This window comes from Heteronotia binoei, chromosome 3 (genome assembly GCF_032191835.1).
Source record: "Heteronotia binoei isolate CCM8104 ecotype False Entrance Well chromosome 3, APGP_CSIRO_Hbin_v1, whole genome shotgun sequence".
Classification (NCBI taxonomy): Eukaryota; Metazoa; Chordata; class Lepidosauria; order Squamata; family Gekkonidae; genus Heteronotia; species Heteronotia binoei.
Window position 1 is genome coordinate 115917940 of NC_083225.1, and position 72089 is coordinate 115990028.

Sequence of the window (72089 nt, forward strand, 5' to 3'; positions counted from 1 at the left end):
AATCAACATTGGCAATTGGCTGACACACAATCAATGGCCTAGAACCACTGGCAAGAAGCCTCTTCTTGACATATTTAAAGAAATAGTTTATAATGTTATGAAGTCACCTTATCATTATATAGTCATCTATTAAGGTCAACATCAGCTTCTTGGACAAGCAGGAGTTCTTCATGGTTTTATGCAGAGATTATATCAGCTGATCTTTTAAACTACATATGCCAGGGACTGAGCTTGGAACCTTTTTCTGCAGAACAGATGCTCTACAATTCCACATTCTGAGACATGTTTGAATTTTACCTTAATAGTTTGTATTCTGTATGCCTGTGTAGCTTGAATAAAACAAACATTGTTTTGCTCCAAACCTTTTCTTGTGACAGACAAAGCAACACATTTTTAACACTGGATATCATGTGCTTGACCTGATTCCTTGAGCAAGGCATGGGGATGTTTGATACAGAGGCTTAGCCACCCTGAGTGGTCAGAGAGATCAGGATAGAAGTTTAAAGTAACTAAATTAAAAATGTACTAGCTCCTCCTCGCTTTTATTTCTCTGACAGAGGTAATCATTATGTGCCAGCAGCACTGAAGGCCTTTAATGCTAAAACTCAAGTACAATTATTGTTTGGGGTACCTCTCTGGATTGATGCAGTTGACATTTCAATTGAATGTGTCCAATCTACCTTTTTGTGAAAGATCATGGGAGTACCTATGTGTGTTCCTTATGCCATTTTATGTTTGGAGTGAGGCCAGAATTTGTTGGCTACAAAGGCATGGGTTCACACTATTAAATTCTGGTTATGACTCCACTTCAACTCTGATCCACTTAGTTTTCTGTACTAGCTACATTTTGAATCTGATAATTCTAGCTGGCTATCTTACATTGAAGCTAAAATAAGTTCCCTGAATCTATCTTTAGAATCCTTATCCTTGCTTTCTGAGTCTGAGGCTTTTTTAGAAATAAAATCTAGTCTACTAAGCTCAGAGCTACAAACTCTTTATGGTCTTCCCAACAGAACCTGTTCTCCTCTAAACTTAGGGATTGTCCCAAATGCAAATATTCCAGCTGTGTACCTCTACCAACATCTAGCTCCAAATTTGCACAGAGCCTTTTTCTTGGCCAGATTCAATGCCCTTCCATCATCCATTTTATTTGGCGGATTCCAAGGGACTCCCTATTCTAGTAGGTGCTGTCCCTGTAAAATGGATTGTGTAGAGACTGTTGCCCATGTTCTTCTCCAATGTCCTCTCTATTTGGCGTCCTGCCGGGATCTTTTATACCCCATATTGGCCCAAATTTTAGAGACCCCTGATGATTTTAAGGTGCTTTTCTTGCTTGATCATTCTGATCCAGAAACAACAGAATTAGTAGCAAAGTTTTTTTTTACAGAGATTTGGTTACTCACCCTGATAAGTAGTACTATGTATCAGGTTTCACTATGTTGCTACTTTGTTTTTATTTTGTAATCCTAATTTGATTCTGTATGGATTATGTATTCTTTTAATATGTAACGTGGTTGACCCTCTATTTTATATTCTTATATATGCTAATAAAGGCTGTCTTGTGTCAGAAGCAGAAGAGATTAAGAAGAGGTGGCAAGTATACAAAGAAGAATTAAACAAGAAGGATCTCAATGTCCTTGAAAACCATGACAGTGAAATCGCTGACCTTGAGCCAGACATCCTGGACTGCAAAGTCAAATGGGCCTTAGAAAGCATTACTAATAAAGTGAGTGGAGATGATGGTATACCAGTTGAGCTATTCAAAGTCCTAAAAGATGATGCTGTTAAAGTTATGCACTCATTATGTCAGTGGCCACAGGATTGGAAAAGGTCAATTTATATTCCAGTCCCAAAGAAGGGTAATGCCAAGGAATATTCAAACTATTGCACTCATTTCACATGCCAGCAAGGTCATGTTAAAGATACTACAAGCTAGGCTTCAGCAGTATGTAGATCGGGAACTACCGGAAGTTCAAGCTGGGTTTCAGAGAAGTAGAGGAACTAGAGATCAAATTGCCAACATTCGCTGGATTATGGAGAAAGCACGGGAGTACCAGAAAAACGTCTATTTTTGCTTCATTGACTTTGCTAAAGCATTTGATAGTGTGGATCACTACAAACTGTGCAAGTCCTTAAAAAGATGGGAGAACCAGACCACCTTACCTGTCTCCTGAGAAACCTGTATAAGGATCAAGAAGCAGCAGTCAGAATGGGATATGGAACAACTGATTGGTTTAGAATAGGAAAAGGAGTTTGAAAAGGATATATATTGTCGCCCTACTTATTTAATTTATATGCAGAGTACATCATGCGGAATGCTGGCCTGGATGAAGCAGAAGCCAGGATTAAGATTGCCGGAAAAATTTCAACAACCTCAGATATGCAGATGACACCACTCTAATGGCAGAAAGTGAAGAGGACCTAAAGAACCTTTTGTTGAGGGTGAAAGAGGAGAGCACAAAAGTAGGCTTGAAACTCAACATCAAAAAAACTAAGATCATGGCATCCGGCCTCATCACACCTTAGCAAATAGAAGGGGAAGACATGGAAGTAATGACAGACTTCACATTCCTGGGATCCAAGATCACTGCAGATGGTGACTGTAGCCATGAAATTAAAAGACGTTTGCTCCATGGGAGGACAGCCACAGCGAACCTGGGCAGTATAATATAAAGTAGAGACATCACCCTGCCAACAAAAGTCCGTATAGTGAAAGCTATGGTATTCCCATTAGTAATGTATGGCTGTGAGATATGGACCATAAGGAAGGCCGAGCGCAGAAGAATAGATGCTTTCAAGTTGTGGTGCTGAAGAAGACTCTTGAGAGTCCCTTGGACTGCAAGAAGATCAAATCAGTCAGTCCTAAGGGAAATCAATCCTGACTGTTCCCTGGAAAGTCGGAAGCTTAAGCTCAAATACTTTGGCCACCAAAGGAGAAGGGAGCACTCACTTAGAGAACATCCTGATGCTAGGAAAGACTGTATGCAAAAAAAGAAGGGGACAGCAAAAGATGAGATGGCTGGACAGCGTTACTGATGTGACTAACATGAATTTGAGCAGACTTCGGAAGATGGTGGAAGACAGGAGGGCCTGGCATGACTTTGTCCATGTGGTCGCAAAGACTCAACTGTGTGACTGAACAACAACAAAGTGATGGTGATGACTGTAAGTATTAGAAAGTTCCCATTGAGCTAGGCAGCACAGCAAGCAGACCTTATTGATCCAGAACAATGAGATATGTTTCCAATGGTGGAACCAGCTACCAGAAGAGGTGAGGGCCCTGCGGGACCTTGGGCAGTTCTGCAGGGCCTGTAAGACAGTCCTCTTCCAGTTGGCATACAACTGATCGGTACTTGAAAATTTCAAATAGAAGGCTGTAGTATGGTACTTTGGTAAATGGCTTTGTTTTACTGCTTTACTGTTTTTACTGGCTTAATGTTTAAATGTTGTAAATTGAGGTATTTTAAAACTTAATTCTATGTTAGAACTTTTGTGTTGTGAGCCGCCCTGAGCCGCTTTGGTGGGAAGGGCGGGATATAAACTAAATAAAATGAAATGAAATGAAAATTTCAACCTCTCATTGCCTTTTTAATAACAGAAACACTGCCACAGCAGTCACTCTGAAGGTATAAAAGAGGTATCACAAATATTTTTACGTGCCAACATTTGGTCATAAGAAATGAGAAACAATTTTCTGTTCAAATTGGCAAAGAAGAAAACCTTTCCTATTATTGGCCTGACGTACACTGGTTATGGTTATTTAAAAGCAGGTCTGGTCCATGTAGGATTGCCACATTCCTCTCCCCCTGGTCACCAGCAGAGGATGAGGTGTTAGGATGGCCAGATCCAGGTGGGAAACTCTTGGAGATTTGGGGCTGGAGCCTGGGTCAACAGGAACCTCAAAGCCATACAATGTCATAGAGTCCCTCCTCCATAGCAGTCATTTTCACCAGAGATAGTAAATTTCAACAGGTTCCAATGTAAGTGAATAGTTAAGCCAAAAATCACCAGAATAACAGTAACAGCTTTACACAATAAGTGCATATGCAACCTACATTTATCAAGTAAGAGTAAGAGACCGTTAGCCCGGAATTCCACACAGTTTCAGTTCCAGTCCTTTGTCAGCCTTTTCTCTCAGTATCTTATCCTAGAGCCTCAGTACAACTTTTCTCAACTTGGTTCAATGCATATCAATTACTTTTTTGTTCCAGGTCTCTCTCTCGGAGACAAGCTTTGTTGAAAATTTGGAAGACTACACCCAAGTCACTGGACATGTCAGAACAACAGGAAGGCATTTGCCTCTGAGGAACTAAACTTCATAATCTACACAGCAGACAGTTTGGGGGAGTGAACGAAACTCTATTTCCAGTTGCGTTGTTGAATTATGTACAATATATTATGAGTGGTTAACAAATTATTAATGCTGATTGTTGCTATGTATGTAATTTGATACATTCAGGTTGCATATACACTTATTGTGTAAAACTATTCCTGTTATTCTGGAAATTTTCACCAGGGAAACTAATCACTGTGGTCTGGAGATAAACTGTAATATTAGGGGATCCCCAGATCCTACCTGGATGCTGACATTCCTAGGTCCATGAGATTTGTTAGGCCATAGCTAGGGTGGCAGGAATAGCATTGGTTGATAGACTGTTGAGGCTAGTTAGCAAGAACTGAGGCATCTGTAGATAAAGGTCCATTCCCAAACCAGACTATCATTAGCTTGTGTGGTTGTGTAAACTGGAAAATGGTATCCCCTGGTTATAAACAGTATCGTTATTATGAAGTCTGTTATTCCATGTTTATAGTTTTGGGAACTACCTTAAGCCTTCCACTACCATCTCAGCTACTACAGTATTCACACTATGCTTTTTAACAAAAGATACAATAACAAAAAAAGAGCTTCTGAAACTGCAGATTCGTTTATGCCCTTTGCCTTCCATTATAGAATTACAGCCACATTAGTCCTTATCAAAATAAATCATTATGTAATTACAGTTCTCTTCAAATTAGCTAATTATATCAATTAAGAATGCTTTTCTTTGTTCAGTTTTGTTTTTCCTACAGTATATTTAAGGCTGTTTCAGTCCTTAATTTTTTGAATAACCCTGGAAAAGCAGATGCAAAATAGTTCTATTCATTTTCATAACTTTCAAGTCATTAAATAGAAAGAAAAGGGGGAGGGGACAAGCGCTGTAGTATTTAATAAATGGAAAATCATACATTTGACCATTTGTTCTTAGAAAAATGTAACAAAAATTGTACTCCTAATAGATGCTTTCATAGATTTAAATATACCCCAAAATAAAAATTCTCAGTTACAGCATAGTAGTTAATTTCTACAGAATCTTTTAAACTTCTATTAATTATTCCTGATAAAAAGAAAAATAAAGAAATAGCATTTTTAAATGGAAATAACAGACATCCTCCTTTTTAAAATGGAGATAACAGACATCCTCTAGATAACAGACAACGTATTTGAAGAAATTATTCAAGTACAAAAAATTGGTAATTTGAAAATCAGAAATAATATGTACCACATGTTAAGTCATCTGAAATTTTGAAAAACATTCTTTGGAAATATGAGATGCACTTTAGAATAAAACATTTCCATTCTATGGAAGATATTCATTGACACTGTTTGCTGTTATGTTCCATTTAAATCTGTGACACAAAGCAGTTACCAGGAGCTAAACATGGTGTACACAATTTTCATTCTCTTCCATTTTATCTTCAAACAATCTTGCGAGATTGGTTAAACTGAAAAGGAGTAAGTTAGTCATGGTCTGCCAACAACCTTCATGACTGAATAGGGATCTGAATTTGGATTCAGCATACTAATTACACCCAGGGCCAGCTCACTCGCTAGGCAAACTAGGCGGCTCTGGGGTGACATCACATCATGACGTTTTCACGGCAGACTTTTAATGGGGTGGTTTGCCATTGCCTTCCCCAGTCATCTACACTTCCTCTCCAGCAAGCTGGGTACTCATTTTACCAACCTTGGAAGGATGGAAGGCTGAGTCACCCTTGAGCTGGCTATCTGAACTCAGCTTCTGCCGGGATCAAACTCGGGTCGAGAGCAGCGCTTAGGACTGCAGCTTTAACACACTGCACCACAGGCCTACATACATAGCTTACAATAAAAAACATTTACATGAAAAGCATTAAACAGTTTAAAAATAATTTGGTGCTAGTTTTGATGCAGATTTAAGGTGGTGTTCAATGATCTTAAGCATCCATTGGATCTAGCGTCCTGGTGGTGGTGGTCAGCATTTCTGTTAAATGCTAACTGAAACAGTGTCATCTTACAAGCCTTACAGGACTGGGCAAGGTCTCACAAAGCTCTGACCTCCTCAGGCAGTTGGTTCCACCAATGAGGAGCGGCAATTGAGAAGGCTCTTTCTCGTGTTCTTTTTTGTATTCTAGTTCTATTTTGTATTCTTCTGAGACCTTTCCTATTACAATAAACACATCCTGAAAGTGATCTTCAATGTTTGCATGTCTCTGTTCTTCCACATGGTAGATTTTTTTAAAAAAAAATAAGACCTAGACTCTGATATGTTCTAACATGTAGATGGGCAGCAGTGTTGGTCTGAAGCATCAGAACAAATCAGGAGTCAAGTAGCACCTTTAAGACCAACAAAGTTTTATTCAGAATGTAAGCTTTCCTGTGCTCTAAGCACACTTCATCAGACAAGGAATCAGGTGCAGTGAGTCAGGTATAGTGAGCAGAGCTACATATAACTGGCCTGGTAGGCAGTGGTTTAGAATGCAAAATGGTACAAATTTAAGATCCAATGACAGAATAGTAAATTAACAAATTGAGCAAACCTTTGATCTGGATAACATAAGTATGAGAACCAATAAAACAGTAACATGTCAAAATGTGAGAATGTCTGTTAATCACTTTATTGTTATAAACAAGCCTGGGTCAAACTTCTGCAATAGAAATGCCCTCAATTTGGCCCAGGCTTGCTTATAACAATAAAGTGATTTTATAACTGTGACAGAACTGGCCTGATTCTGCCTTCAGACCCGGTCCCGTCAACTCCCTATTGAGTCGCCAACTCCTGGAGGGAGCTATTTCTCCTCCGGCTACTTGGGCTCGCTGCCACCACCTGCTCAGTCTAGGGGTTCAGATTGAGAGGAACAGGACTCCCAATCCCCCTCTCCAGCTATGAGGCCAGGCCTCAAGGTCCTCTGCCACCCTGTACTTGGGTATCACAGAGACCACAGCACTTCTTCGGGGAACCCCTGGAGGATTGGCACCTTATCCAACTGCATGCCTTCCCCCTTCCCCGGGGCCCCCTTCATAAAGCAGCGTGGTCTAAGCAGTCAGGATCTATGTGGTACAGAGTTTGACTGCCAGCATTCAAAACAGAAAAAAAGATGTTTAATAAGAAGAGAAAGAAAATAAAAAAACAAAAACAAAAACAGTTACATGTAAGAGTTTAGCACAGCACCTGAATAGCAACCAGAGGACAAATAAAGGTGGATTTAAACGCATCTGCTCATCCCTGGTGTAAACTGGCCCTACCTTGTGAATGACTGCCTTGGGGCCACCCCCACAGGCAGGAGCCCAGGCTACCAACCTTTCTCCTTCAGCGCCAGCTGCAGACTCCCTTTTTCCTGCCTAACTCAAATAAAAAGAACAAAAGAACTTCCTGCCCCTCTAGGAGGCTTTCCCCCTAGAGTCGCTGGTTTAACTCTGGAAGGGAGGAGGGGTTGGAGGGAGGCTAGGCCAAAGCCTACTTTAGTAGTTTAATGATCCCTCCCAATGAAGCACCAACATTGACTAAGATGTCATTTCTCCACACGTCCCCCTCCTTAAATTCTGAGCCGGAGGGTTTGCCTCCGACGGAGGTGACCCCGTAGCAGAATCCAAACAAACCAGAGAGAAACCCATTAATCCAAACAGAACATATACAAAGATTAGGAATTTTCCCAACAATACACAAAGTCCAACACCCTAGGTGTCCATGTCCTTTCTGGACAAAAAGTCGCATTGCTGCATTCGGAAGGAATGTCCAGTCTTTAAGATGTACTCCTCCATCTCCCAGGACCACCTCTAGAGTTTGGTGCTCTCCCTCAGTTGCTGCTGTTGCTGGGATGAGTGGTCCATCAAAGGAGGAAATTCCTGGCTCCACATATGAGGTTGGAAACTGCCCAGTTCCCACACAGTTGCTTCTTCTTTATCCCTCATTGGTGGAATGTTCCCTCTGTCCACTCTGACCTTCCAGAAAACCACCTCTGGTGCTCCAAACAATTGCTGTTCCAGCTTCTTTTTGTCTCCTTCCTTCCTACTTATATGCAGCACCATGGACCTCGCAGAGAATGGCTGTGGTATATTCACCTGCACCACTTTAACTGTCTTTCCAGTCTTCTCCATAGCCACCACATAAGTAGCATCGTCCAGGTCATCCACAATCACATGGGGTCCCTCCCATTCCACTTTCCGTTCACCAGTATGAAGTGGCAGGAAAACCATCACCCTATCCCCTGTCTCAGCTTCTGAGAACTCCACTTTCTGGTCCCTTGCCACCTCACACAGTGGTTCCAGTCTAGGGTCACTTTGAACCTCAGACAGGAACATTTCTGGCTCCCCCAGACTTTCTATCATCTGTTCCTTCAAGCCACCCCTAGTCCCACTGTTTCCAGAATCCTCAGCAAGGGTTTGGCTTGGGTTCTCAGTCCCCTCGGTTGGTTTTTCAGCACTACCCAACTGACCCCCCTCCTGCCTGGAAGGTCTCACAGCTTCCCTGGACTTGTGTCTGCCCTGCTTCAAGACAACCTGTTCTGAGAGAGTCTCGGAAGATCCCACTTCCTGATCCACAGCTACTTGGTGAACCGGTTCCCACCTAAGGTCACTCAGGACCTCCTTCTGGAACCACTCCCATTCCCCCAAGCCTTCAGCTATGTGCTCCTCTGAGCCCACATTAGCCTTGCTGCTCTCAAAACCTCCTGTGAAATCTCCACTCTCCACCTCTGTCTCTTCAGCATGCACATCCTTTACGCTAAACAGGTTCCTTTCCTCTCTAGGAACATCTACAGCCTCTTGCTGCTCTTGCTACAGCCTTTTCCCCTTGGGAACACCCTCCTCCAGGGCTTGAGACAGGCTGGTCCTCCCCCTCCTGGGTGACTGACCTCTCTTCATCCTCAGTAACCTGGGCTATTTCCCCCTCCCTGGCTGGTTGTGAGGTGGCTTCCCTAAAGTTGCCTTCCACCCCCCACTTTCCTCTGAGGGTTTGGCTGCGGGTTACAGCATTGATAGAGTACTGACCAACCAACAAATCCCGGCCCAATAACACTGGAACAGTCTGTTTCTTCATTACCCCAACCTCCATAAGACCTGCTGATCCTCGCCATTCCACTGACATCCAGGCCACAGGAATCTTGGCGGGTGGTCCCAGAACCCCCTTGATTCTGAATGCCATATCAGGGACAATGTCAGCTTCTGACACCAGATCTGCCCTCACAAGGGTGACTGAAGAGCCAGTGTCAGCATATCCCAAAACCAACCGGTCCTTAAGCCTTACTGGTTCAACAAAATCACTCCAGGCCTCTGCAGGCTCCATTCTGGTGAAAAGACATTCATGGCTTACCACGGCCACATACTCCTCCTTCACCTTTGGAGTGACTGGTGCTTTTGTTGTGGGTTTGGGGGGTTCAGCTTGCAGCTCTGGGCAGGCCGACTGTAGGTGCCCAGCCCGGCCACAGCTGTAGCACATTCGAATCTGGGGCCGATCCTGATTAGTCAAATCAGGGGATTTCCTACCCTCTTCCTGGGTAGGTTTTTGGGTGCCGGGTGTTCCTTCCCACCCATTGGGGACCCCTTTTGTCCCCTTCCCAACTGGGAAGGGATCCAATCCAACCCCTCTCAGTTCTGCACCAGCTCGCCTGCCAGTTCTGAGGCCTCTGTAATGGTTTTAGGTTTCCTGTCTTTTACCAGGCATTTCAACTCTTTGGGAAGTCTGAAGTAGAACTAGTCTAAAATCAACAACTGAAACAAAGCCTTAAAATCCTGGGCCTTTTCTTCCTCTACCCATCTCTTCCCAAGATTACCTAGCTTTACACCAAATTCAGAATAGGATTTACATTCTTGTGGGGCTAAACCCCTGAACTGCTTTCGGAAGTGGTCTGCCCCCAGTTTAAACCTTTTAAATACAGTGGCTTTGTAGGCTACAAAAGTTATCCCCCCATCATCCATAGGCATGCTGCGATAGATGGCTGAAAGTTCTCCAGTCAGGATGCTACAGAGGTAAGACATATAGTCTTCCTCTGCAATTCCCCACTGTTTAGCTGCCTTCTCAAAGTTGGAGAGGTATATGGAGGGGTCTTCTCCCTCTTTGTACACTGCAAAGTCTTTGGGGGGTGACTTTGATCTTTTTGCTTTGTTCAGCTTTCAGACGTAGCATCTCAAGCTCATGGTGACGTTGCTCTTCCTGCTCCCGTCTGCGGATCTCAGCTCTCTCTCTTTCCTCCTGTCTGCGGATCTCAGCTTGTCTTTCATCCCTCTCTCTTTCACTCTCTCTTTCCTCCCATCTGCGGTCTCAGTCTGCCTCGATACGCATTCTCTCCAGTTCCAATTGTAGCCGTAAGGTTGCTTCTGACTGGGTGGGGTACCCTTCTTGAGGTGCCCCTGCATGCTGATGATGCTCCAACAGGAGGTCTTGCATATCTACTACAGTCATGTTGTCACACTCCAGCTTTTGCTTTGCACACTCTTCCTGGAGCTGTGGCTTTGTCATCTTCAGGATTTCCCGTCTCTTAGCATGCTCCATTCTAACTAAACTAAACTTTCCCTACCCCAGTTGACCCGAAAATAAAACAAAACATCTATTGCTTCCTCTGGGTGCTTACGCGTATCAAAAACCAAAAATGCCTGGCCAATCAAGTTCTCTGTTTGTTCTTATCCCACTGCTACCGCCAAATGTGATGGAACTGGCCCGATTCTGCCTTCAGACCCGGTCCCGTCAACTCCCTATTGAGTCGCCAACTTCTGGAGGGAGCTATTTCTCCTCCGGCTACTTGGGCTCGCTGCCACCACCTGCTGAGTCTAGGGGTTCAGATTGAGAGGAACAGGACTCCCAATCCCCCTCTCCAGCTATGAGGCCAGGCCTCAAGGTCCTCTGCCACCCTGTACTTGGGTATCACAGAGACCACAGCACTTCTTCGGGGAACCCCTGGAGGATTGGCACCTTATCCGACTGCATGCCTTCCCCCTTCCCCAGGGCCCCCTTCATAAAGCAGCGTGGTCTAAGCAGTCGGGATCTATGTGGTACAGAGTTTGACTGCCAGCATTCAAAACAGAAAAAAAAGATGTTTAATAAGAAGAGAAAGAAAATAAAAAAACAAAAACAGTTACATGTAAGAGTTTAGCACAGCACCTGAATAGCAACCAGAGGACAAATAAAGGTGGATTTAAATGCATCTGCTCATCCCTGGTGTAAACTGGCCCTACCTTGTGAATGACTGCCTTGGGGCCACCCCCACAGGCAGGAGCCCAGGCTACCAACCTTTCTCCTTCAGCGCCAGCTGCAGACTCCCTTTTTCCTGCCTAACTCAAATAAAAAGAACAAAAGAACTTCCTGCCCCTCTAGGAGGCTTTCCCCCTAGAGTCGCTGGTTTAACTCTGGAAGGGAGGAGGGGTTGGAGGGAGGCTAGGCCAAAGCCTACTTTAGTAGTTTAATGATCCCTCCCAATGAAGCACCAACATTGACTAAGATGTCGTTTCTCCACAATAACAATAAAATGATTTTGCATGGACATTTGACTCTGAGGCTGTCTGATCCAGTCCACTGTATCACTGCTCCAATTTCCCTCCAGAACCTACATTCCTACCTTATTCTGCTCTGAAGCTTGGCAATGTCTGATTGGTTTTTCCAAGGTGAGATCAGAGATCTCAAGCAATCTTTTCTTTAGGCCAGAGTCCTGGATGCCAATTACATCTTAGTGTCTTATGAGTCAATTGACAAGTCCTCTGAAATTGCAGTTCTGGCTTAACATTTTAAAATCTCTAATGAAGAATTTCAAATTTCCCCCTTCTGTAATCTCATATGAAACTGGTATCAAAAAAGGGTTCTTTTCTTATGTTCAGACTAAGAAAAAGACCAAGGAGGGGAGGGACAGTGGCACAAGGGGAGGGACAGTGGCTCAGTGGTAAAGCATCTGCTTGGTAAGCAGAAGGGCCCAGGTTCAATCACCAGGATCTCCAACTAAAAAGGGTCCAGGCAAATAGGTGTGAAAAACCTCAGTTTGAGACCCTGGAGAGCTGCTGCCAGTTTGAGTAGACAATACTGACTTTGATGGACCCAGGGTCTGAATCAAAGTATAAAGCAGCTTCATATGTTCAGTATATATATGTTCATTGAGACATGGTACGCCTGTTGCGAGGCCAGGAAAGTGAAATTGTAACAGGTAATGAAGAAAGGGCAGAACTGCTCAATTCCTACTTTTCCTCAGTCTTCTCTTCTGAGAGAAACAGTGTTCAACATGGCAAAAACAGAACATATAAGGAGGGTATGAATTTCCAACCTAGGATCAGCGTTGGGGTAGTACATAAACACCTAGTTTCTTTAAATGAAACTAAGTCCTCAGGGCCAGATGAACTGTATCCAAAAGAGCTTGCAGATGTAATTTCTGAGCCTCTGGCTATTATTTTTGAAAATCAGTAATTTCTGAGCCTCTGGCTATTATTTTTGAAAATTCTTGGAGAACAGGAGAGGTGCTGGAAGATTGGAGGCGGGTGAGTGTTGTCCCCATCTTCAAGAAGGGGGGGAAAGAGGATCCAGGTAACTACTGACCCGTCAGCTTGATGTCTATACCTGGAAAAGTTTTAGAACAAATCATCAAACAGTCGGTCCTGGAACATTTAGAAAGAATGGATGTGATTACTAACAGCCAGCATGGGTTTCTCAAGAACAAGTCATGTCAGAGTAACCTGATCTCTTTTTTTGAGAAAGTGACTACCTTACTGGATCAGGGGAATGCTGTAGACATTGTTTATCTTGATTTCAGTAAGGCTTTTGATAAGGTTCCACATACTATCTTTGTTGACAAGTTGGTAAAATATGGTTTGGATCCTGTTACCGTTAGGTGGATCTGTAATTAGTTGACAGATTGCACCCAAAGAGTGCTTGTGAATGGTTCCTCATCCTCTTGGAGAGGAGTGACAAGTGGAGTGCCTCAAGGATCTGTCCTGGGACTTGTTTTGTTCAACATCTTTATCAATGATTTGGATGAAGGAATAGAGGGAATGCTTATTAAATTTGCAGGTGATACTAAATTAGGAGGGGTTGCAAAGACAGAAACAGGATACAGGATGACCTTGACAGGCTGGAAAACTGGGCTAAGATCAATAAAATGAATTTTAACAGGGATAAATGTAAAGTTCTGCATTTAGGTAGGAAATATCCAATGCATGGTTATAGGATGGGGGAGACTTGTCTTAGCAGTAGTATGTGCAAAAAGGATCTTGGGGTCTTAGTGGATCATACGCTGAACATGAGTCAACAGTGTGATGCGGTGGCTAAAAGGACAAATGCAATTTTGGGCTCTGTCAACAGAAGTATAGTGTCCTGATCACGTGATGTGATGGTATCGCTTTACCCTGCTCTGGTAAGACCTGGAGTATTGTGTTCAGTTTTGGGCATCACATTTTAAGAAGTGTCAGAACTTGTAACTTCACTATGCCCTATTAGCATAACTGACTCCATGCTGTAACCAAAGACTAACCCAAGGTGCTTCGCGCTAGGCCACTAACACAGACTCATGTGCATTTCAAACAAACTGTGATCACTGAAGGATGACAGATAACCCCTGGTCAACATCTGCAGGTGGCCTTTGAAGCCAAGCCGAACAGGCCTTCACAGCGGGACGCTATCCTCCCTCCTGATAACAATCCCTGGGAAGGAGACAGCAGTCTCCAAACCATGTGAAAGATGGTTTTATTATTGCTTCTAGTATTGCTACAACAACCGCATAAAACTGTAACAAATGCCAGGCTTGGCATCAGTGTTATCTTGTACCTCTACCTCTGTAGTTCTCAATAAAGCCTATACTTTTGTAACGAGTTTGGGCCTCGATTGAAGTTTCTCCAGTTCTGACATATAGACAAGCTGGAACAGGTCTAGAGGAGGGCAACAAAGATAGTGAGGGGACTGGAGACCAAGTCCTATAAAGAAAGGTTGAAGGAGCTGGGGATGTTTAGTTGGAGAGGAGGAGGCTGAGAGGTGATCACCATCTTCAACTACTTGAAGGGCTGTCATATCGAGGATGGTGTGGAATTGTTTTATGTGGCCCCAGAAGGTAGTACCAGAACCAATGGTTTGAAATTAAATCAAAAGAGTTTCCGGCTCAACATTAGGAAGAACTTTCTGACAGAGCAATTCCTCAGTGAAACAGGCTTCCTCGGGAAGTGGTGGGCTCTCCTTCCTTGGAAGTTTTTAAACAGAAGCTAGATTGCCATCTGACAGCGATGAAGATCCTGTGAATTTAGGGTGAGGTATTTGTGTGTTTCCTGCATTGTGCAGGGGGTTGAACTGGATGACCCTGAAGATCCCTTCCAACTCTATGACTCTATGATTCTATGATCTTTCAAAGGTTTCGTTCAGTCCACGGGTGCAGTATTAAAATTTCTGTAACACTGTCTCATACTCATACTCAAGCTTGTTCTTCACTAAGTTGCAAACTATTGAATAAATCAATACTTCTGACCCCCCAGTACTTTAACAATATAGTTACCTTTTGTTCATCAGCTTTCTGCATAGCTCCATCTGCTGTCATAAAGAGGTCAAACTCTTGTCTGAATCTTTCCAGCTTTCTGATGCATTTCTAGAAAGAGCAAGGAGTACTGGAATTCTGAGCTGCTCCATTTGGGTGTTGTTTGTTCATCTTCCTATATTACTTTCAGCTTTTCTTATTCTTCAGAGCAGGTACTGCAGTTTGCAACCAACTGCTCCTGGTAATATTTCATATTCTTTTTGAATAACTGTCAGGATCCAGAATGCAATATAACACAAGATAACTTCATTAACTATTTATATAACTTATATATGATTGGCAAGTAAGGAGCTGGCCCCGTTCCTCAAGTGCCATGACTTAGCAACAGTGACCCATACAATGGTCACCTCGAGAATTGACTACTGTAACGCCCTCTACATGGGGCTGCCCTTGTCTCAGATCAGGAAGCTGCAGCTGGCACAGAATGCTGCAGCCAGGTTGTTGATGGGGCTCTCTATACATGAGCATACCCAACCTGTGCTTAAAGCATCGCACTGGCTGCCTGTAGCATACCGGGTCCAATTCAAGGTGCTGGTACTAACCTTTAAAGCCCTATATGGCTTGGGACCTGCCTACCCGTGGGACCATCTTTCCCTACATATACCTCAGAGAGCACTGTATTCAGGGGCCCTAAATCTTTTGTCAATCCCTGGGCTAAAGGAGGCTAAACTAAGTTCGACCAGGGTCAGGGCCTTCTTGGTGGCAGCACAACATTATGGAATAACCTCCCAAATTACATCAGGGCCTTATGAGATCTTGTCCAGTTCCGTAAAGCCTGTAAAACAACACTGTTTCAACATTCTTTTAAGAACTAAGGGGAGAGCGCTGTCAACCACCTAGAAGCCAGGTATATTTATATTACTATCAATGCGCTTTTGTGAGACGTCGAGGCCATCAGCATATCTGGAAACTACGAGAAACCATGAAGAACTATGGGACACCTTCCATTTATCTATTTATCTTATACATTACATATCAGCAGATATAGCACCATAGAAGTTAATTTTATATATTATGGTTTTAATAATTGCTTAAAGTAATAATTGCTTAAATATTGTTTTATAATAGATTATTGTATTTTATGATGATAGTATGCTGTTAGCTGCCCTGAGCCTGTTTGAAGGGAGGCCAGGATACAAATAGAAATAAATAAATAAATAAATCTTTGAAATCTGTATTTGAAGGAGCACATTGACTTGCTGCTCCAGCCATGGCTCTGTACATCTGCTCTGACACTCTAGGATCTATATGATGTTAAGCACCCAACCATTTAAAAGCTTAGTGTCCTAACACCACTTACCAGCATTGTCCAGTTAGACAGCTGTAGCATTTCCTGAACAGAAATGTGGAAGTCACTGTGGAAGACAAGAAGTGTTTGCCTGCTCCAGAAGCACTTATTTTGGAAGGGGTGTTCAAAGACCTGAGTCAGATTGAAGTGACAAGAGAGGAAGTCCTACAACTGATAGATGAATTAAAAACTAATAAGTCACCAGGTCCGGATGGCATACATCCAAGAGTTCTGAAAGAACTCAAAGTTGAACTTGTGGATCTCCTGACAAAAATATGTAATCTTCCATTGATATCTAGGGTTGCCAATCCCCAGGTGGGGGCAGGGGATCCCCCGGTTTGGAGGCCCTCCCCCCGCTTCAGGGTCATCAGAAAGTGGGGGGAGGGGAGGGAAATGTCTGCTGGGAACTCTGTTATCCCTATGGAGATTTATTCCCATAGAAAATAATGGAGAATTGATCCACGGATATTTGGGGCTCTGAGGGGGCTGTTTTTTTAGGTGGAGGCACCACATTTTCAGTACAGCATCTAGTGCCTCTCCCCAAAATATCCCCCAAGTTTCAAAACGATTGGACCAGGGGGTCCAATTTTGTTAGCCCGGAAAGAAGGTGCCGCTATCCATCATTATTTCCTATGGAAGGAAGGCATTAAAAAGGTGTGCCGTCCCTTTAAATGTGATGGCCAGAACTCCCTTTGGAGTTCAATTATGCTTGTCATAGCCTTGATCTTGGCTCCACCCCCAAAGTCTCCTGGCTCCACCCCAAAGTCCCCAGATATTTCTTAAATTGGACTTGGCAACCCTATTGATATCTGCCTCCATTCCTGAGGACTGGAAGGTAGCAAATGTCACGCCCATCTTTAAAAAGGGTTCCAGAGGAGATCCAGGAAATTACAGGCCAGTCAGTCTGACTTCAATACAGGGAAAGTTGGTAGAAACTATTATCAAGGACAGAATGAGTAGGCACATGGATGAACACAGGTTATTGAGGAAGACTCAGCATGGGTTGTGTAAGGGAAGATCTTGCCTCACTAACCTGTTGCATTTCTTTGAGGGGGTGAACAAACATGTGGACAAAGGGGACCCAATAGATGTTGTTTACCTTGACTTCCAGAAAGCTTTTAATAAAGTTCCTCATCAAAGGCTCCTTATTAAGCTCGAGAGTCATGGAGTAAAAGGACAGGTCCTCTTGTGGATCAAAAACTGGCTAATTAATAGGAAGCAGAGAGTTAGTATAAATGGGCAGTCTTTGCAGTGGAGGACGGTAAGCAGTGGGGTGCCACAGGGCTCAGTACTGGGTCCCATGCTCTTTAACTTGTTCATAAATGATCTGGAGTTGGGAGTAAGCAGTGAAGTGGCCAGGTTTGCAGATGACACTAAATTGTTCAGGGTGGTGAGAACCAGAGAGGATTGTGAGGTACTCCAAAGGGATCTGTTTTGGCTGGGTGAGTGGGCGTCAACGTGGCAGATAAGGTTCAGTGTGGCCAAGTGCAAAGTAATGCACATTGGGGCCAAGAATCCCAGCTACAAATACAAGTTGATGCGGTGTGAACTGGTAGAGACTGACTAAGAGAGAGATCTTGAGGTCATGGTAGATAACTCACTGAAAATGTCAAGACAGTGTGCGATTGCAATAAAAAAGGCCAACGCCATGCTGGGAATTATTAGGAAGGGAACTGAAAACAAATCAGCCAGTATCATAATGCCCCTGTATAAATCGATGGTGCGGTCTCATTTGGAATACTGTGTGCAATTCTGGTCACCGCACCTCAAAAATGATATTATAGCATTGGAAAAAGTCCAGAAAAGGGCAACTAGAATGATTAAAAGGTTGGAACACTTTCCCTATGAAGAAAGGTTAAAACGCTTTGGGCTCTTTAGCTTGGAGAAACGTCGACTGCGGGGTGACATGATAGAGGTTTACAAGATAATGCATGGGATGAAGAAAGTAGAGAAAGAAGTACTTTTCTCCCTTTCTCACAATATAAAAACTCGTGGACATTCGATGAAATTGCTGATCCAACATGGCTTCTCTTATGTTCTTATGAAAAGATCTCATCATTGTGTTATATGGCCTGGTTACATCATACAGTTTAAACCAAAGGTTATTTTATAAATCTGCTTTTGCAATAAACAATGGGAGTTTTATGTTTCTTTTTATTTTAGCTAGCTGAATTGTTTACTATCAGAGAACAAGATGTAACCCAGTTTAGCCAACTGTAATTATATTCTATATAAAAAGGGTCAAAGGACAACAGCAGTTGAAACACACATTTTAGGAAAACAAAAGTGAACTGTTTAAACAATAATTCTCCATTTTGTACAATGAGTGGGGGATGGCTGTATCCTGTCATAAACAAGATAGCATTTTGAACCAAGATAGCTTGGATAAGCATTTGACTCAGTTAAAACAATAGATGTGAAAGACAGCCTTACATATTATCCTTATTACCCTGTTGTACAAAAGCCCTAATCAACCTTAAGTAAGAGAATATCAGAAACACTGGCATGCTATGAGACTAAAAAACTGAAACAGAATACTAAAAAACAATTTGCTATTTAGATAGGAAAGACTATCATTAAGGCAGCATATGTTTTTCAGCATGCAAAAACCTCATATTCCTCCCTACAAAATAAACAGTATACAAGAATTACCAAAGAATTAACAAAGAAACCTTGCTTATACTATAGATCTCTGTTTGTCCTGAGGCTGGAGAATATTGACTTGCCTACAATGCCTGGTAAGATTGCCAGCCAGCAGTTAGCACTTGGCAGAAAATGGACGGGATGGAAACATCTTTGGCACAATGGTAATTTTTTTTCTTTATGCCTATAATAGGGTTGCCAATCCCCAGTTGGGTTTATAAACACCCTACAAATGCTGTGAATGATTTCTGTAATTCATTCATAATCATTCCATGTAACATACAGACATATTCTCCAAAATTCACAAACCAATTTGTTGCAAAAGTATTCTTAAAGGACTGAAACTGTCCATCTCCTTTTAAAGAAACAGCCCAATATAGTCTGTTCTGTGTGTCTGTTTGTAATGTCGACCTTCATTTCTTCTTGACGAAAGACTGCTGTCTTATAAACTGTAGACAGCACTCTGGTAGATTGCACCCTGGACTCTCCGTGGCATGAAGTAACCTAGGATTCATGTCGCCGCTGATATTCCTTTAAATCCATGCCATGGAGAGTGGATGGTTTCAGTCCTTTAAGAATATTTTTGCAACAAATTGGCTTGTGAATTTTGGAGAATATGTCTGTATGTTACATGGAATACAGCATTTGTAGAGCATTTATAAACCTATCTGCTGTGGTTTCCTCGAGTGTTGCTAGAATCCCCAGTTGGGAGCTGGGGATCCCCTGGTTTGGAGGCCTTCCCCCTGATTTAGGGTTATCAGAAAGCAGGGGTGGGGGAATATTAGTTGAGAACTCCATTATACCCTATGGAAACCGATCCCTATAGGGTATAATGGAGAATGGATGTGAATATCTGGGACTCTGGGGGGCTATTTTTTGAGGTAGAGGCACATTTTCAGCATAGCTTCTTGTGCCACTCTTCAAAAAACACACACCCAAGTTTCAAAAAGATTGGACTGGGGAGTCCAACTGTATGAGCCCCAAAAGAAGGTGTTCCATCCTCCACTATTTTCAATGAGGGGAAGGCATTTAAAAGGAGCATGGTCACTTTAAATGTGATGGCCAGAACTCCTTTCAGAGTTCAATCATGCTTGTAACACCCTTGCTCCTGGCTCCACCCCCAAAGTCGCCAGATATTTTCTGAGTTGGACCTGGCAACCCTACCTATAGACTGACAGCAGTTGTATAGGGTTGTCAATGGGAGATCCATAAAGGGAGACCTGACACCCCTAAGACCTGGTGAGTCTTTGTCTAAATCAGGAATGTCCTGCTCATACTTACTCTTAACTAATGACAGTTGTGCAGTGATTCACCAATGGATTCACTGATGGATTAACAATTTTCACTGTTATGTAGGGGTGCAAGATCCAGCTGTCCCAACTGCTCCATTCCTGACACCTTTCTATAAAGGCACTGGATTCCCTCCTGTGTTTGCTGGCGCTAAATGAAACAGTGTAGTCATTTGTCAGAGAATCGCCACATGAGGGGATCATTATTTTTAACCATTTTGCTTCCTCATCACTAAACATAAGGCTAGCTGCATTTTTTTAAAGAAATATTTTCTATTTATCATTAGCACATGCATACACAACTGTAAAAGAAACAGATAAGCAGCATGGTGAAAATTTTTAAATTCTTTCATCTATCCTATTTACATGCCACCCTTCTTCCAAGGAAATCAGGGAGCAGACATCATGGATATCCCCCTCTTCTGTTTGATTTTCACAGCAATCCTTTGAAGCAGGTTTGGTTAAAAGCATGTGATTGATTGTCCTAGTGTCAGACCAATTCCCCACTAGCCTTGTACCGGACTCACGCTCCTTTTCTCCATGGCGCTTCCATCTGATTTTATAAAAGTTGCCATGGGGCTGCAACTCACTCTGCCTCTTTCCCGCAGCAAGCAGAAACAGGTTTTCAGAGGATCTTGTTTGCCACAGGAAAGAGGCAGAGCAAGTTGCAGCTTCGCAAAAGCTTGTGCAAAATTGGATGGAAGCCCTGCAGAGAAGAGGCGCATAAGACTGGTACAAGGCTAGTGGGGAATCGTTCCTTCTCAGGAGATTTATGGCTGAACAGGCATCTGAATCTGGGTCTCTCCAGTTCCATTCTGACACTCTAACCCAGCGGTGTCAAACATGTGGCCCATGAAGGGCTCAAATCCATTCCCCAAGCAACTTACTTCTTCTGCGTCCTTTCCCAGAGCTGCTATTATAGCCACACTGTAGCTTGCTTTTTCCCAGCTCCCTCAGCGGCTCTTTGCATCCCACTTCCTGCTTATTGCCTCCCTCTCTACTCTCTTTTTCTCTCTGTCTCTCATGCACAGGCACAGAGAGCTCCATGGCTGCTTTCTGCTTTGTGTAGGAAACATATAAAGACAAACCTCTCTCTCTTGCAGAGAGAGAGAGAGAGCGCTTCTGCTTCCTTTTCTGGGGCTGTTCCTTCTCTTTTGGGGAGGAAAGGATGGGGATGGAAGAGAGTCCCACGGCAGCTTCAGACCAACAACGTTTTATTTCAGGTATAAGATTTGTTATGCAAGCACACTTCAAGGGAGGGAGGATGGATGGTTGGAGTTTCTGACAAGCACAAGGCACATTGAGGTAATTATTTTGGCTTATTCTGATTTTAAAAAAGAAAGATGGATTTCTCAATTCCTATCTGGATTTATTTTCTTTCAAAAAAATCCTGATTATAAATTAGAACACTTGGATTGGTCCTAATGTCTTGGAGAGTGAGTGGTTTCCAATGTCAAGTGATAATAGCACACATTGGTAATGAGAAGGGTAAACTAGCTGTCAGTTCAGTCCAGAAGTATGCATTATCTTGAGCTTCATTATCAGTTGCAATTCAGCAGTTTCCCTTTCTAATCTCCCTTTGAAATTCCTTTGTAAGAGCAGTGCTACTCTTAGGTCAGCAACTGAGTGTTATGTTTTCTAATGTCAGACTTATGTCCATTGATTCTTTGCATCCTCCCGGACTGAATCCTCCTGGATGGAACTGAGACCTACATTGCCTGTCTCATTACCAGCACTGGTATCTCCATGCCTACTACCCCCCTGCATATCACACCTAATGCTATCAAGCCTGCAATTGTCATTCACCTGCTATAGCCATTCAACAGCTGAAATCACCTTTATAAAGTTTATATCTCCAGTACCTCATGATGTTACATTTTATGGCATGACCCAATAAAGTGCCATTTATGTTAGATTCAGCTCTCATAACAACTGAGTTCTACACCTCTTCTCCTAATCCTTCCAGTACACTTGGTCTCTGCAGTTACATTAAATATATACAGTATTCAAAAGACATAAAAACCAGTTTTATAAAATTGAATTAACTGCTCAGTCTGCATCATTATAGTCCATCATACTTTCTACTTAAATAAAATAAGTGCAGTATTTAGAGTTATTTTAGAAGTCCGTGGGGAGGGTGGAGAGCAAGGGAAGTCATTGCTGCCTCATTGCAGGGGTGGACTGGGGGGGAGCTAGCATGGGAACCTGGGTACCCACCCACCCCCTCTCAGACCTGTGGTATCTCTTGGGGGCATGGCACCTGAAACCAGTGTTTCCTCTAAGTTGAGTGACCATGAGCTAGCTCATAGATTTTTAGCCCCCAGCTCATCCTCAGGAAAAATGGCCCCAGAGCACAATAATTTATGCAGTAGCTCACAACTTTCATACCAGTAGCTCACAAAGAAGAATTTTTGCTCACAAGATTCTGCAGCTTAGAGGGAACATTGCCTGCAACTACTTAGGGTGCTGTGCTGCCCTCTATCTTTGGCCACCTGGGTCACCCTCATACTCAGGTGGCAGGGGAGACCACCTCTGGGTTTCTACCCTAGTGAGATCCAAAAAATTGCCACCCCAAGGTGACCAGTTGACCTTCAGCTGGTATATGTAGCAGTTGATGGACAGGATCTATGCTATGCCAAGGCTTCTTAAAGTTGTATATAAATAAATATTGTGGTTAATTTTATTCAATTTTTCTGAAAATGATGTGCTTGTGTGTAATTTCAACTCAGATATGTAAATTAAACTAGAATGTGTAGGTATAGAGCATGGGTGGCCAACAGTAGCTCTTCAGATGTTTTTTGCCTACAGCTCCCATCAGCCCCAGCCATTGGACATGTTGTAGGCAAAAAATATCTGGAGAGCTACCATTGGTCACCCCTGGTATAGAGGACTTGGTTCAGGGCCCCCACCTCTGCCCCTCCCCTTGGTGCTGGAGCCGCAAATCCAAAACTCAAGAACATGGGACTGGGGGGGGGGGGTGACAACAAAAAAAATAACAAAGTAAAATAATCTACATAAAATGGTGGAGTCACAGAACCCCAAATAAAGATAAAAATTAAATATATAGTAAGGATACTAGAAACTTGCCCTATGTTGTTCTAATTTGCTAATTCTTGGTGAATAACCAACAATTTTAAACTAAGGCTATCTGAAGATCACTCCCTCCCAAAATAAACAGGCATGTTGTGACATCATAAGGTCAAACATATTATTCTGCCATGAATTTTCATTGGTGAAAGCCTACTTCTTCTCAACTGAGCATGAACACCAGTACGAGAGCTTGCAATAAACCCAAGTGCCAACTTTGCTGCCACATACACCCAGACAAGATGATAACTGGACCTAACAACATGAACTACACCATCTCACGTGCATTCACTTGTTCATCTTCCAACATTATTTTTTTGTTGTTGTTCAGTCGCACAGTCAAGTCTGACTCTGAGAGCCAGTTTGGTGTAGTGGTTAAGTGCGTGGACTCTTATCTGGAAGAACCGGGTTTGATTCCCCACTCCTCCACTCGCACCTGCTGGAATGGCCTTAGGTTAGCCATTAGCCCTGGCAGAGGTTGTCCTTGAAAGGGCAGCTGCTGTTAGAACCCTCTCAGCCCCACCCACCTCACAGGGTGTCTGTTGTGGGGGGAGAAGATATAGGAGATTGTAAGCCGCTCTGAGTCTCTGATTCAGAGAGAAGGGCGGGGTATAAATCTGCAATTCTTCTTCTTCTTCTTCTATGCCATCAAATGCCAACAATGCTCTTCAATTCTCTACATAGGGCAAACAGGACAAACCCTGTGCCAAAGGATAAATGGACACAAATCTGACATTAGAAATTACAGAGCTGAGAAATCTATGGGAGAACGCTTTAACCTTCCAAAGCATTCAATGGGTGACCTCTAGGTAGCTGTTTTACTGCAAAGAAACTTCAAGAACAGAATGGAGAGAGAAATTGTTGAATTACAAATTATTATGAAACTTGGAACAAACACCTCCCCAGGACTAAACAGGGATATTGTTTTTTTTATCTCATTACATATGCTAAACCCACTCTCAGTAAGTATAGCTATACATCCACAGTATTCCAATGTATTTCTCTTTTATAATAACATATCAGAATAATGTTTTATATTGACATACTCAAATAAGGGATATTGGCTGTTCATATCATTACATATACCCAACCCATTTTCATTTCATGTATTCTTGTTTTCTAATGGCAGACTACAATGATGTTTATAATGTATAGATTGATGCTGATAAGTAAATTAGGTAGCCTACAACTAGGAAATACATGTCCTTCTGTGATTTGCAAAAACACCAATTGGCAGGGAACTTTATTACCTTTTATGGCTATCCAGACCAAATGGCCAAGCCACACTGTTTTATCATGTGACCACAGTTTGCACTCTTAAACAACAAACTGAATGTATTTCAGCCCACATTACCTGATCCCCTCATCTGATGAAGTGTGCTTAGAGAACACACGAAAGCTTACATTCCCAATAAAACTTGGTTAGTCTTAAAGGTACACCTTGACTCCTGCTTTGTTCAACTGCTTCAGACCAACATGGCTGCCCTCTTGGATCTACTTGTTCTAATGCATTCAGAGACTGAATTGTTTTGTTTGCCTTCATACCCATACATATAATTGACTGGACAGTGAGGACCCATTGCAATCCAAGTTATTGGCTCTAGTCCACAAAAACTGGAATAAATTGTTAGTGCTCCTAAATTACTCTTTATTTTTGCTGCAACAGGCTAAGATGGCTCTTGAACTGTCCACTAATGGGATTCTCTGTGCAACCTAAGAGGTGATGGTAGGTTCCTTGTAGTATCTGGTATCCCAAGATCTTAGATGACACCTGTGTTATCAGATGAGGTTGTGCTTGAACATTTTCAGCATTGCAAAATTGTGCTGTTGTGCTGTGTTGGTCCCCCTCAGAAAATAATAATAATAATAATATTTAATTTGTATCCCACCCTCCCCGCCAAAGCAGGCCCAGGGCGGCTCACATAGCATAACATAAAATACAACATTACAATAATAAAAGCACACTGGTTACATAACATATTACAATTCACTTATATATATTATTACATTAAAACCATCTAATTAAAACTATCAAATTCAATTCCAGCAAATTAGTTTGGTGCTACAGTCTCAATGTTACTCATCTTACAATTTTACGTGACGATGGTACAATAGGTTCCACATTAAGAAAAATGTGCCCTGTGCATTACAAAATCTACAAATCAAAGAATTATTTGGGGTTTTTTTTTTAACACTTGGGATACTCTCAATTTTAAATGTATTATTTTAAAAGCTATAATACCAATAAAATGAAATGTAATTTCCAATTTTTTAATACCAGCTAGCTGAGCATACTAGTGAAATAAGACAGAATTAAAACAACAAGAGTACAGTTTTAATGAATTTATTGTAAGTAACACACACAAATAGCAAGTTTCCAGAATTCTACTCTGCTTCAAGAAGGTGAAATTCCCACATATTCTTATTAGGCCATTCCTGTGATTGTTTCTTTTTTAAAAGAAAGCTTAAACATTATGTCACTGGATAATGTACTGAATTAGAAACACATACATAAATACAGATCACTGTGCTGGACTTTTAAAAATTACTGGGTATACTATATTGCACCACCATATAGGTCACAATAATAACACTATAGTGAGTTACTTGAATAATTATAAATATATATATTTAATGTACTATGCTCAATGTAGAACAATATTCAGTCTACTTCCTGCTGCATGTTCTGACATTCAAAAGAAAGAGAAAGTGTATAGGATAATCAATTTCTCCAACTTTCACAACAAAGGAAGCAATAAACAAAACTTGAGTGCAATGGGATTAATCCAAGATTATCTCAATTGATCTTCCCCACAACTACAGGGAAACCACAGTCCCTTAAGAGCACTCAAAGTGGTAATGAATAGCAAAGAATTACTTGACTTCAGTAGCAACCTATGACAGACAATTAAAAAAAATTACATTGAATGTTGAATGCAAGTCAAAAAGACCAACACTGGAGGCTTTTGACACCTGACAGGCACTTCCTGGAGTCTTATCTTTGCTACAACAGCAGTATTGTGATAAAGATGATTGTGAGGCTGGGGCTTAGAAATTTAAAAGATTCTCTCACATGCAGTATATTTTATATGTCGGATATAGGTAACTAAAAATGAACACCACTCCTTTTAAATTTAATGTAAACTGGTTTATCTATCGTTCTGAGTATATAAATGCATTATATCAGGAACGATTATTAAGAACTCTGTATTAGAAAAATATTCACAATAACACTTTGAATTACTTATTTACTTTCAGGTGTTCAAACCTCATAGATCTGTTGTCCATGAACATGATGCTAATACACCCACTAGAGCTTCTCTTTGCACCCACCCATGTGTTCGAGGAAGGTGGGTGGGGACCTAGTAGTTTTCCTTATAACTCCTACCAAGGAAAAGCTCCTCCCATCTCACCCAGTGCCTATCAAGTGAGTAGCAGAGCCAGCATGTTGCTACCCAACTAATGGTGGCACCTAGCAGCATCTTACAGAATTCCAAAGATGCCCAAAGGTTCAACAAACCTGGGGAGCTCAAAATATCATAGGCTAGAACTGACATTGCCCACCCTCTGGAAGATGAAAAAAATCTTTGTGTGTACACATCTGGAAAGAAACAATGTTTACTACTAGCGACAGTCTTTCACACCTGACAGAAACCCGCACTCTGTACTGCCCCCCACCCCAACATGCATAAGAGCTTTTTAAAGAAAACATTTGCTAATGTTGAGATGAAATGCTCCTGTGCATAAACAGATGATCACCTCAGAATATTTGATCCTAGCCTAGTATATCTAGTTTTACAGTAGAAAGTGTTTGGTAAATATGGTTCAAACCACTTTCATTACATTTCTGTAACTTTATGAGAACACATTTGGCCAATCAAACTTAGGCATTTCAATAAAGTTGGGGAAAAGTCAAAAGGGAAAAAGTCTGTTCTTGGTCCAATAACCATATTGATTAATTAAAAATGTTTAATTATGACACCCCTGTCCACTTCCCTCCCTAAAGGCAAGATTTTCCCTCCATTTTTCTTTTCCCCTTGTGATTGAGCCACCCTCACACGACCCTTCTGTGGTGGCTGGTAATCATAATTAATATGAATGTTGTGCATAAACACACCAAAGATAGAAAACAAATATGTAAATCTAAATAAGATGTTTTGTAGTTTTATGGGAAAAAAACACACAATACTGTAAGTAGGATTGCTAGGCTAGGAAATTCCTGGAGGTTTGGTGTGGGTCAGGGTTTGGGGAGAGGTCAGGGTTTGGGGAGCTGAGAAACCTAAGTGCCATACAATCCATTCTCCAAAGTAGTCACTTTCTTTCCAGGGGAACTGATCTCCATAATCTGGAGATCACTTCTAACGCTAGGAGATCTCCAGGCCACCCCTGGAAGTTGGCAACCCTAATTGTAAGCACACTTTGAATTATACTGTAATAATAAGTGCACTGTAATAATGAGGTATACTGTAATAACTCACCATTTATGCAGTAAGCTACATAGTAAAAAATGAGGACGTTGTGTTGGCAGCTACATGGTGAAAATCCCTGAAGACCTAGAAAATGAAGGTAATAAAAAGTGGTTAAAATCCATGCACACTTCTAAGCTTGATTCAGAGGCTGCTAATTTTATAGGATTTTTGTTTGGATACTTATTTTAAAGCAATAAAAGACTCATTTTAAGAGCTGTAGCAATTAATTCTACAAGAAATATCAGGGATACTGTAAAAGCCAACATACTTTGGGACATGAAACATATAAGCCTTTATTTGTTCATATGCCAAGTTTTGCATTCACAACCACCTTCCAACCTCACTGCCCTCAGCCTCAACCCTGACCTGCTCATGCTGTGTGGAAATAAAGAGTAATTCATTCCTCACTCTAGCCTACTCTTGGGCCTCTCATCTGAACAAAAATTGTTCACAGTAAACAGTTATTATTTCTGTGCTGAAACAACATATAATCAGTAGATAATTCTAAAACAATTATACTAATTTTCTCATTTGGACATTGAAAAGATCCTGTACTGATACTCCCCACCCATAGAGTTTCACGAGAAACTAATTTGCAGAATAAAAAAAACAAAAGCATTTCAATTATCCTCTAAGAAAAGTGCTCTTTTCAGCTTGTGGTTTTAAATATGATTCCACATTTATGGAATATTATTTTAGAATGTGTATTTGTATTCACAACACGGGAAATGCTCATGTCAACTAGGGCAGTCAGCTTATAAATTATTCACATTCACAGAGGATAGCCTGTGAAACTACAAGACTAAGTAGAACTTCCATATTCAGAGACACTGGAATTCTGAACACTAGATGAAAGCAAACTGATGCCTTCATGAACTTCTTGTGCACTTGTCTGGATCCTAGAAATTCACATTGATGATTTAAAGTCACTTTTGAGTATTTGCTAGAAGTGACACCATGCTGTTGGTACAATGTAATTCCCTGCTAGTGTTGCTGGGTTGCCTATTAATTGCATTGGGGTTTATTTGGGGGGTCCAGGAATGGGCAGGGCATTGCACAACAACATCACTGTTTGGGGTGGGGTTTCCCAAAGCCTCCCAAAGCAGAGGAACCCCCACTGGGACCTGGGGGCTGGCAACTCTAATGCCCCCTTCCCCGCCCACTGGTTGCCAGCCATCATAGCTAGAATAGATGGCAGCAAGGGTCATGGCTACCTGGCACCCAAGATCAAACTCATGCAGCCCAAGAGACAGTATTGGCAGGCCATACATGGTCATGAACTTTAAATTGCCTGTCCTGATTTAGAATTACTCAAATTACAGTGTTCAATGAAATAAAATGTAAATAACAATGTCTTTAGTGAAAAATTAAAATAAAATATAGCCTTGGAAGACATGTAGAAATCAAAATAAGCAATTCAGTTCATGACCATTTGTTTTTAAGGGATCTTTCAAAACAAAATACTTGGCTTGTTTGTTTTGGTTCACACTCAATGGAAAAATTGGCAGTGGGGACATACAAAAAATCCAAAAGAGGAAGAAAAATCAAAGGTGGGAAAACATTTCTGCTTGCAATGGAAATTTTTGTTCAGAACCAACACCTCTGATTGAATTGTGAAGGGAAACCCTTTTTTTTCATGAACTGTACAGGATGTTAACAACACACAGCATTAATGATTTATATCCACAAAGGTTATTAAGTCTGCCTCTTTGATTCTTCATTTTACTTATCCTGTCAATAAAGTGCTTTGTTAAACTCTTACACTTGGTCCTTCAGGATAAAAGAAAAAGAAAACAAAACACAATATCTAACAAAATAGGAGAGAGAGATTATACAATAAAGTAAAATAAATATAAAGCTGTATCTCACGCAGTCACTACATAACTGACATACAGCATTTAAGAAGATATGCTTATGCACCCAGAATATGCTTTTGTGTACCATTAAACCACAAAGTTATTTGACTGTAAATCTTTCACAGAATCCTATAGCAAAGATCATCATTGTAAATCTTGTTCTCCTTCTTGAGTTAACAAAGATAATTAAAGTGGCCCATAGAAGGAAAAAGGCAAGACCATAAACATTGTAGACAAGGCAAGTAATAGCCTAGCAGACAAGGCAAGTAATTAAAGTAGTTAATTTCCAAAACAAAAACAGCAAGTCTATAAACTTGTTGCCAATTTAAACCTGTTAAGAGCCCTTCTTTTCCTAAAGCAAACGTCAGTAGGGGAAGATCATCACAGTTCCATTTGATGCTGCCAGACAGATTCATGAATCAGTTGCTTGCTCCTAAAGAGGAGAGTTCCAAACAGTGATATGTCTGTCTATATATCCCTTTAACCTTCAAGGTTAGATACAAAAACATAAGAAAGAAGAAAAGAAAGATCTACCAATTCACCATCATGTAAAAAAGGATTAACCAATTTTCACGTTGTATAATAAAATCAGTAATAAATCAATTAACCTAAACTATGTAAATCAATATAAATACAAAATCAATTAAACTACACTATGTAAATCAGTATAAAAAAGAAAAGTTAAAATGGTGCAGGAAGATACAAAACTTACACAAATCTCTCTGTTGTACTCCAAGTAACAGATTCAATGTCATATATTTGATGCATCGAATTGGGTTGCCAATTCCTTCCTGGCAACTGGAGGGGGATCAGAAGGGCTAACATGGAGAAAAAAGAAAGCCCAAGCAACATCACCAGCAATGTGGCATCATCGCTTGTGACATGCACAGAAAGTGACATCATCATGCCTTAATACAGCTGTGGCTTCTACCATAGTTTTCCCCAATACCAGAGCATCATCTGAAAGGTGCTGTGGTGTGCTGATGTCACTCCTGTGCATGCTACAAGTGACATTGCCAGATACATGGCCTGGGCATGACCCCTTCATTCATCAAGGGGGGGGGGTGTTTTGCAAACCTAGCATTGAACCTGTAATATTGCCAGTAGCCAATGTTGGTGGCGTTAGACTAGGGCTCACCATGCTTTTCCTTAATAAGATCTACCTGTAAGTGATGAAAACATTCCAAGCATGTTAGCGTTTTTTGTTCTGTCCTAGAAATGGAACATAAATTAGGAACAATACAAAAACGAAGTTATCAGCTAAGTAGCACAGAGAAACACACAGAGAAAAAAGCAGATTTTTTTGCAATCTTTTCTAGGTCTTACATGGGCTGCACAAACATTTAACAGTAGTTAGTGAGCTACAGGCAACTCACAAGCTACCTGTCGGAGAGACCCTTGAGTTAGACCATCTAGCTAGGAAGAATTAGGAAAGCCTGCTTCAAATTTCCATTCAGTCAGAATATTCACATCTTTTTTTCTTTGTCCTAACTTAATACACAGGATTGCTGAAATGAGATGTTGGAAAACACACGTTGCTTACATTTCAGTCATTATGAGGTTAACTGATATTGTTAGTTCTTAGTTAACAGGACATGATGTTAATGTAGTTTGTGTTCACTTAGAAGCAGTCTGTAATCTGCCTGGGAAAACTAAGTAGGAACTATGTCAATCTGTAACCTTTCTGTTGGTCAATTAGATCCAGGTGGGCAGCTGTGTTGGTCTGAAGCAGTAGTACAAAGTAAGAGTCAAGCAGCACCTTTAAGACCAACAAAGTTTTATTCAGAATGTAAACTTTTGTATGCATGCATACTTCTTCAGTGAGCTGAAATACATATAGCTATATACATATATTCATATACACACACACATATAGCTGTATGTATTTCAGCTCACTGTACCCCATCCCCTAGTCTGAAGAAGTCTGCATGCATATGAAAGCTTACATTCTGAATAAACTTTGTTGATCTTAAACGTGCTACTTGACTCCTACTTTGTTGGTCAGTTAGAATCTTGTTTTTTGAATTGTTTTGATCTCCTATGCAAGCTTTATTGCTGATGTTCCAGTCGCTGTTTTCTGACCAAGAAGAAGAAAGAAGAATTGCCACTTCAGTTTAGCTATGTAAGAGTTAGGATGTAGCTAGAAGTTAGAATATATACTTTGCTTCCTTTTATCCAAGGTACGCTTCTCTAATGTTTTCCAGTAAACTGTATTTTTGTTTACAAACTTGAGCATGTGCCTGCTCTTTTGTCTGCACATCATTTCTGATTTTTTTAAAAAACCTAAATCCCAACAAAATTCCTTTTGGAGGAAAGGGTAAATTGTGATAGATAGCTCAGTGGTATACGTTGCATGTGGAAGGTTACATGCTTAATGGCTAGAATCTCTAATTAAAGGATACCAGTCATTGATATAGACCATGCTTTGCCTAAGATCCTGGAGAACCGCTGTTAGTAATGCTAACTCACTAATTTAGATTAATATAATGGAATCAAGATTATTTTATTTTATGTATGTTGGTTGCCCTCTTCACCTTCAGGATGTTGGGGACAATCTGTCATTCCCCATCACCTTTCACTTTTAACATACTTTTAGGTGTTTAACTGAACAATACCTTCATGAAATGTCTGATATGTCTTCCCTATGAATAAGAATACAAGAGGACTCTGGGAAAGTGGTGTATAACTTCTCTAATAAATAAAATAGCAGATAAAAATAATGAACCTATGCATGTTTCATAATATTAGTAATGATAAATTTGCTATTTTCAAACTAGTTCAGACTTTCCTGTAGAAATATACACACAAATGCATGCAGAACAGAATCCTTAGAATGTGAATAAATTAAAAAACTACATTCATGTTACACATGAACTCTGAGGTATAATATGTCTGTGGAAAAGATCTAAGAAGACACAGAATGTCATTTAATTATATATCTTTTTATTTGATTTGATTTTTAGCCCGCCCTTCCAGTAGAACAGGCTCGAGGTGGATTGCATCATAAAACAGTCAACAGTCAAAACAGTAAAAGACCAATTTAAAATATCTAAAATCTATGAGAACATTATTTCCTGATATTAGTTTACCTTTTTGCATCTAACTTTTGAGGATCCTATTTGATCTGCCTGAACCCTAGCCATGCAAAGTACATTTTGCACTCTTACTAATAAAAATCTACTGCAGAACATCAGTGTCTGACTTTTCAAAAGCTCAGTGCTCTCAAATCAAAACCAAATTCCTGCATGCATATGTTTCAAAAGGGGGATAAATTTCCTGCCAAATTTGAGTTGTCAACCTCCAGCTGTTTCAGCTGTTCAAAAATAGGTCACAAGCATTTAAAATAAATTGTTTCATAAATTATACAAGTGTATATTTTTAAAAATCATTGCACTGCTTGAATCTTACTCTCAAAGATTAAAAAATTTCACTCTTCTTGAAAAGCTAAACAATAAAATCCTGCACTCTTACAGACAGGAATCAAGAGTGAAATTAAGGTAATCCGTGTTAATTATCAATCTACCTAATCCTTAATGTAATCAAATTTTTGGATACCTAAATCCAGAGATTAAAGCCTTGAAGAAGACAGCTCTTTCTAAAAACCTGATAAAAGTTCCAGGTTTGCAGAAAAATCTGAAATCTAAAACAAACAAGCAAGAAATTGGGGTTTTAATCCCCCCCCCCCAAAAATAGAAGTAATGCTTGTAGTTTTAAGAAACAAATGCCCTCTCAATGACCATTGTGGGGTTGCTAGACAATCACAAGAGTATATCCAGATTTTAACATGTTCTTTGTCAGAGGGAGGGGCAGGGCTCTTTCCAGATCCTTTGATGGGTGACTCAGTGGGGTCAGACCCAACAGCAATTACTGCGTGATGCAGTAGCTAAAAAAGCAAATGTGATTTGGGGCTGTATCAACAGAAATATAGTGTTCAAGTGAAGTGATAGTATCACTTTTCTCTGCTCTGGTTAGACCTAGAGTATTATGTTCCAATTCAAGGATATAGACAAGCTGGAACGGGTCCAGAGGAGGGCAACAAAGATGGTGAGGGTCTGGAGACCATGTCCTATGAGAAAAGGCTGAAGGAGCATAGTATGTTTTGTCTGGAGAAGAGATGACTGAGAGGTGATATGATTACCATCTTCAAATATTTGAAGGGCTGTCATATAGAGGATGGTGTGGAGTTGTTGATCTCAGAAGGCCAGACCAGAACCAATGGGTTGAAATTAAATCAACAGCATTTTTCGCTGAACATTAGGAAGAACTTCCTGACAGAGCAATTCCTCAGTGGAACAGGCATCCTTTGGAGGCCATGGTTGGTGGGCTGTCCTTATTTGGAGGTTTTTGAAGTAGAGGTTAGATGGCCATCTGACAGCAATGCTGATAATGTGAATTTAGGCAGATCATGCGAACGAGGGCAGAAAAGGTTGCATCAGTGCTTAGTTCTCACAGCCTTTTCTTACATCCCCAGGGAAATGCTGTTCACCACTTTGGGGTCAGGCAGCAATTTTTCTCTGGACCAGTTTTGCCAGGGATCCTGGAGAGCTCCCCCGCCTCTTTTTTCCCATCTTCTGGGCTTAGAGCAGGGGTCACTAGGGGTGTGTGTAGGGGGAGGTACTTGTGAATTTCCTGCATTGTGTAGGAGGTTCGGCTAGATGAGATGGAGGTCCCTTGCAACTCTATGATTCTACCAGGTGACTTGATGCCATGTGGTTTGTGAGAGTCATCTCATTTTCCTTCCCCCACTATTTATTCTTTTCCTTCCCTGAAAGCCCCATAGCCTCTCCTCTTTTTCTGCTTCTTTCTCTCTCTCAAAAAAAAGCTATGTTGGGTCAGGCCAATGGCCCATCCAATCCAACACTCTGTGTCACACAGTGGCCACCAACACTCTGTGTCACACAATGGCCAGAACCCATGTGCCATCAGGAGGTCCACCAGTTGGGCCAGAACTTCAGAACCCCTCCCATTGTTGTCCCTCAAGCACCAAAAACACAGAGCATCACTACCCAAGACATAGTGTTCCATTTATATGTTGTGGCTAATAGCCACTGGTGGACCACTGCTCTATATGTTTATACAGTCCCCTCTTGAAGCTGTCTATGCTTGTACCCACTACCACTCTCCTTCATATCCACCCACCAACCTACATTTAATCTGCCTACTATCTTTAGCTATATTTATTATTAACTTATTTCATTGATGTCTTGCCTTTCTCCATAATTGACACCCAAAGCAGCTTATCCTCACAGCTGCTCCCTGATGTTGGTTGGGTTGAGAAGGTATAACTTGCCCAAGGTTATCCAATGACTTTCTAAGGCAGAGAGATTATTTGAACCTGGATCTTTCAGGTCCTTGATGGAAACTAAGCACCACACCACACTGGTTTCCTTGGAGCAGTAGCAAGCAGCCATCAGTGGATCATACAATTTGTGAGGCATCAAGTCACCAGGTGATTGCTGCTGGACCTGGCTTGGATGAGACCCCCCTCAAAGGCCAAAACAAATGTGGAAAGGACTCTTTCCTAGACTTTTGCTGATAGAAACCATGTTTGGAAGTTGGTAATATAATTTATAGGCATACCATGGACTACACCCATTGTTGAAGACACATTGCCACATTGATTCATGGTTTGTAATCTCTAGGCTTGTTAAGACTACAGTATTCTTCCTCCTTACAAATGTTGGGTGATAAAATTCACTTTGTGGCAAATGTACATGTTACCTTTTACTTTTGGAACCAATTCATCTCCCAACTCTCACCATTAAATACAGCTGGAAACTGCATAACCTAGGCATCATCTGATCCTACAAGCTGAAAGCACGGCAGGGCCAAATCTACATATCTTTTGAGGGGGGGGGGCAAAAGTAAAAAATGCCATCCCCTTATATCTCTCCTTTATATATGCATATATGATCAATGTTTATAATATATATTTATAATAAATAACTCTTTAAAACAACAGCATAACTTGTGTTGACTTCTATGAATAGTTAATGATAACATTTTTACATTATTTTATCCATCATTAGCTAAGCATTCCTTCCTAGAATTCCTTTTGTTATAGGGGGCTAAGGGAGTTCATAGCCAGACATGCATTCTCTTCGCTTCCATTTCATCCTCAAAACAACCCTTCAAGGTAGGTCAGGATGAGGGTGTGTGACTGGCCCAAGATCACCCAGCAAGCTTCCACGGCACAAGAGGAGATTCAAACCTGGGTCTTCCAGATACCAATCCAACACTTTTAATCTCTCTCTACAGCACACTAGCTCACAAAGTGAATTAAACTCAAGCTCAGGAGGCTGGAACATTTGATGCACACAATTTGTGTGTGTACATTAGTTTGTTTTAAAAGTCTTGTTTTTTAGTTCACTATCCAAAGCAGCTTACAATAAACAGGTTAAGAGAAGAAAGGCATCAGAGGTTACAAGAAGACGCTATCAACATGTCCCAGCATACCTCACCAAGCTTTGGAACTACTAAAATCATACCTTACCAGGCTTTGGGACTACTATGGTATCTCTTCCATGACCAAACATATTTTTATAATACATAAGAACAAGAACATAAGAGAAGCCATGTTAGATCAGGCCAATGGCCCATCCAGTCCAACATTCTGTGTCACACAGCGGCCATATATATATATATATATATATATATATATATATATATATATATATATATATATATATATATATATATATATATATATACACACACACACATACACACTGTGGCTAATAGCCACTGATGGACCTCTGCTCCATATTTTTATCTAACCCCCTCTTGAAGGTGGCCATGCTTGTGGCTGCCACCACCTCCTGTGGCAGTGAATTCCACATGTTAATCACCCTTTGGGTGAAGAAGTACTTCCTTTTATCCGTTTTAACCTGTCTGCTCAGCAATTTCATCGAATGCCCACGAGTTCTCGTATTGTGAGAAAGGGAGAAAAGTACTTCTTTCTCTACTTTCTCCATCCCATGCATTATCTTGTAAACCTCTATCATGTCACCCCTCAGTCGACGTTTCTCCAAGCTAAAGAGTCCCAAGCGTTTCAACCTTTCTTCATAGGGAAAGTGTTCCAACCCTATCATTCTAGTTGCCCTTTTCTGGACTTTTTCCAATGCTATAATATCATTTTTGAGGTGCGGTAACCAGAATTGCACACAGTATTCCTAATGAGACTGCACCATCGATTTATACAGGGGCATTATGATACTGGCTGATTTGTTTTCAATTCCCTTCCTAATAATTCCCAGCATGGCTTTGGCCTTTTTTATTGCAAACGCACACTGTCCTGACATTTTCAGTGAGTTATCTACCACAACCCCAAGATCTCTCTCTTGGTCAGTCTCTGCCAGTTCACACCCCATCAACTTGTATTTGTATTTGTAGCTGGGATTCTTGGCCCCAATGTGCATTACTTTGCACTTGGCCGCATTGAACCTCATCTGCCACGTTGACGCCCACTCACCCAGCCTCAACAGATCCCTTTGGAGTGCCTCACAATCCTCTCTGGTTCTCACCACCCTGAACAATTTAGTGTCATCTGCAAACTTGGCCAGTACTTTAATTCATTTATGAACAAGTTAAAGAGCATGGGTCCCAGTACTGATCCCTGGGGCACCCCACTGCATACCATCCTCCACTGCGAAGACTGCCCATTTATACTCACTCTCTGCTTCCTATTAATTAGCCAGTTTTTGATCCACAAGAGGACCTGTCCTTTTACTCCATGACTCTCGAGCTTTCTAAGGAGCCTTTGATGAGGAACTTTATCAAAAGCTTTCTGAAAGTCAAGGTAAACAATATCTATTGGGTCTCCTTTGTCCACATGTTTGTTCACCCCCTCAAAGAAATGTAACAGGTTGGTGAGGCAAGATCTTCCCTTACAGAACCCATGCTGAGTCTTCCTCAATAACCCGTGTTCATCAATGTGCCTACTCATTCTATCCTTGATAATGGTTTCTACCAACTTTCCTGGTATTGAAGTCAGACTGGCCTGTAATTTCCTGAATCTCCTCTGGAACCCTATTTAAAGATGGGGGTGACATTTGCTACTTTCCAGTCCTCAGGAACGGAGGCAGATATCAATGAAAGATTACATATTTTTGTCAGAAGATCCACAAGTTCAACTTTGAGTTCTTTCAGAACTCTTGGATGTATGCCATCCAGACCTGGTGACTTATTAGTTTTTAATTCGTCTATCAGTTGTAGGACCTCCTCTCTGGTCACCTCAATCTGACTCAGGTCTTTCAACATCCCTTCCAAAATTAGTGGTTCTGGAGTGAGCAAACACTTCTCATCTTCTCCTTTATCTTCCTCCCCCACAACAAACACCTTGTGAGGTGAGTGGGGCTGAGAGGACTCTCACAGCAGCTGCCCTTTCAAGGACAACCTCTGCCAGAGCTATGGCTGACCCAAGGTCATTTCAGCAGGTGCAAGTGGAGGAGCGGGGAATCAAACACACTTAACCACTACACCAAACTGGCTCTCAATTAAAGATACAATAAGCACTACAGATTTGATAATGATCAGATGGTTGGCCAAGCCCTATGTAACTACATATTTGCATATTGGCCAATTCAGTAAATGTGGGACAATGAATAAAATTATATAAATATGATGAATGTTCATGTACCCTGTAAGCAAGAGCCACTTTAACTAGCTAAAGCAGGAGTAAAGTGTAAGTAGCAGAGTTTAGAGACTGGCAAAGGCAGGATTGGATTAACAATTAGGCCAAGTAGACACTGGCCTATGGGCTCCCATACCTTTAGGGGCCCCGAGCCGGCTTCATCCTACCCTGATTTCCTCCTACTTCCCCCTGCTCAGAGTCTGACCGTGCAGACAGCAACTGAGCCGCTCTTTGCCCAACTTAACAGGTGTGGCTGCTGCCAAGTTTGCCTCTCTCTCTGCTTCTCCCCCGCAGCTTTATCGAAGGGTCTTTTGAGAAGGTGCCTGCAGACTGCAGTGGGGGCTGTGGGTGATGGGGAAGGCGCTCCGCCTCTGAGATAATTTGCAAGGGGGCCACCAAGATTTTGACTGCCTAGGGCTCTCCACAGGGTTTAATCTGGCACTGGGCACAGGTGTTCTGGGACCAGATTGTCAGCCTCTGAGACTAGCACAAGTGTTCTGGTACTGGATTCCCAGCAGACAGGGTGGATTACCAGTCCCCGAGACCACTGTGGGTTTTCTGGGATGGGATTTCCAGGGGACAGGGTGGGTTGCCTCTCCCTGGGACTAGCAGAAGTGTTCTGTTACTGGATTGATAAGGGCAGGATGGATTGTCAGCCCTCAGGACTAGCACAAGCATTTTGGGACCAGATTGAGAAGTTGTTGGGTGGCTGAGGCTGCAGAGTTCCCAAGAGCAGGGGTGGCCAAATTGTGGCTCAGGAGCCACATGTGGTTCTTTCACACATATTGTGTGGCTCTTGAAGCCTGCACCACCCCATTGGCCAGTTTGGAGAAAGCATTTGTCTCTTTAAATCACTTCCAAGCCAAGACAACTGGCAGCTCGGAGAAGACATTTAAATTTAAAGTTGCTTTCTTTCCACCTTTCTCTCCCCTCCTTCTACTTTTATTTGCCTTCTTTTCTTCTTTCCTTCCTGCTTTCCACTCTCCCTCCCTCGCTTCATTGCAGCTTGCAAACATCTGATGTTCATGTCTTGTGGCTCTCAGACATCTGATGTTTATCCTATGTGGCTCTTACACTAAGCAAGTTTGGCCACTCCTGGTATACAATATAATAATAATATAAAAATCAATAATATAAAATATCAAAAATGCTTATTGTCCATTGCAAGTAAAGAGAGAGGGATAAGTGAATGTTCTCTATTTCATTTCTTCTTATATTCATTTGAAATAATGACTTAGGAAGTTCATTTATATGGTGCCTGCATGTTGTACCATTTTTATATTTGCTCATTTGTTTGTGTGGTGTGTGTATGGTGTTGTTTAGGATTGCCAGCCTCTAGGTAGAGCTTGGAGATCTCCCACTTTTTCAACTGATATCCAGCTGGCAGAGATCAACTCCCGTTGAGAAAATGGATGTTTTGAAGGGTAGACTCTATGTTATTGTACCATGCTGAACCCCCCCCCCGCCCGAATCCCACCTTCTTCCAGTCCATCTTCAAAGTCTCCAGGTATTTTCCAACACAGACATAAGAACCAAAGAACATAAGAGAAGCCATGTTGGATCAGGCCAATGGCCCATCCAGTCCAACACACTGTGTCACACAGTGGCCAAAAAATGTGTATACACACACACACACACACACACATATATATATATACACACTGTGGCTAATAGCCACTGATGGACCTCTGCTCCATATTTTTATCTAACCCCCTCTTGAAGCTGGCTATTCTTGTAGCCGCCGCCACCTCCTATGGCAGTGAATTCCACATGTTAATCACCCTTTGGGTGAAGAAGTACCTCCTTTTATCCGTTCTAACCCGACTGCTCAGCAATTTCATTGAATGCCCATGAGTTCTTGTATTGTGAGAAAGGGAGATAAGTACTTCTTTCTCTACTTTCTCCATCCCATGCATAATCTTGTAAACCTCTATCATGTTACCCCGCAGTCGACTTTTCTCCAAGCTAAAGAGCCCCAAGTGTTTTAACCTTTCTTCATAGGGAAAGTGTTCCAAACCTTTAATCATTCCCTTTTCTGGAATTTTTCCAATGCTATAATATCTTTTTTGAGGTGCGGTGACCTGAATTGCACATAGTATTCCTAATGTGACCGCACCATCGATTTATACAGGGGCATTACGATACTGGCTGATTTGTTTTCAATTCCCTTCCTAATAATTTCCAACATGGCGTTGGCCTTTTTTATTGCAATCGCACACTGTCTTGACATTTTCAGTGAGTTATCTACCATGACCTCAAGATCTCTCTCTTAGTCAGTCTCTACCAGTTCACACCCCATCAACTTGTATTTGTAGCTGGGATTCTTGGCCCCCCCACTACGTTGGCTCCCCCACCCCCACCGCAACCACTGACTCCAGGCACCCTGTGTTCCCGTCCCCTTTGTGAAAACTTCACAGATATCTTCCCCCCTGGGTGATGGAAGCCCCTCCCCCTTCTGAGAACTGACACACAGTTAAGAACTTCATTAATTCACTCTATTCATTTCCCAACTTTCTCCTCCATGGGGACCATGTGTGGCTTCCTTCATTCTCATTTCCTCTATTTTATGCTCACAATGACCCTGTGAGGTTGGTTAGGCTGAGAGTGTGCAACAGGCCCAAGGCTACCTACCAAGCTTCTATGGTATAAGTAGGGATAAAAATCTGGGTCTCTCACAGTCTAACCACTGCACCAAGCTGGCTCATTCACCCAAACCACCCTCTAGCCCTTCCTCCTTTACATAGCAACCTGTAAGCTGCTCATCCAGGTTTGGCAGTGCCATTGGACCCAGGCCCATAGCAACTGGCAGCATTTGGGCAATGCCTCCATGGATGAGCACCACCCCCTGCAAAAAAAAATTAAAAATGTAAGGTGCATGTGGGATCTCCAAAACGACACCAGGCAGTCAGGGACGCTTTAGATTCATTCTCTCCCCCCCACCACCAGGAAATAGTGTTTTTTAATGCAAAATAAAATAAAACTGCAAAATGCAAAATGCAAAAGAGAGAGAGTCAGAGATTCCTCCCCCCCCCCCCCCTCCACTGGCTCATGTAGATGAGGAAGTCAGTAGAGTCACAAGGGCAGCTGCCATCTCTCTCTCTCTTTGTAATGTACTGAAGTTGGAGACGTTCAGATGGCAACATGCTTTATTAGCAAGTACATCACAAAGACAACATGGCGGGGCTGGGTCCCCTGTTATATACATTTCCCGGAACAACTTTCTTTCTGGTCAGGTCCAATCCTGGCCAGTTATACTTCCAACCACTGATCATCATAGGCGGGCTGTGTTTGTACCTTCCAGGCACCGCCCACAGGCATGCTGTGCTGTACTTTTTGGAACGAATGCCAGACACAATACTCCTCCCCCCCTAGTTCAAGATACATAGTCTTTCAAATGAGCGGGCAGCTGTTGCTCTGTGTGCGACCGCTGAGGTTCGATCTGGGGAGCTGGAGATGCTGCCTGGCGTTCTGTAACCGCTGGTTCCTCGCTTTGGGGAGCGGTCAGCAGAGTGTTGTCTTGAGCCTGCGGAGGTATCTCCCCCACCCTGTCTCTGTAAGGCTCCTCCACCAGCGAACCCGGCGAGCCCAGCAGGGTTGCTTCCCAGGGCCTCCTTGGTTGTGTGAACATGCACTTCGCTTGGCCGTTAGTGGCTGGGTGAAAGGGAGTAGACTGTATGTGACAGATGAGGTACCCTATTCAGGAATTCCTGGAAATCCCAGGAGGTAAAAGCAGTGCCATTCTCTGTCACTACGGTGTCAGGGATCCCGTGGGTGCAAAAAACTCTCTGTAAGGCTCTGGCTGCGGTGGAGGTGGAAGCAACTGGGATTACCTCCAGCCACTTCGTGTAAGCATCCACCAAGATAAAAAATATTTGCCCCTGGTATGGCCCCACAAAGTCTAAGTGTAGCCGGGACCACGCACCCAACTGGATTCCCAGCTGTGAAAGGGGGCGCCAGGCAGAGTTGGCCGGGACTCTTGGCAGGGCGGGCACCTCCTAACCCACCCCTCTATCTCTTTATCCATCCCCAGCCACCATACATAGCTCCGCGCCAGAGCTTTCATACGCACTATCCCAGGGTGATCTTGTGCAAGGCTTCGAGCACTTGCTTCCAGAGTGGGGGAGGGACTACCATTCTGCTGCCCCCAAAAATACACCCTTTGTGTAAGGACAGTTCCTCCTGGCGGGAAACAAAGGGCCTGAATTCAGCATCCAACTTGCCCGTGGGCCAACCGCTCCCCACCCAGTCCAAAACGCATGCAAGGATGCCGTCTCTACCCATGGACCTGACTACTCAGCTGCGTGGAGGGGCCACTCTGGTAGAAACTCCAGAAGCATCTCGTGGTGGGCCGGGACCAGATCGGGGTTCATCTCTGGCAGTGGAAGGTGGCTGAGGGCATCTGCGTGGCCCATTGCCTTGCTGGGGTGGAAGACAAGCTTGTAGGTGTATGAGTTGAGGAGCTACCGCAGGACCCGCTGCAACAGGATCTGCGACGTCTGGCAGTCTGGGGCAAGTAGGTGGAGCAATGGCTTGTGGTCTGTGGCAATAGTGAAGCGCCTACCAGTCACTGAATTTGTATACGCCTGCCACGATTGCCAATGCCTCCTTTTCTATTTGGGCCTAGTTGCACTCAGCCTGGTTCAAATTCCAAGAGTAATAAGCCACGGGGACCTCTCTCCCGTCCGGGAGTTGGTGGCCCAGGACGGCAGCCACTCTAAGATGAAGCATCACAGGCTAAAATCATGGGGAGGGACTCGTCAGAATGAAGGAGTACTTCATTTGAAACCAAGATGTCCTTGACCGCCTGGAAGGCCATGGCCTGCTTTTTCCTCCAGACCCATGGGGTGCCCTTATCTAGGAGTCTGTGTAGGGGTTCAGTCAGGGCTGCTTTGTGGGGCAAGTGGTAAAAACTCTGCCTTGCAAGTGGGGCCTGGGGCCTGGGGCCTGGACTATTGCCCTGGTCTTGTCAGCCATTGGGTGAATTCCCGCGGCGTCCACCGCAAACCCCAGGAACTCCACTCTTGGCACCCCAAACGAGCACTTCTCCCGCTTCACCTTGAGACCCGCATTCTGGAAATGGCGGAGCACCTCTCGAAGGCGGGGGCAGAACTCTTTGGCGTCGGGTGCCGCTATCAAAACATCATCAAAAAAGGGTTGTACTCCGGGAATCCCTCTAAGAAGAGAGTCCATTAAGCTTTGAAGAATTCCCGGAGCCACACTGACCCCAAATTGTAGCCTCCGCACCTTGAAAGCACCCTGGTGCGTAAGGATGGTCTGAGCCTCAGCTGTTTGCTCATCCACTGGAAGTTGTTGGTATGCTTGGGCCAAATCCAACTTCCCAAAAATCTTAGCACCGACCAGGAAGGTGAGGACATGGCTGACCACCAGGATGGGGTATGGGTGGTCCTGTAGTGCTTTATTAATTGTGCATTTATAGTCTGCACAGATGCGCACATCCCCATTTGGCTTGACTAGGGTGGCTATGGGGGTTTCCCAAGTGGCATGGGAAATGGGCTCTAGCACCCCCTGGGCCATGAGGCAATCCAGTTTAGCTTCAATTTTTGGCTTAAGCACAAACGGAACCTGCCGAGTTTTCAGCCTTAAGGGCCCAACCATGGGGTCCAGCTGCAGCGCGATAGGTGGCCCCTTGTAGGTCCCCAGAGCCCCATCGAATACTTCCGGGAATTTCCGGCACACTTGGTCGAAATTGCGGGCCTGCATGTGGTCTGCCCCTACAATTTTGATGCCAGGGGCTTACCAAGCCAATCCCAATAGGATGGTGAGCTGGCGCTTCACCACAAGTATGTCCAGGGCCCCTTTAAAATTTTTGAACTCCACCCTAACTCTGGCCCACCCCATGATCTGCACTGGATTCTTTTGAAAGTCCAGCAATATGAACTCCGCAGGCTGCAGGGCTGGCCAGTTGTGGGGGGAGAGTTTACTAAGGGTCTCCCCGAAATTATGGAGATGGAAGATCCCGTGTCCAATTCCATCAGGCAGGGACCCCCCTCAATCAAGACCTGCACTTTGACCTTGTCGGGGTGTCCAGGGGCAAGTTCAATACCTCAATGCTGTTTGAGACCATCGTGTATGCATCTGTCGAATCGTGGTGTGCGGACTGGGGCCTCCTGTTGGTTCTGACCCTGCAAGCTCGGGCAATGTTTGGCAGAGGTCTATGATTAGTGGCACCTGCAGAATCACCCATAGCCACCCGAGAACTCTCCCTCCTAGAAATGTCATCAGGTAGCTCTCAGGGGGAGCCAAAGATGGGGTGAGAAGAGAGTGAGGCAAGGAGGAGTGTGGCGCTCCTGTCATGTATTCAAAAACAAACAGACAGTGACACGGTTGTGGCACAATACAGACTTTATTGAACAGAAAACTATGGTGAGATGTGAAGACTCCATTTGCTACATCCCTGGGGCCACAGGGATGAGGACTGAGAATCTGCTGCAGGTTATCTAAGTGAAATGGCATTGCAGGTGGAACTTGGAAGGGCTGGATGGGTGCAACACTCCACTCCAAGACGAAGACTGAGACAGCAGACTGAGCAGAGTGTGTAAGGGGAAGTGGGATAAGTCACACGCACAAGTTTCCCTGTTGGCTCTTCACCTGCAGGAAAGCAAAATAAAGAAATGTGCAGCCATGACAACTGGGCATGAGTGCCATGCCAGGGTTAGCCATGGTTCACCACAAACAGTAGAGCAGCTGCCAGCCCCGCCCCCCCAAAAAAATCCATGAACATGCCCTGTCCTCTGCTGAGTGTGAGAAACAGACAAATGACAGAGTCTACAGTCCAGTTTTGAGCTGAAACGATCCCCCCCTCACAGTTCTCTTTTTTTTCCCCATGGCATGCCAGGGGTCATTGTGCTATGAAATCATGGTTTCTACACAAACTCAGTGCTGGGCTAGAGTGCAGAAGGCACTATCACCAGAGCCAGCCCTTCTACTAGGCAAATTAGGTATTTGCCTAAAGCGCCGGCCTTGGGGAATGCCAAATTGGGTGCCCCCAGCACTTGCAGATGCCTCCTCGGATCTCTCGCCATGCTTCTCGTTCTTGCACTGACTTCCCTGCTCTCCAGCTGCCCTTCTCATTCTCACCCTGGCTTCCCCGCTCTCGTGCTACCCTTCTTGTTCTTGCTCTGGTTTCCCCACTCTCCTGCCGCTTTTCTGGTTCTCACCCTGGCTTCCCTGTTCTCCTGTTGCCTTTCCTGCTCTATTGCAGGCTTCCCTACCTCCATCTCTCCTCCCTCACTGTTTGGACAGTGGGGTGCAGCACAGCACTGCAGAAGAGGGGGGTGGAGGGCAGCAGGCCTGCCTAGGGCACCATGCACCGTAGGGCCATCCCTGACTGTCGCAGAACCTGGGCTCAAGCGAGGAAAATGGGGGAGCAGGTCTGGTATCCTTGCTCTTGCTTACCAGTCAGTTTGTGGTTGGGTCAAATCTCCAAAGGTGGAGTATTTGTAGGGTTCTGAAATGGGAAAGGTTAGACACAGAGTATGGACTTTGCTCTCCTCTTTGGGTGATCCAACTGACCTGTACACTGCTCACCCTGTAGTGCAAACTGCCTTCTCTGTGCTTTTCCGAAAGTTTCCCTAGGGAAGGAGGTGATTGGTCAAGCCTGTAGTAGGCATCCTGAGCACCTCCAGGCCCAATGGGCATGGCTGCAGCAGTGGTTGCGGGGGGACTTGATTTTTCAATTCAATTTGGCATTTGTGGGCCACACTGTTTTTTGTTGGAATAACTTTCTGACAGGGGACATTCCAAGGCTGAAAGTGCTCAGGAAGCCTGGCCCCTGAAGCTTCCCACAACCATGCTGGCACAGGGTTCTACACCTCAGCTGTGCCAACAGGAAGTCACCATGGCCTTCTTTGTTCATTGTTGTTCAGTCGCACAGCTGAGTCCAACTCTTTGCGACCCCATGGACAAAATCATGCCAAGCCCTCCTGTCTTCCACCATCCTCCGAAGTCTGCTCAAATTCGTGTTCGTTACATTAGTAATGCTGTCCAGCCATCTCATCTTTTGCTATCTCTTTCTTCTTTTGCCTTCTGTCTTTCCCAGCATCAGTGAGTGCTCCCTCAGCCAAAAGCTGAGAGGTGCTTGGGGTCTATCCTGTTATAATTGGCCCTTATTCCAGCCTCTCTTGGAGATACGCCAGTGTACAGGTCAGTTGGTTCCATGAGTGCTTTCAGCCCCTCCCTTGTGCTACGAGTTTTGCTTTCTCTCTCTCTCTCTCTCTCTCTCTCTGCCCCTGTTAGGAAAATGTAAAAGTGGCATTAATAGAAGCAGAGACTGCAATAATGAAGGAAACCAGAACAAAATGAAAGAAAATCATTGCTTTTCTTTCCCCCAGTATAGGCTGATTAGGGTGGGATCTTTTTTTCATTTTCATATTATTACAATAATATGCCCCTTGCGAAGCGCTGGGTTTGCAGAGGGGACGGGTGCTTCCTCCGTGCCTGTCTGCCTGGCTCCAGCTCTGATGCTTAAAGCAAGTGCTGGGATCAGAGGGCAGAGGGAGCGATCCTGGCGCTTGCTGTAGGCGTTAGAGCTGGAGCCGGGCAGACAGGCACGGAGGAAGCATGCTGCCCTCTCCGCAGCCGGCACTCGCGAAGCGCTGGGTTTGCGGTGGGAGCGATCCCAGCACTTGCTGGAAGAAGCTGGAGCCAGGCAGGCAGGCACGGGGGAAGCGCCGGGATCGGAAACGGAGGCAGCGGATTGCCCCCCAGGAGGAAGGTACGTCCTATGGTCCAGAGCGCCTTATGGTAAGAAAAATACGTACTTTACAGGGTTATTCTTAAGATAAAACAGAAAAGAAGAGAATGCTGTAAGCTGCTTTGGGACCCACTGTGGAAAAAAGTGCAATATAAATTATTTAAAACAAATATAGGTGATAAAAGAGACAGAGAAAAGGTTTGTTGGTGGGTGGATGGGAAGGAGAAAAGGAAGCAACTAGAGATGAAGATATGGGAGTTGCCAAGAGAAAGAAAAGAAGAAACAGTAAGGACATATATAGAGCTTAAGTGAGGCACCTCCACAAGTCTTTTGGGTTTCCCCCTGCACATTAGACCTGGCCTTATGGCTGACACTGTGCAACTTGGCCTGGACCTTCATCAGTAAAAGCTGCCAGTGTGAAGGGAAGGACAGAAAGTTGAAGAACGGGGTGGGATGGGGGGTAGATAAAGGTAGGGTGGCTGGAGGGTGGGAGAGAAAGAAGCATGGAAAAGGAGAGTCTATGGGGGCTTTTTGGAAGGGAAAAAGAAAATAATGGGGAGAGAAAAAATAAGATACCATCCCCCCACAAGTCCTTGCAGGTTTGTTTAACCTGTTTACGTGATGTACTAATTAAAGCTGCTTAAGCCTGCACACCTCTTTAGTTTTACAATGATCAATATCTTTATCTATTTTTGCCTACTGTTGAATACAAATTATTTATGGGACCATATTGACACCTGTTTAGACTGACAAGCCTACTGCTGTGGTACACCCAAACAACACATTAGAAAACTGTAACCTGTGGTTATAATGTGGTTGAAGTGATTGTATGTTAGGTTTGCCAATCCCCAGGTGGGGGCAGGGGATCCCCCGGTTTGGAGGCCCACCCCCTGCTTCAGGATCATCAGAAAGTGGGGGGCAGAAATGTCTGCTGGGCACTCCATTATTCCCAAGGGAAACTGATTCCCATGGGGTATAATGGAGAATGGATCTGTGGGTATCTGGGGGGGCTCTTTTTTGGGATAGAGGCACCAAATTTGCAGTATAGCATTCAATGCCTCTCCTCAAAACACCCTCCAAGTTTCAAAAAGTTTAGATCAGGGAGTCCAATTCTATGAGCCCCCTCCAAAAGGTGCCCCTATCCTATGTTATTTCCAATGGAAGAAAGGCATTTAAAAGGTGTGCAGTCCCTTTAAATGTGATGGCCAGAACTCCCTTTGGAGTTCAATTATGCTTGTCACAACCTTGCTCCTGGCTCCACCTCCAAAGTCTCCTGGCTCCAACTCCAAAGTTACAGAGATTTATTGAATTGGACCTGGCAACCCTATTTTATGTATGACATTTCCTTTTCATGTTCTAAAAAGTTTTACAAAACATAGTAATAGAGATAATTCTTGCATAACTAGAGGAAAGGTCATCTAATCAGCATTTCTGTCCACACACCTTTGCATAATTAGTTACAGATATTCAAAGATGGCATATCAGTGACACACTAAGATCAGGATTATGTTTTGTTTCAGTTGTCAGACAAGAGATGGCATTCTGGGCTTGCTTCACACATTATAAACTTGATTTTGTTCATGTAGAGGAAGGAAAACTGAACTGGTGGCTCATATTATACTCTTCTGTGATTTTTATGAAAATGTGCACTACTCCATAATTAGCGCTTTCTTGTATAATCTCCATGAACTATCTAAAGAGAGGCTAGTTTCTTTCTAATAAATTAGAAAAAAATTAAATAACCATAAACCTGAATGTTTATGACATAGCTAGTTGGCAGTCACATGTTTGATTAGTTTCCCCAGGAACCTAGTTTCTGAACTTCTGAACTTTGGTATATTTTTGCAAGGCTTTTTAGGAACACGGCTCAACAACTGGAAACAAACCCCTGATCCCTGATTAGAAGGTATCTACTGACATCCGTCCCAGATTAGTTAAAATCTCGTCTGCTTCAGTGAAAGTTCTTACCTTTGTGCCACTAAGGGCCAACATACATGTGCACCTGGAGTTCCAAGCCACCCAGGGAACATGGGGGAAGGCTGTATTCTAATCATGACCACAGTATGATGCACAGCAAGGTGCATCAGCCATCCCTTCCATACTATTTTTAAAAATTCAAGCAGCCGAACAGAGCTGCCCTTTGTTCCATCAGGAAACCTATGTGTCATGATGATAAGTTTCCAAATGGACCAAATAGCAGCAGCCTGGGGTCATTTTGATTTGTGAAAATAGCACGTGAGGGAAGACCAAAGTTTGGTGTAGTGGTTAAGTGTGCAGACTCTTATCTGAGAGAACCGGGTTTGATTCCCCACTCCTCCACTTGCACCTGCTGGCATGGCCTTGGGTCAGCCATAGCTCTGGCAGAGGTTGTCCTTGAAAGGGCAGCTGCTGTGAGAGCCCTCTCCAGCCTCACCCACCTCACAGGGTGTCTGTTGTGGGGGAGGAAGGTAAAGGAGATTGTGAGCCGCTCTGAGACTCTTCGGAGTGGAGGGCGGGATATAAATCCAATATCTTCTTCTTCTTCTTCTTATCCACGATGCAATCACACCACAGACCCTACATACCCAGGGGGCCTTGTTGCATATATTGGATACAAAGTTCTTGTGCTGCAATGAGAAGGTTCATTGGGATCTAAGCTCTTAAATTCTCAGCTTTTAATTGCCACAGAAGATCAAGCATCAGCAATTTGGGAGAAGTTGCATCTTCACTAGATTATCAGGCAGAAGAGACAGGTTTTTCTGACTATTTCAATTTTGGAAGAAACTTTCATGAAAATTTTGGATTGATATCTAAGGATGCCATTATTCATGTTTTTATGGTAGCCTATTTATATCCTATGCAAACATTCCCTATTCATATTTGAACTATTAGTTTTTTGGCATTATTCATATTCTGTGGGCATGAGCAGATCTATTGTTTAACAGGCAAATAACTTGAATTTTAATATAGATTCTCTATTAGAGGACTTATGGCAGTAATTTGGAGCAAGAAAACAGCAAATAATGTGAAACCAGAATCACACAAAGTCAATTTGGAAAAGAAGAAGGGAAAATGAAAGAAGGATTTGGAGATAGAAACATTAAGGGTTAACAATTTTGAATAATCCCTAAGACAACCTACTAGGCATCTGAACTCAGAGAGCCAGTTTGGTGTAGTGGTTAAGTGTGCGGCCTCTTATCTGGGAGAACCAGGTTTGATTCCCCACTCCTTCACTTGCACCTGCTGGAATGGCCTGGATTCAGCCACAGCTCTGGCAGACGTTGTCCTTGAAAGGGCAGCTGCTGTGAGAGCTCTCTCAGCCCCACCCACCTCACAGGGTGTCTGTAGTGGGGGAGGAAGATAAAGGAGATTGTGAGCTGCTCTGAGATTTGGAGTGGAGGGCAGGATATAAATCCAACTTCTTCTTCTTCATGACTTGAGACAGTTTTAGGATAACCTTTCAGTATTGTACACTGCTTAACCAAGAATTTGGACAATCAGGAATGCCCTCCTAGGTTCTTAGTAAGCATGAGACTGGAAACAACACACGCGAGAACATATTGCTGTGACAGCTATCCCAGGCCTTTTTTTGAGCAGGAATGCACAGGAACACAGTTCCAGCTGGCTTGGCATCAGGGTATGTGGCCTAATATGCAAAAGAGTTCCTGCTGGGCTTTTTCTACAAAAAAAGCCCTGGCTATTCCTCTATTTCTTTCCTAATGTGACTGTATTTTGTATAACTGAGATAATATAGGATGGGGGCAGCAAATGCAAGACTCTAACAACTGCAAAAGGTTATTATTCAGTGTGTAGATCCCTGTTCCATAATCAGACAATTTATTTTTGCCAAACATACTCAAGTCAGTGCTATATTATGCTGAACATTTCTTAAGTGAGGATCTCTTTCTCAGGTTTCTCCCCCCAATCATGAGATTTAAAAAGTAACAGACAAAAGAACAGGCCAAAGTTGCATTATGTAGCATTACAAGGTTAACTCTGAGAATCACTTATAGAAAATCATATTCTGGAACTAATTCCTACCAAATTTACACTGCAATCTGCGCAGAATCACTTTAATCCACTGAAACCCAAGTAAGTCTATACAACATTGTACTGTTAGATAGTTTAGAAGAAATCCTTTTAGATTAGACTAATCCTTTTTAGTTTAGAAGAAATCTTGTTCTGTGTCTGCACCACAGTCAGGAAATTTTTATTTTTAGATCCTGTCAGAACAGGGAAGTTTGAAATACAGTATTTTTTCTTAGAATTTTCTGGATGACTTATTAAAGTTATGAAGTACTTTCTAAAGAAAGCAAAAAAACCCACAAAACCCTTACTGTCCACTTCTACATAGAGGTCTTGTGGTCAATATTTAAATCTGAACAAAGATCAGACTGGTATGCATAACAAAACAAATTGTTCCATTATGGAACAGCAACTCTATATACACATTCAGGTAACTTATTTTCTGGCCCCATTTTCCCCACACTTGAGAGTCCTAGTCCTATATATATATATATATTGGTACTATGTAGGTCATAATGATCTCTGGACTTGATGAGGAATCTGCTACATGGGCTGAATTGGAACAACAGAGAAACCAGCAGAGAAACCAGAGGGACCAGCAGAGAAACAATACAGGTGAGTAATCCATAATTAAAATATCATCTTTCTGAATGCTCCAACCCGTTATACCACTAAAATGTCATGCCCAGGGGTTTTTTTGTTGCAGGTCCTGCTTTGCATATAAAACCACATACCCCTGATGTAGCCAATCCTCCTGAATCTTACAGTAGGCCCTGTACTAAGAGCCCTGTAAGCTCTTGGATGTTTAGCTACATCAGGGGTGTGTGGCCTAATATGCAAAGGAGTTCCAGCTATAAAAAAAGCCCTGGGTGAGTATTTGAATGGGTGATCACCAAGGAAGTCCAGAGTTGCTACGCAGAAGGAGGCAATGGCAAACCATTTTTAACAGTTCTTGCCTTGAAAACCCTACAGGGTTGCCATAAGTCAGTTGCAACTTGATGACACTTTCCACCACTACCATAACATGGACTAACTTCATACAAAGATAGCAATCGAAACCACGCAGATGCCTGACCTTGACTGCACCAAAAATTGTGTTGTCTGATATGCAGATTGTATCTTTTAGCTGCATACCAGCATACAGTTTTGAGCCAGTGCTTAAGTCTTTTTACACATGCTCCCAGTATTGTGGGAGTCATTTATGCATTGTTCAATGAATAATGCAGCCATTCAAAGACAATTGCATATGTTTTTCGCAGAATTATCAGTCTTCCAGCTAACAAGGTACTGATTCCAAAGGAAAACACAAGCAGTCAGCTCTACCTCATGGTCACATTATTCACACTCATGTCCTTGCAGCATGGTGTTATACCACACTGAAAAGACCCCCTCCTTCATTCCAGAAGAGGGTACCCTATGGGACCAAATGCTATAGTGCTGAAAAGCACAGGGGTTAGTAGAAGGCCTAGCAGAATGTTATTAGACATTTTTGATTGTGGAACATTTCACTCTCAGCTGAAACCATTTTCTATAGATCATCCTCTTTTCTAGTGGGTCACAAGAGATTTTTGTGGCTAAAATTTTATATGCCCTGATGAGTTCTTTTGTTAGCCTTCTCACACTGGAGAAACACTTCAGAAATGGCATTTCTTCCACTTTTCCACAAAAGAGGAGAATGACTTGTGTTGAGATCAAGTACCTGAAATGGCTGCTTGCATTCTTCAGCTCACAACTTCCTAATATCTGATTGAAAACATGCTCGGAAATACTTAAAGGAAAGCAACCCAGAAAAGATATAGTGCAGGAACTCAAGCCATATTTTGTATTTTATCAGGGATGAGGAGCTTCCTTAACTTTCAGACTACAAAGAAGAAAAATCCTCCTAATGAATTCATAAGGCAGAAATTTATCATAGTTTTCAACACTTTCTTGATCTGTAACTGTCTAGGAATCAGCTAATCAAGCCTACACCATTCCATACACAATCTAGTCTCATGGACTGGTAACAAAGTTGTAATGTTGTGCAAAGAACAGAATAGCTATAGCAGGTGAGAAACAGATCTTCTTAAATATTCTACATAAACACGATGCAAACTTTTTTTTACATTCTGTCCTTTTGTTAGAAGATACTTTCTGACCAACTATTTTAAATCAATGGAAAGAATATATCATTTTTAAAAACTATTCCAAAACAAGCAGAACTGTTTTATGCATCAGTGTTTCTTTAGAACTTTTTAAATTCTGCACAAATACAGAGTAAATTCTATAAATTTAAATGAAAGAAGGTGCAATTAAGTTGGCTAAGCACTTTAGACTTGTTTTCTTTTGAAATAACAAGAATTGTAAATGAATATTACACATGCAGTAACTTTGACATGCCCAGATGATTTATTACTTGAAATTTCACACACTCAGCTCTTTTTGCAGGCATATTTCTTAGCTTACTGTCATCTTGTAGCATTTAATGCAGTTTTCTTTTTAATAAACCTGCTCTTTTCCAAAACATCTACTCTCTGACGTTCATATTAGATTGTATTTATGACTAGAGTTTGTTAGTGGCAATATTGGCAAATATTTAGAGCAACACATTTTCCACATCTCCTGAACAGATTTTTACTTTAAGTCAAAAAGGTTTTTGTTCCCCAAAAGTTTCATGGAAGAGTCCTTAAATAAAAATGCAGTGTGATCTTCTATTTCAACTAGATATTCTACTTAGTCAGAAAAAAACCTTACAATTTGCACAAAGGTTGTCTTTCAGAACAAAGGAAAACAGAAAACTGTTATACTCTAGTTATACAAGAACGAAATAAACAAAAATCTGACTGTCAACCAGTTGAGCTACTTGTGTAACAAAAAGTGTATAATGTGGACTGAAACACAAAATATCATAGAGAGGGGAAAGAAGAATACTTCCATAGCATTTTAGTTTGCGAAATACCGAAGACAGAAATGAGCCTTGCTGGCAGGCAGATAACTTACAGGCCCTGACCCTTCAACTCACCAGGAATTCAAATACAAAGCTCTTTTCACAGGGGCCATCCTATACATTCTCAAGATAAGACAGCGAAGAAAGGAGCAGAGAAGTTTATAAAGCTGGGGCTATGCAAAGCATTGCTATAGACTGGGTTTTTCCTTCAACATTTACATTTATGCACACCTGGGAGTGTTTATGTAGCTATTTTCCCACCCACCCCTCTCATTTAGCTCTGAACAGGAAACAGAGCTTTGGTCATTTAGAAATCATATTCTTTCTCTTTGATTTGTGAGGAAACAAATATACATGGACAAAGGCTGACATTGTACATTTCACAACCAAAACATCAAAATCATATACATGTACACATGCATGCACACACACCACCACCATCAGAAAATAAGGTACATTTAAAACCTGCTTCCAATCTTAACTCACCATTAGAAAGCAACAATTGCCTTAAGTTAGTGGGTGCTTTCTGCCTGCTCCATTGCACATTTTCCCTAAGGTTGTCCAGGGCTCAATAGCTCAGAGCCGCCACACAGAGGCCACTTCAGTGAGATGGCTTATTTCCTTGTCAGCCTGAATCCCAGCTTCTGCACTGTGCAGTTCTGCACTTTGCTCAAGTCTTAATAGCATTTCCACAAATTTCTTAAGTTCTGGAGAAGAAACCCAGATCTCAGCAGTTGCAGGGATTTAAGATGTTAGCCTTGTAGTTTAAAAGTTCTTTAGCAAGTAGCGGGTGGAGAGAACTGTGTTCAGAACAAGGAAACTGCGCATAATCAGAACTTGGAGAACTTCCTCCCTTCTTCTTCCCTCCTCCCCCTCCCCAGCTGAACTAAGCTGCCACTGCTTCTTCATAGAATTTAGGAATGTAAAGGGAGGACTCAAAGAGGCCCAGTCAGACAAACCTTTCTCAATCAATTAGCTTGTAACCATTACTTGTGACCTAAGGTCATGCAGCATAAGTGTGTGGGGTGTGCCTTGAGGAGGACCAAAGCTGCTTATTAAAACTTACATAATCTAAAGGCTTCTAAGAAAAGCAAAGCAAACAAAATTGCAAATGGAGAAAATGTATTGCCCAATATGCAATTCCACAGGATGTTATAAGTCCAAGGAAAGCAAAGAAACAAATACAGTAAATATTACAATTAGAAACCAGCTGATGCTGTAAATGAATTTCTGGTTGTTGTTTCTAATGGCTTGTTAATTAATCTAATTCAATATTTACTTTGTAATCCATAACACTAAAAAGTTATCATGATGCATGTAAAACGAGAAGTGGAATGTTTAAATGTTGCAATCCTAGGAATGAGCGAACTGAAGTTATATAGGAACGGACTGATTTAAGACATTTTGAGTCAGAATATTACTGTTTGCTCTAATAGCAATGCAAGAGGTAGCACAGGCAATCAGGAGCTATAATGCAAAGTCTGAGGAAACAATATCAATCATACTTCATGGAAAGCCTATAAGTATAACTATCATTCAAGCGTATGCCCCAACTACAGGTGCTGAAAAGGAAGAAATTGACAGCAAGTGTCCCAGAAGAAATTTATCAAGTGCCTAAGCAAGATGAGATTGTAATCATAGGTGACGGGAAAGCAAAAATAAAGTAGGATCGAATATTGTTGGGGAAATTGGGCTAGGAGCATGAAATGAAGCAGAGAGCAACTTAAATAATTCTGTTAAGACAACAAGTTGTTCATTTTAAAACATATTTCAGGCAACCAAACAGATGATTGTGTACAAAGACATCAACAGATGGCCAACACAGAAATAACCGAGGAAAGGGGAAGGGAAAGGAGCTGGGCTTTTTTTGTAGCAGGAACTCCTTTGCATATTAGGCCAGACACCCCTGATGTAGCCAATCCTCCAAGAGCTTACAGGGCTCTTAGTACAAGGCCTACTGTAAGCTTCAGGAGGATTGGCTACATCAGGGAGTGTGTGCTCTAATATGCAAAGGAGTTCCTGCTACAAAAAAAGCCCTGGAAAGGAGATTGTAAGCAGCTCTGAGACTCTGAGTGAAGGGTGGGATATAAATCCAATTTCCTTCTCCTCCTCCTCCTCCTCTTCTTCTTTATTACATAATCAGAATCAGAGCCAGTTTGGTGTAGTGGTTAAGTGTGTGGACTCTTATCTGAGAGAACCGGGTTTGATTCCCCACTCCTCCACTTGCACCTGCTGGAATGGCCTTGGGTCAGCCATAGCTCTGGCAGAGGTTGTCCTTGAAAGGGCAGCTGCTGTGAGAGCCCTCTCCAGCCCCACCCACCTCACAGGGTGTTTGTTGTGGGGGAGGAAGGTAAAGGAGATTGTGAGCCGCTCTGAGACTCTTTGGAATGGAGGGCGGGATAGAAATCCAATATCTTCTTCTTCTTCTTCTAATTGTAGTACAGATGTAACCAGAAACCAGGAACCAAAAAAGCTATGAGTTGAAACCAGATATGTTATCAAGGCAGAATGCACAAAAACTATTCCTGTAGCCAAAAGAAAAACCTTGATGAATGACTGCTGAAACTCTTAAAATTGCTAAAGACAGAGGAGTAGCAAAAGTAAAAGGTGGCAGAAACAGAATCAAAAGTCTAAATGCAGTGTTCCAGAGACACACAGTAGAGATATAGAGTATTATAATAACCAGCATAAAGAAACAGAAGAGAACAACAAAAAAAGAACAAGAGATCTGTTCCACAAATCCAAGAAATCAAAAGAAAATTTAAAGCACAGCACGCTGAAAGATCAACACTGAAATACATTAACCTAACAGGACAAAATAAATATGGGGAGAATACACCAAAGAACTATTCAAAGGAGATGGAAGGATGACTGATCCCTTTAAAGAAGAATCTTTTGAAGATGAAACTGTTTTAGAAAGAGAAGATTTAGAAGTTTTAGAAGGTTATTGTCAAGCATGAGATTTCAAAATAACCAGTCCTTGGATTTTGAAACAAAGTTAGGTTTATTGATAATCCATGTGGCTCATTCGAGTTGAAGATTGGGACTGATACTTTGTAACACTAGAATACAAGCTTTAAAATGGCACATCAAAGGTTCTATAAACAATCCTACATTCACATGTGAAATTCACACTCTGGGTCCCTTATCTATATTGCAGCTAGCACATCCTGGGTTCAGGCCTTGCTAGGCCTGGGAACGAGTCCCAGGAGGTCTTATATTCAAAGAGGACATTTCTGCATTTGTTAGTAAAAGCGAAAGAAGAAAGGTGGGGGTTTCTACTTTGATGTGCTCACACTTTAACTTTGGGGTTAGTAACATTTCTACAAGCTAAATTTTCTAACATACAAATAACCATTCTAAGGTCTGACTTCTGTAATATACAAGGGGTATACAATGCTTGACATACTGCCCCCCCCCTAAGCTCTTGCTCGGGGTTTGTCTGGGTGCAGTAGGTAAAATCTTTTGAGGAGGAGTGGGGCTCGGAGGTCGGATGCTTTCACCCACTCATCACAACTAGGGGGAAAATACTTCCAGCGCACTAAGAAGTATAATACCCCCTTTTTCTCTCTTGCATCCAATATCTCCTGCACCTCATGATGACTCTGACCCTTCACTTGAATAGGTTTGGGCGCCGGCAGATGGGGATGCCAACTCGTAGCCACCAGGTCTTGCTGAAGAAGGCTGCAATCGAAAACAGGATGAATTTTACTAAACAGTTTTGGCAATTCCAGTTCTACAGTCACCTTATTTATTACCCTTTTTATCTTAAAGGGTCCCAGATATTTGTAAGCAAGTTTCCTGGAGGTTTGTGGTAATGGCAGGTTTTTTGTAGACAGGAATACAGTCTCCCCTGCTTTAAAGTCCCATTCTGGGGTGTGCTTTTTGTCATAATGTGCTTTATAGTGCCGTTTGGCAGCATCCAGGTTTTCTTGGATTACAGTCCACCCCTTTCCTAGCGTCTCCCACCACTGCTGACAAGAGGAGGGGTTTTTGGTTCCATTGTCCTCAGGCAGCAGGAGGAACGGTTTCCCTTCGTAGCCATTCATAATTTTAAACGGGGAGGTTTTGGTTGAACTATGGAGGCTATTGTTGTATCCGTACTCTGCGAACGGCAGCAGTTCCACCCAGTTGGTCTGTTGATAATTCACATAGCACCATAAATACTGTTCATGCATTCTGTCTGCCCGTCTGTCTGGGGGTGATAGGCAGAGCTCAACCCCTGTTCCATGCTTGTCAGTTTGCAAAACTCCCGCCAGAAGTTGGCAACGAACTGCGGGCTGCGGTCACTAATGAGCTTATCGGGGAATGAGTGGACTCTAACAATGTGTTGGAAGAACAGGTACGCCAGCTACTTTGCTGTGGGCAGCTTTTTGCACGGAATGAAATGCGCTTGCTTTGAAAAAGTGTCCACTACTACCAGTATTATGGTTCTGCCCTGAGAAGCCGGCAGTTCCACTATAAAGTCCATAGACACTACAGACCATGGCCTCTCAGCAGTCTGAGTGGATTGAAGGCGCTCGGGGGGTTTCCCACCTCGCTTTTTTGCCATTATACACACTGGGCAAGAAGTTACAAAATCTGAAATATCCTTCTTCATTTGAGGCCACTAAAATTGTCTATTGACCAAATGCAACATCTTTACATAACCAGAGTGGCCCAACAGTTTATTACAATGACAGTGTTGTAATATTTCCTGCCTCAGTACTTTTGGCACATGTAGCTTTCCATCATGATACCAAAAGCCCCTGGTCCCTTTAGTTAATTCTTCTGGCCTCCCTCCGCCCTCTCGTTCTGCTACTTCTATTAGTCTATTACCCCCCCCCCCCAATGGCTCTGGCGTTTCTTTTTTCTTCCCCGACTGGGTAGTCACAGCTCCAGCCACCGCGCTGGGGGGGAATGATGGAATCCACCACTTCCTCCCTCTGACTCTCATGCTGGGGCAACCTGGATAGAGCATCGGCTAGGAAATTCTTTGCCCCGGAAATGTGCTTCAGAGTAAAGTCGAACTTTGCAAAGAATCCTGTCCACCGAATCTGTTTTCAGTTAATTTCCTCCAACCAGTCAGCACTTCTAGGTTCTTATGTTCGGTCCTGATCTCAAATGGCACCCTCGCCCCCTCTAGCCAGGACTGCCATGTTTTCAATGCAAAAGTCACTGCAAACTCCTCCTTGTCCCACACCGACCAGTTGCACTGCTCTTGTGAAAATTTTTTAGAGATGTAGGCGCATGGTCATAGTCTCCTTTCCGAGTCTCTCTGCATTAGTATGGCTCCTACGGCCACATCAGAGGCGTCGCATTGGACCATGAACGGCTTAAGTTCATCAGGGTGGCTCAACACTGGTTCACTCGTAAACAGCCGTTTAAGTTTCTCGAAAGCTTTTTGGCAGGCAGGAGTCCATGCCAACTTCGCTCCTGGCTTTTTAGCCTGCGGCCCCTTCCCCTTAGTTTTAAGTAAGTCTGTTAGGGGCAACATCACCTGGGTGAACCCCTGAATGAAGGTTCTGTAAAAATTTGCGAACCTGAGGAAGGATTGTAGCTGTCTACGTGTCCTCGGGGGTGCCCAATATAATACTGCCTGGATTTTGGTGGGGTCCATGGAAAGCCCCTTCCTGGAAACTCTGAACCCTAGGTGGTCAAGTTCGGTTTGATGGAACTCACACTTGGATAGTTTCGCAAACAACTTGTGCTCATACAAGGTGGTGAGCACTTTCCTCACTAATGGGATGTGGGAGGTCAGATATTTGGAATAGATAATGATGTCATCCAGGTACACCACAACCCCCTTGTACAAGTATTCTCTCAGAACCTCATTGATAGAGTTCATAAACACCCCTGGTGCTCCCTGTAATCCAAAAGGCATCACCAGATACTCAAACTGCCCCATTGGAGTGTTGAAAGCTGTTTTCCACTCATCCCCCTCTTTGATCCACTCTCTAAACTACACGTCCCTCAGGTCCAGTTTTGTGAAAATGGATCCCTCGGACACCGTACTCAGTAGATCTTTAATCAAGGGGATGGGATACGCATTGGACATTGAGATCCCATTTATCCCACGAAAATCAGTACAAAGCCTAAGGCTCCCATTCTTCTTTTTCCGGAAAAGCACTGGTGCGGCGTGCGGGGCAGTGGCTGGCCGGATAAAGCCTCTTTTGAGGTTTTTGTCTATGAACTTCCGTAGTTCTGCTTTCTCAGCCCACCCCATGGAATATAGTTTGGCTTTGGGTAGTTCTTGGCCGGGGATTAGTTCGATCGTGCAATCGGTGCTTCGGTGCGGGGGAAGCTCATTTGCCTCCTCCTCCCTGAATACTTTGCACAAGTCTCTGTACTCTCTGGGGATAGAATGAACCTCTTCCACCGACACGCACATTTTTTTGTTCCTGGCAGGAGGATTAGGTCCCCAGGCCCCCAGCCAGTGATGGTGCTTGCACCTTCTGTCGGTGAAATCTATCGTTTGGTCCCCCCATTGTATGTCCGGTTGGTGCTTAGCTAGCCACCCGACCCCTAATACCACATCAAAAGAGGAGGAGGGGGTGATCACGAACATTTCTATGTCCCAATGGTCCTCTATCCCAACTGGTACTCCCTGAGCCTCTTCTACGCAAAGCTCCCCCCTCATTACAGACCCGTCCATTTGCTCGAATTGAATCGGGTGGAGTAGGGGCTTCCGCACCAGTCCTAAAGCGTCCACTAATTTTGGGGTGATAATCTCCCTCGTGCACCCCGAGTCGATTAGGGTTCGGGCATGGATAAAGCGTTTAAGCTTTTGGTTTAACAATGTCAATGGTAAAAAAAATAAGGATCCAGTCACTCTCACCCTCAATGGTGCCGTTAGATCTACGACCTGCCTCCTGGCACCTCTCAGTGCAGGTCGCTCTTGTTTTCCGCCGGCTCTGTTCCCCAAGACTCCTCACTGGATGCGTCCATAATTATAGTATCCTCGTCTAGCGCTGCCAACATTGCAGTGCTTCCCCGAACCGACTCATTTGGTTTGGTCGAAGTCTTCCTTGGTCCCGCCACCATGGGTTTCGGAGTAAGGGGGGGGATCAAGGTTTCTCCAGGCAGTTGGCCGCCAAGTGATTTGGATCACCACATCGGAAGCACTTGCACCCCTGGGGAGGTTTTGGTGTTCCCCCCTGGGCCGCGTTCTTCCCGTCTGACTTCGTCCCTGACTGAGCCTCATGTCCCCCCTTTCCCCCTTGCTACAATTGGCGTTGGAGGGCCACCTGCTTCATGTTAGTCTCTACCTTGCCTGCCAGTTGTACCCATCCCACTAGGGTGGTAGGACGGGCTTGCTGCAGGGCTCGGTCCAGCAGGCTCGCGTTTAGCCCTCTCTGGAACTCCTCGATCTTCATCATCTCACTCCATCCTCGTACTTTGGCCAAGTGGGCCCTGAAATTGGCTGCGCACTCACGCACAGACTTCACTCCTTGCTGCATGTCGCACAGGGCCGTGATGGCCCGGATCTCCTGAAGGGGATCTTTGTATTAAGTTAGCAGTGCCTGCAGGAACCCGCCCACGGTGTCGAGCTCGGGGCCCCTCATCTCGTACAGGCTTACATACCACCTTCTTGCTGCTCCCTTCAGTTTTGACCCAAGGTAATCCACTCAACTGAACTCATCAGGGAACGTGTTCCCCCAATAGTGCATGTAACTATTGGCTTGAATGGTGAAGTACTCCACTTCTTCGGGGTCACCGTTGAAGGTGGCATCCAGTTCTCACCCCCTCCCATAGTCTTGAGGGGCCGGGGGTCCTGGTGGCGATGCGGGGCCTCCTGGTTGTCCAGGAGTCACTGGAGATGCCGGGGGTGCTGGCACAGTTGGTGGTGCCAGTGGTACTGGTGCTGGCACAGCTGGTGGAGCTAGCGGGGGTCTCCCAAAGTCACATCTCTGCATCCGATCGATCTGCCTCTGCATCTCTTGTGCCATGAATGTGGCATTGGCTTGGATCTTGTCCCATAGCTCCCTCGCAATAGCGGTCATTTCTCCTCTGACAGTTTCCATGATGTCTGGCTCTTTCGGGTTGCCCCCATCTTCCTCCTCTGACTTAGACCCAGATGGACAGCCGTCCTATAGTCCGGGCCCACCCTGCTCATCCTCATCTCTTATGGGGCAATTCTCTCAGCCTCCCCCGGGGTTCCTGTTGCTTTTGCTCCCTCGCACCAGCCTCGATAGGATGATGTCGTGGCATACTGGCGCCTCGTCCATTAGGGCTGTGGAGGTGCACGGCTCCCACTTCTGTGGGGTGATGAATAGCTGTTGTACGTGTAGCGGGCATCAACGGCCCCCGACTCTCCGAGTCCCAACGATGTGCCAGGGGGAAGTCCGTTCTTCTACTCCTTCGAACGGATCAGTAGGTTCTTTGTTATCTGGTGCTCTTTCAGCCATCCGGCTTAAAAGTTGCCAGGTCAGATGAACTTTTAATAAAGGATCAGTCCCAAAACGTCAAGCATGAGATTTCAAAATAATCAGTCCTTGGATTTTGAAACAAAGTTAGGTTTATTGATAATCCATGTGGCTCATTCGAGCTGAAGATTGGGACTGATACTTTGTAACACTAGAATACAAGCTTTAAAATGGCACATCAAATGTTCTATAAACAATCCTACATTCACATGTGAAATTCACACTCTGGGTCCCTTATCTATATTGCAGCTAGCACATCCTGGGTTCAGGCCTTGCTAGGCCTGGGAACGAGTCCCAGGAGGTCTTATCTTCAAAGAGGACATTCCTGCATTTGTTAGTAAAAGCAAAAGAAGAAAGGTGGGGGTTGCTACCTTGATGTGCTCACACTTTAACTTTGGGGTTAGTAACATTTCTACAAGCTGAATTTCCTAACATACAAAAAACCATTCTAAGGTCTGACTTCTGTAATATACAAGGGGTATACAATGCTTGACAGTTATGCTCAAAGCAATTGAGAGCAACAAATCACCAGGAAAAGATGGGATGTCAATAGTGCCATTTCAAGGAATAATCAAAATCTTAACAAAAATATACTAACATAATGGAAAACAAAACAAAGGCCTACAGACTGAAAACACTCAATCTACATTCAAATTCCAATAAAAGGTGACATCAGGTTGCAGCAACTTTCAAACCATTGCATTAATTTCTCTCGTGAGTAAAGTGATGCTCATCATCTTACTGCAAAGACTGTTATCATATATGGAACAAAAAATGACAGATGTTCAAGCTGGATTAAGAAAAGGAAGAAGCACTACAGACCATATTGCAAATTTACCTTGATTAATGGAACATATGAAGAATTTCAGAAGAAAATCAGCTTGTGTTTCGTAGATTACACCATATCTTTTAACCGTGTGGATCATGAAAAGCTATGGTTCACATTTTCAATAGAAATGGGAGTGCCATAGTATCTGATTATTTTAATACACAACCTGCACTCTGAAGAAGAGGTTATTGTTAGGACAGAATATGAAGAAACAGGATGGTTTCCAATTGGCAAAGGTGTCAGACAAGGATGTATGTTATCCCCCTGTCTGTTTAATCTATATGCAGAATGCAGCACAAGGAAAACTGGATTAGATTTAGATGAAGGTGGCGTGAAAATTGGTGAAAGGAACATTAACAATTCAAGATATGCAGATGACACAATTTTTATAGGAACCTAATAGGGTTTTTCAGAGCAAGAGATGTTCAGAGGTAGTTTGCCATTTTGCCTACCTCTGGGTAGCAACCCAAGATGACCTTGGTGGTCTCCCATCCAAATACTAGCAAAAGCTGATCCTGCTTTGCTTCCAAGTTCTGAGAAAAATTGGCTAGCCTGCACTGTCTAGGTTTGCAGTCAGATAGCATACTCATAGTGTTGTGGCTAATTTGATCATGCATCTAATTTGATCATGATTTTTTATTCTGGGGTGGTTTGGTCATCTTATCTTTGCCACAAAGAGTCACTCCAGCCAGCCACACAGCCATCCTCCAGCAAAATATTTTAATTCTTACCCAGGAAAAGGATGAGAGACATTAGGCATTGGACATGGAAAGGATCTGTCTCAGCTGTCCATGCTGTATTTGCAGCTAGGCACCTGCACTTAAAGGCTCCCCACCTCCCCATGATGCTTGAGCTGGATGTGGTGTTTGTGAATTATCCTAGGTGGAAAGGAGACTATTCTCTGCTCTGGCAAATTGCAAAGCACGGAGGTGTGATTTTCCTGCCTCTTGTGACATCTTGCTCCCCTCAATTCCATCATAGACCAAGCAAACTTTCCTGGTTTGCTGCTGTTGCTGCTGCTGCTCCTCTTGCAAACTCTGCATGAGTGGTAATTAACAACCCTTGGAGCAAATAACCACTTACGTACACATCACTAACTTGTAAAAAATGGTGGCAAAAATGAAAGCTTGTGATTTCCCAAATGGCTTGACTGTGCAAGAGAGCAATCTGTGCAAGAGATATTGGGATACATGTGGTGAACCTGGTAGGTTCGGTAAATACCAGACTTTCTCCAGTGTCAAGAAAGTCAGGGTGAGCATGGGGGGTTTGACAATTGTGGGATGGGATACAGATGCTGCTGTCTGATCAAGTGATTTATATCCATTGGAAAGAAGCAACAACAGACTAAACAGTTTGTCTGATCACACCCCAAGTTAGAGCAACACCACATTATTTGTAGAAAATAGTGAAGACTTGAAATGACTACTAAAGAAGATTAAAACAGAAAGTTCCAAAGCAAGATTACAGGTAAACATTTGGAAGACAAAAGTAATAACTATTGAGGATTACATAACTTTGAGGCTGATGATGAAAACATTGAAATTGTTAAAAGATTTTCTATTCTTGCTCAATCATCAACCAGAAAGGAGGCTGCAACTAAGAAATCAGGAGACTGAGATTTGAAAAAGCAGCCATGAAGGAACTAGAAAAGATTTTAAAGTACAAGATTACACATTACTTTACACAGGGAGTGATTAAAATGTGGAATTCACTGCCAGAAAAAAGAATTACCTACAATGGACATTTTGTTTGCAAAAATCTTAGACACTGCCGAACTATATATTTTGATTATTTTATTGAAAGAAGAATCCAAGCCGGATGCTATTGATAACTGGTCTAATCTTTATGAATGGCTATGAAAGACCTGAGGCATAGATATTTCAGATTATAAAGTCAGCTTTGTAACTGAGAGCTTAATGATCATGGAGGTGGAAATAGATGTTGAAATCATATATATTCGTTGTTTTATTTATTGTGTTTTCTTTGGTATTACTGTTTTCTCCTTCCTTCTACTTTTATGCATTAAAATAGAAATTTAAAAAAATTAAAAAGAATTCACTGCCAGAAGATGTAGTGATGGCCACAGGAAAAACAACTTTAAAGGGGATTAGATAGATTCATAGAGGACAAGTCTATCAGTGGCTATTAGCCATAGTGACTGAGGGGAACCTCCACATTAAGAAGCACCAAGCCTCTGAAACCTAGAGCTAGGAGGCAACATCAGGGGAAGGCTGCAGCCTTTCTGCTGTTGGCCATTCAGGCTGGCCACTGTGTGAGATAGAATGCTGGACTAAATGGACCACTGGACTGATCCTGCAGGGCTCTTCTTATGTTCTTAATGGGTTGCTCAATGTGAAAGTTGGACAGTGAAGAAAGCTGAAAAGAAGGAAGTTGGTTAATCTGAAATGTAGTATTGGAGGAGAATTTTATGGATACTATGGATGGCCAAAAAAACAAATAAGTGGGATGTAGATAAGATCAAGCTTGAACTCTTCCTAGAAGTTAAAATGACCAAACATCATTTGAAAAGATCAGAGCTGGTAAAGAGAAAGACCCACCATTAAATAGATTGTCTCAATAAAGGAAGCCATGAACCTCATTTTGCAAGATGTGAACAGGGCTATTAACAATGGGACATTTTTGAGATCCTTAATTTATGTGTTTATGTAAGTCAGAAGAAATTTGACAGCACACAGAAATTTGATAACACACATACATACCTTTTGTGCTGTGTATATTGTACCTCTGTATTGAGAGACTATATGAAGTATCAGCACTATTTTATTTTATATACAAAATACAGAAATTATTCAAGTTGCTTCAGTGCCTCTATGTAGAAGACAAAAACGTAAAGGTAGTCCCCTGTGCAAGCATCAGTCGTTTCTGACTCTGGGGTGACATCGCAGCATGACGTTTTCACAGCAGATTTTTTATGGGGTGGTTCGCAATTGCCTTTCCCAGTCATCTACACTTTACCCCAGCAAGCTGGGTACTCATTTTACCAATCTTGGAAGGATAGAAGGTGGAGTCAACCTTGAGCTGGCTACTTGAAGCCAGCTTCTGCTGGGATCAAACTCAGGTCATAAGCAGAGCTTGTACTGTAGTACTGCAGCTTACGACACTCATCCATTTAAGGAATTCTGTATTTCATTCCAGTACACCACCATGATCACTAAAACCAGAAAATGAGATAACATAGTGTCAAGAAACTGTAATGTATATAAGTGTTTATGTCACTCAATGTCTTTGTCTGTAAATGTTACTGTCAAGCATGGTGAAATTCCATTGATAATTGATTGTTATAGGGTCCTTCATAACACTGGTCTGGGAAGTATCATGGAGGACCAAGCTTTGCAAGCTTTGTTATTCTTTCCCCTCCCCCTGCTCGCTTTATTGTTTGTAAAGTAGAAGTAGTGAGAAATGAAACTAACTTGAGAAGAAGTAATCAGCACCTTCCCATACATTCCTGGTAGGGAGTGTGACACATCTGGGGAAAGCAAGGACAGAGTCCTGATAACGTTATGAGAATGTAGACATTTGTGATAGTTTATGTGTGAGAGCTACCCCGCGCCCCCACCCTTTGGAATCCTTTTGAAGTAAGCCTTAAAAGTATTGTATCAATGTATTTGCAGCATCACTCTCAAGAATCTGTTACACTGAAAGTATGGGTTTATCAATAAATGTAGTTTTGTATCAACTTCGACTCGTCATTGAAACCGCATGCTTGACATTTTGAGAGTGATCTTATAAGACGTTTAACCGCCCTGGCAACTTTATAACCGAATGGCTGAAAAGATTTTAGTGAGCAGTGAACTTTCAGAACCTGAGGAAGGGGCGAGAGCACCAACACCGCTGTGGCACATGCTGGACACCCGGAGAGTCGCTGGAAAGGGCTCCCCTCTCCACATTCAACAACTCTTGGTCACCCCATGCCAGTGGCAACTGCATACCTCCACCACCATGATGGATGAGGCCCTGGCGCGCAGAGATGCCATCCTAACCAGGCACATGCACCAGGTGAAGATGGCCAACAAAGAGGGTGAGGTGGCTGAGCCTGGAGAGGAGGGGAGCACAGCAGTGACCGGCGCAGAAGCCGACCCACCTCTGGCCGAGGTGGAAGTGATCGGGACCCACGAGATAATAGGCCCGAGGGAGGATGAAGATGAGATTGCTCGAGAATTCCGATCGATGGTACGAAAGGAAGTCGAAGAGGTCACCAAGGGGTTGCGGGATGAGATGCAAGCCAGTTTGGAGAGCCAGTTTGGTGTAGTGGTTAAGTGTGCGGACTCTTATCTGGGAGAACCGGGTTTGATTCCCCACTCCTCCACTTGCACTTGCTGAAATGGCCTTGGGTCAGCCATAGCTCTGGCAGAGGTTTTCCTTGAAAGGGCAGCTGCTGTGAGAGCCCTCTCCAGCCCCACCCACCTCACAGGGTGTCTGTTGTGGGGGAGGAAAATAAAGGAGATTGTGAGTCGCTCTGAGACTCTTCGGAGTGGAGGGCGGGATAGAAATCCAATATCTTCTTCTTCTAAAGCGATGAGCACCATGATGGCTGGAGAGTTCAACAGGCAAGTCGACCAGATTCTGAGGATGGCTGACCCAAGACGAGCCCTGCAACTGCCTGCGGCTAGACCCTTGACAATACCGCCACGGGCACAGCCGGCAGCACCCCCGGCCCCTCGGGAAGGGAGTCGAGGAAGGGAGTCAGAAGCCACCTTTGACGGAGACCAGATGATAGAATTCAATGATCCGAGGTGTCGAGTCCATCATTGGAATAAGGAGTGGGGCCCTAGTCCACCGTCCCGAAATGAAAAGGTTTGCTTGACAATGGAGGAAGTCCAGACGATACCTAAGGCTTATCGAGACTTAAGGGGGTGTTTAGTGAACAGGAAGCCGATGAACTTCTGTTCCATAGGGACACGGACTGTGCCATTGAACTGATCCCGGGGCAGACCCTGCTTAAGGCCAATCTGTACTCGATGGGGTGGGCTGAGAAGGTGGAACTAAGGAAGTTCCTAGATAAGAACTTGAGGAGATGCTTTATTCGACCTGCCACAGCCCCCCATGCAGCCCCCGTCCTCTTTAGGAAGAAGAAGGACGGCTTGCTCAGACTTTGTACTGATTTTGGGGGGATTAATGGGATTTGCACCTCCAATGCCTATCCAATACCCCTCATCAAGGACTTACTCAGTACTGTGTCGGAGGGGAAGATCTTTACTAAGCAGGACTTGAGGGATGCGTACTTCAGGGTGCGCATCAAAGAGGGGGATGAATGGAAAATGGTGTTCAATACACCAATGGGACAATTTGAGTACCTAGTAATGCCATTTGGGTTATAAGGAGCGCCGGGAGTGTTCATGAACTTCATCGATGAAGTGCTGAAAGAATATTTGTTTAAGGGGGTGGTGGTGTACCTGGATGACATAATTATTTATTCACAAGATCTCCAATCACATGTGAAACTGGTGAGGGAGGTCCTCAGTACACTGTTGAAGCATAAGTTGTATGCTAAGTTGTCAAAATGTGAGTTCCACAAGACCAAAGTCGACTATTTGGGTTGCAGAGTATCAGGGCAGGGGTTGGCTATGGACCCAAGTAAGGTTCAAGCGGTACTAGATTGGGCTCCCCCAAGGACACGTAGATAGCGCCAATCGTTTCTCGGGTTCGCAATTTTTTACTGAACCTTTATACCAGGGTTCGCCCAAATAATGTTGCCCCTCACTGAGTTACTGAAAACAAAGGGAAAGGGTCCAGACTCCAAAAAAATGGGAGCGAAGCTAAATTGGACGCCGAAATGTCAGGAGGTATTCACCAGGCTCAAGAGGCTGTTCACAAGTGAGCCAGTCTTAAGCCACCCCAATGAATTGAAGCCTTTCATTGTGCAATGTGACGCTTCCGCCGTCGCCGTCGGAGCCATCCTCATGAAAAAAGATTAGGAGGGAAGGCTAAAGCCCTGTACCTACATCTCTAAAAAGTTTTCCCAGGAGCAGAGGAATTGGTTGGTGTGGGTTAAAGAGGCTTTCGCCGTGACTTATGCCTTAAAAACATGGAGGTCATGGCTGGAAGGCGTCAAATTGCCATTTGAAAGTTGGACCGATCACAAAAATCTGGAGGCGCTCACCGGTCGTCGTAAACTCAATTAAAAGCAAATTAGATGGGCGGGGTTCTTTTCCAAATTCGATTTCATACTGAGGCACATCCCGGGGACAAAAAATTTCTTGGCAGATGCCCTTTCATGCCTCCCTCAGCACAATAGCCAAAAGAAAGAGGTGGTGGACTCCTTGATCTCCCCCTCTCAAGTAGCCGCCATGGTAACCACCCGATCCAAAACAAGGCGGAATTTGCAAACTGAGAAGTGGGGGGAGAATGCAAAAAAGTAGAGGAAGACCGACCAGGTGAAGTGCAAAATGGGGGAGGATGGGTTCTGATATAAAGATAACAAGCTTTATGTTACTAACCGTCTCCGCTCAGAGGTCCTGCAATTCTGCCATTCCAACAAGCTAGCCGGGCACTTTGGGTACGTGAAGACACTGCATCTGATTAATAGGCAATTCTGGCGGCCCTCTATGAAGAAGGACATTTCTGAATTTGTGACCTCCTGCTCTATTTGCTTAATGGCTAAGAAAAGGGAAGGAAAGCCCCCCGGGCTATTAAAACCTTTGGAAACAGCCACATGTCCTTGGTCTGTAGTGTCAATGGATTTCATAGTCGAACTACCAGCCTTGCAAGGAAAGACCGTAATTCTGGTAGTAGTGGACACCTTTTCCAAACAGGCACATTTCATTCCTTGTACGCAATTACAAACCGCTAAGAGACTAGCTTATTTGTCTTTCCACCATATTGTGAAACTCCACTCATTCCCCAATAAGATCATTAGTGACAGAGGCCCACAGTTCATTGCCAACTTCTGGTGGGAGTTTTGCAAACTGATGGGTAAAGAACAGGGGTTGAGCTCAGCTTACCATCCACAGACGGACGGACAGACGGAACGGATGAATGCGCTTTTAAAACAGTATTTATGGTGGAGGGCTTCCGGTGCAATGGCGTGGTGAGGCAGAGTGACTTTCCCGAGCTCTGGGAGAACTCTGTTTTGATAGGCATTTGAGGGGGCTTTCTGTCTGGGGAGCACCTCTTAAGGAAGTGTCTGGGGACACTCCGCAGCTTGGGGGGCTTTCTGAGAGTGGAGGGGGAGCAGAGGCTCTTCTTTCATCCCCAGTTTTCTCTCCCTTGGCCAATGCCTATCAACACTTCGGTGTTTAACTGGGCCACCGGAGAAAGGAGCTGGAGGGGGGGTAGCATTTAAACTCCTCAAAAGAACCACCTCAGGGAGACTTTTAGTATTCCAAAAAGGGTTCCGGGACCTCACCAAAGTCGAAGGTATTGGTGTTGAAGAAGACGGACTGGTTTCCATTTGGAGTGAGCTGGAACGCAGCTAAAGTGACAGAAGGAGCGTATGGTGAACGTCAGGCAGCGGATGATGGCGGACGATGGCGGCGGACAGCAGTAAGCAGCAGAGGCGGCTGAGCGGCAAGTGCTTGCACTGGTGAGCGTGCAGAGGGACGGTAGAAGAAGAGAGACGGGAGGAAATACCAAAAATATTAAATTGCTGGGACTGAATTAAAAAGGAGCTGGAAGAGGGAGAAGAAGAAGAAGAAAGCAAGTAGAAGAAGGTAGTGGAAGTGACAGAGAGAAGAAGAGAAGGTGGCGAGGGTGAGCTGTAGCGGCGGCGATGGGTGGTGAGCGAGTGATGGTGGAGTAAGAAAGCAGAAGCCGAGGAGGTGAAATGGCGGCAGTAGAATGAAGCGTCTGAGTGACTGAGTTGTGCAGAACTGTTCATATTTATCCAAACCGCTTTTTTGAAAGACAGAGGAAGAGGAAGAGGGTCTGAGTGACTGAGATTCTGGGGAAATAGAAATTGGGAAAGGGTGAAGTGGTGGTTTTTAGTGGCGGATGCTGCGGCTGCCCTTCACTGAAGATTATTTACTTGGCTGGCTAGTGACAGTTTTCTGACCTGAACCAAAAGAATTGAACTATAAGAATTAGAGAGCATTGCTTGGAGGAAGAAAGAAGAAGGAAACAAGAAGAAGGAAAATAAGAAGAAAGTAGAAAGAAGAAAAAGAAGGGACTGAGTATTAATTGTGAAAGCAGAGTGGGTACAGTTGAATATATTTATGGTGTTATGTGAACCACCAGCAGTCTAATTGGGTGGACCTCTTGCCGTTTGCCGAGTATGGTTACAACAACAGCGTGCATAGCTCAACCAAGGCTTCCCCATTTCAAATTGTAAATGGGTACAAAGGCAAGCCTGTTCCATTGTTGCCAGAAGGAGAGTGAACCCGAGACCCCACCTCAAGCAATGGTGGGGCAAATTAGAGAGCAGCTGGAAGGAGATCCAAGAGAACTTGGAAGTAGCCAAGGAAGCTTATAAAAAGCAGTATGATAAATCCCATGTGCCTGTTTAGGATTTCCAAGTGGGGGACTCTGTGTTTGTGTCAACAAAAAACGTTCCACTGAATCAGCCTTCGAAGAAGCTGGCTTATAGATTTTGGGTCCTTTTAAGATCAAGAGGGTAATCAATAAAGTGACAGTAGAATTGGAGTTGCCCAAGTTGTTTAGTAAAATACACCCTGTCTTTCATTGCAGTCTTTTGCGAAGAGACCCGGGTGGTACTCCTTGGCACCCTCGACCGCCAGCTCCACAACCTATCCAGATTGGGAATCAGAGTCATCATAAAGTGTTAAGAAATTTTAGATGCTAAAATGAAACGTGGAGTGTTGTATTATTTGATTAAATGGAAACATGAATCCAGAGCTAGATGACAGTTCTCTAATTAGATCATGTCAGTGACTGGGCAGCCAGTTAGCCAGCCAAAATATATTCAGGCTATGTGCCCAACAACATCCAGAGAAGATTCAGGAGAACCAGATCAAGGAAGACGAGACATCAAGAAGTCTGCTGGTGTTGTGGGCCTGAGAGCATCAGTAAGTAAGTTTAGGAGACTAGCCAAAGCAGGCTGCACAGTCCAGTGTGGAGAAAGGTTGGTTAATTGCCTTAGGTTTTGTTTTCGTGTTCCTCTATGCATACTGTGTTATTTTAGTTGGTTTTTATATCCCTTTTTATGTTCCTTTCCCTCCCTTTTTTCTTTAAATAAATTGTATAT